The sequence below is a fragment of the Pinus tabuliformis genome, chromosome J (assembly GCF_031772625.1).
Source record: "Pinus tabuliformis cultivar Carrire ecotype Pingquan chromosome J, CPIR1, whole genome shotgun sequence".
NCBI lineage: Eukaryota > Viridiplantae > Streptophyta > Pinopsida > Pinales > Pinaceae > Pinus > Pinus tabuliformis.
Genome location: NC_142295.1, coordinates 583233153 through 583305241, shown reverse-complemented (window position 1 = coordinate 583305241; position 72089 = coordinate 583233153). Strand labels below are relative to the sequence as shown.

The window sequence follows — 72089 nt, the reverse complement described above, 5'->3', positions numbered from 1 at the left end:
TCTAGCACCAAAAATTTTGACGGTGTTGGACCCACCAACATTTAGGGGATCTCCTCGATATGAAGTCCCAACTAGACCTCAAACCGTTTGGTGTAGGAGTCCCATATGGTATGATGACTCGGTTGCCATTATCTTAAAGATATGCCTTAGCTCTTGCTTGTGAGCACATGAGAGTGGTATACTTAGTCTTCAAACAAAGTGGTTTGTGTGCCTGGTGAGTACTTAGTGTAACTTGTGTCTAAGTTCTTTCACTGAAAAGGGAGAGGGTGAGAGTGAGTCTCAAGTCAAAAGGGAATAGTCCCAACTCAGTCAGAGGCACACAACACAACAAGATCTATGCAGCTTCTGGCAGAGTAGTCCACATGGATGCGGAAGTCATAAACACAAAGTGAACAAATAGCATGTACAACACCCATCGGAGTAGTCTACAAGAGTGTGACGGTCGTTATAACAAGTTTACAAGAATAAATCTATCTAGTGTCCGAAAAAGTAGTCCACACGGGCGAAACATCGATAACAACTGATATAAGACATTTCCAACAACATATGCACTAAAACAACCGAAACAGTTCAACTATCTTAGTACAGGTTAAAGCAACATGCATTACAAGCGTCCAAAGAATAGTCCTACAAATGAATACAATACATGTGTGAAAATGTGCTGGCCTGTTAACATGCTTGTGAATTAAGCGAAAGTTCCAAGACACATATGTACACCATACATCACTAACTCCACTTCTCGCTCCTCAAAGTAAAGACTCTCAAGGCTATGTGGGAGGAGCCAAGGTGAAAAGTCATTTGTATGTAAAAATGAGGGGTATATATAGCCAAGGGTGAATTTGACCCTTGTGACTCTTCGACTTCCCTCATGACTGTTTGACTTACATGACTCTTCAACTGACATGAATCTTAAACTTCATATGTGGATCTCTTGGACTTCCACGTTACATTACATTGATTACAACACGTATGGCCCATATTAGTGATGTGGCCGAGACAATTCATGACATCACTCGACACGACACTGCTAGTATGTTCATGTTGATGGTGGTGTCCATGTCGAGTTGTTGTGCTGTTGAGCGATGAGTCTGCTGTTGGTGTATCATAGCTTCACCTCTGCATGACAAGGTGTTCGGAGTCTTTGATGGTCTTAGTGTTCGCTTGATGTTGCGTGTGCATGTGTCCCCTTTGCTAGTACCTGGCATTGCTTCATGTGTTCATCCGTTCACGAACAAGTCTCCTAGCATGCGCTCCTTGTTCATTTCATTCATCGTTGCGCCATGTCTCATCCATGTACCTGTCTCTGCAATCAATCATGACAAGACAACATCAAATCCAAAAATCCTCTAGTCTACCATGATGCATCATCTTTATTTTTCGGGTGCAGGTGACCAGGAAAGAGGAAAAGGCTTTGAAACTGCACAGAGCAAATTTCAGGCCAGGATGCGAGGCTTTGGGTCACTGTCAGGGAAAACAACGCAGAGGTCACTGAGAGGCTAGATTGAGAAGTTTGAGACAATAGTGAAATCTGCGGGATTTGGTTTAGCTGGAAGGCAGAATTGCACAGTTTTTCTGGGGAAGGCAGTGTGGGCAGCAGGAGGCACTGGTAGTGAAAACTGCACAGATTTCCAGAGGAGGTCGAGATCGGACTGCGAGAGCCTACTAGTGAGAATTGCGCATATATGGGGGCAATCAAGCAGGACATATCTGTGTAGTTTCAGGTCTGAGCGAGGTGCCAGGTAGTAGGTGGATTTCCATGAAAACTGCGCAATTTTCAGGAGGTCCGAGTGGCAAGCAGGCAGGCGAGGGGACTACCTAATAAAATTTCACAATTTCCTGGGATAGTGCAGTGATAGGCAGCAGGTGCTTGTCCCTCATGTCTACGCAATTTCTTCAGGCAGTGTAGGCAGGAAGGCTGACAGCTTCTACGTAGGTTTGGGGGTGAGTGCAGCCTTGGGTCACTGCTTAAGTCAAATTCTCCAGTTGACCAACGGGAGGCTTGATGGATAGGCTTGCGAGAAGCGCAGAGTGAGATGGCTTCTTGGGCAACTTCTAGATTGTTCTGGGTGAGAGTCAGCTAGGTTGATTCCATAATTACGTAGTACAGACTGCCTTGAGGGTAGCCTCAAGCTCTACATAGTTTTGGACAATAGTGCTTGGTCACTGAGGGCTGAGACTACGCAGTGCAATTCAGTGGAGGTCCAGCCGATGGAGGGTGGTCCCGTCTTTTCGATAAAATGGTTAAGTGTATGAGTGAGTGAACTTGCGTATACATGACCTTACAAACACACACTCAACATGAATTGATGACAGTACACCTCAAACCAACAAGAAAACATATGCTCAGTGTGACTGACTAAGGGGTGAGAGCAACAAGTGCGACACTTGAGATAGATCATTAAATGATCGTGATGACACTTGTGCGACATTGCATACAACTTCGTGTGTGAGTGCGATAGATGTTTACATAGCGAGCATAACTTGTACACACAAAGACATACCTTCAACATAGCTAGAAAAATATCGCAAGCATGACATTACAACCAACATGCTAAAATATGGTCGGTGATCGGTCAAGAATAGAGGGTGTAAAGACTCAACACAAACTCATGGGGGGAGCTTGAGTGTTTACAATCACCAAGGGAAAATCAAGGAAGGCTCTAAAATTGGATGCAAGCCAAAATTTTGGATGGTATTGCAGTCGCTACAACACTTGGCAACACATTGGTTGAATGCTAGCTTATATGTTTAGATTCATTGATAGCACAGGGCCTTGGTCTATGTAGGAGCCAAATAACCATGCCTCATGATCTACGTGTGTACTTGAATAAGAATCCAAGTACACATCCCCACCTTCATTTGAGGTGGTTTTCGCCTCTGCAGAAGGAGAATCATCAAATCTCTTTCCTTTCTCATGAATTTCAGATCTAGAGTCCTTTTTGTAGTGCCCTTCTTTTCCACATTTCCAACATACCATTATAGATTTTCCTCGAGATTTAGATCTCCCTCTAGATTTAGATATCCTCCTTGAGGACTTATTTTTGTTTCTGTTTTGGGACCATCCTCTCATAGGTGAGGCATCTCCATTCTGGCTGTCCATATTTTTTCGTCTCATCTCCTTCGAAAACAAGGATGAGACTATTTCATCAAACTTCAAGGTAGTTGTATTGCTACCTATTGCAACAACTAGACTATCCCATGCATCTGGTAGAGAACACAACAAACTGATGTACTTATCTTGATCTGAAATTTTAATAACAACTGACTTACCACATTATTGAAGGTGTTTAAATGCTCTGTTACATAGTCTCCATCCTTCATTTCAGGTTATACAAATTTTTCTGCAGGAACATTTTGTTCACCAGAGACTTATACTGATACAAAGTCCCTAACTTTTCCCATAGAGCATTGATTGTAGCTTTCCTAGATACATTTAACAATATTGAATTTGAGAGACACAATCATATTGTGCTTCTCGTCTTCCAATATAACTTCTCCCAGACTTCTGTCAACATTCCTGTTGGTGCCATAGCTAAATCTCTAGCAATCTAATGATCTTTATCGATTAATAGATCCTCCATATTGAGCTTCCACAACTCAAAAATTTGTCCATTGAACTTCTCAATCTCTATCTTTCCATTGCTCGCTAACTTATTTCACAGCAAGGATCGATCCCACAAATCTCCCACTATAACAAGGTCTACCACATGCCCAAGAAAAATCCATCAGTAGCGAAGGCATCCCCTTGAAGTCAAAACAACTCTGATACCAAATGTAGGTTTTAACCCTGTACAGAAATTACCTACAAAAAAAAAATCTTAAAACAAAAAAATATACAATGGCAATAACATGAAATAAATATACATAGATATTTTCCCCTGGATCCCAAAACCAAGAATACCATATTGATTTTTCATTATATTCCTTTCAATGTTACAATCCATATATATACATGTCAAAGCATTCATAAACCCCAATCCACTAACCCCCGATTCGAACATAATTGTAGTTCCCTTGACCAGATCTAGAAATACCATGGAAAAAAAACCTTCATGCCCAAAAACCATACGTGAAAACCATGTGCAAAACCATGGGTAGGTCCGCCCACCATCCTTGGGTACACCCCCTATCCTTGGGTCTTCCCAACTATTATTGGGTTCACATAAAATAAAATAATATAACAGATGACACATGAAAACAATATAACACAAAACCAAAAAATGATGGGTGCTAAGATGCCTTAGATGCAATGGTTTTGGTGCATTTTACAACAGACTCTTAGCAATTGAGGTGATTACAAGTATTAGATATTGGAATGACATATATGCTTCCATGTTCCAAACATCCACTAAGAAATTGGTAGATTCCACAAGTTATTCTTATTCATTAATAAATAAATATATTATCATGACTTCACATTTAGTTATTATTCTAAACTATTAATAAATTTTCATGGATGCATGCATCCTCCCATGTAATAAAATATATGAAAATACATAATGCAGAATTCAAAGAAATATAATCATAGTATGTCATAATTATAAGATAAATGGAGTTTGTGTGTAATACCCCTACCCATTTATAATGTAAATATGTGTACTTTGATATTAGGGTGGTGAGTCGAAGACACTTTTGTAGGCTTGCATGCCTATGCATTGATGTTTTGTATATTTTGGGGGCCAGTATGCCCAGACTTATATGTTGTTTTTTACTATATGGCCAGAGGGCCAAGATCGTATGTGATGTAACTGATGTATATATTTTCTCGTAATAAAATAATATGAGATAGGTTGGTTGTAGAGCCTACTTCACGATAAGAGTATGAGAGGCATGAACTCCACAGACATGGGACAATGGTGTTGGGTGATGGGTGTTGATGAAGATGAGGGCACCTAGGGCCAATGTGGCTTTGGTGTGCCACATGGATGAAATATGCCATGTAGTATGGGAAATACACACACACACACACACACACACACACACACCTCATATTCATTCATTCATTATCGTTATGGATGATCATTCTGATAATCATCGCTCAAAGGAGAATGATTGTTTTGGACTTTGGTCCTGAGTGACCAATTGGTGAACCCTGAGTATGGGTTCTAATAGCAACAGGAAGTTGTTCAGTTTATGCTTGGAGGATGTCTATGAGCCCTGGAGTAGCATGGTTATGGGTTGGTACCTTAGCAGTTAACTCGAGGGATGCCTGGATCCCTAGACAACATGACCGTTGGGTTGGCATCTTAGCAATTGATGTGGCTTGGAGGGTTCCCAGAGCCCTGGAGTGGCAAGGTTGTGGGTTGGCACCTTGGTAGTTATCTTGGAGGGTGCCTGGAGCCTTAGACAACATGACAGTTGAGTTGGCACCTTAGCCATGGATGTATGGTTATTTTTATTTATTGTTTCCCTTGGAGTTATAGCTTCGGCTTGGGGGTGAATTTTGGTTGAAATTTTGGAACCACATGGTCTATGGCAGGGCAAAACATGGACAATTCGTATCCAATCAACATTTTCTATAAATAAGTGCTCTATCTTGTGTTCCATATGAATTGATGATATGTGTTGAAAACCTTATTTTGGTTTGGTGGCTTTACGTGTCATACTTTCTGTCAATGATATAATTATGTATATATTTTATGTAACAATGAATTTCACTTGTTAAACCCTAAAACAGGTTTCTTTTGTAATTATGTTAGCCATTTGGTTGTAAACCCTAGCCAATGTTTCAATGTTATGAGTATTTCGTTGTGTGTTAATGTTATTATGTTTAGTGTATACTTTCATGTATTTTATGAGTAGAACCTTGAATTGGGTATATGCCGAATTTACTGAAAATAATGTAGAGAGTTCACCATTAATTCTATTGTATACTCTATTAATATGTTGTTGCTTGATATTTATGCATAGTTATGTGGACGTATCCTTCCACAATACTAAGTTTAATATTTGGATCCCTAATAGTTGTATTAATGACCAAAGAACGACACTAATTATTTATTAAGTATGCAAAATGTTAAGGTTTAATACCCAAGTTACATAATTACAAGGTACTCGGTAAATTTAATTGACTAATGAATTTTGGGTTTTGGTTAGGTAGTGTTAGGGAGGCTAAATACATTACATTGTGCTAGACTCGAATTTTATTCATTTCATTACTTTTTAGTTAATTCACTTTTATGGCAATCTTGTTTTCCGTATTCCTTTCATGCATGTCTCTATTGTGTGACAAACTACAGATAACACATTCTTAACTTTAATTATGCTACCTTGTACTAATAAACATAATATTTTTTTCATTTACATAATAAATTTACCTTGTAATACAAATAAATGTAATATTCCTCACCCTTAACATTTTTACCCAATCTTTAATTACACAAATACATAGACATATTGTGTGTAGACATATTGAAATAAGATTTTCTTAAATATCTAACCACGAAATAATAATAAAAAATTGACACAGGAAGCAACCTATAATATATACACTTTATTTGACGTTACCTTACCTTCCCCACTTCAGAGGTATGCTAGTTATATTTTGAGTTTACTAAAGTAAAGAGGCAACCTTATACAGTTATTTAACGTGTTGACTGAAAGCGCGACGGAACGATCCCAGGGTAAGTTAGGGGTTGGGTGGCTGAAGGAGAATGAGTGTGTACACCACTTTTCCAACGGATGGGATAGGGACGCATGCGGAACTTTCCCCCTTGACCTACTTTACACCACACTATAAATATAAATTACCAGCCAGCACGCACTCTCTCACAACTTGCCCCTCTAAACCGCGTCCTCCTTTCCAAAGCTTTTGCCCTCTCATATCTCATCTCCCTTTTTTCCTTTTCATGCATGTGTTCCGAGTTTCGTTTTTCCTTCCCTCACATTGCGGCGTAACTACTTTATTATTATAAATATGGAAAAAAAAATTAAGATAATTACGTGATTGAAAGGTATCTTTTTAATTAAACCTTTACTAATGAAGGATCAATTTATTATGAAACGTAAACGTCAGGATTAAACATAAAAATCTTAAACATAACGTAAAACAGTAACCTAAAAAACCCAAACCATAAAATTAAAAAAAATAAAAATAAATAAATAAAAAATAAAAAATCTTGATACGTAATGAATTATCCAAATTCTAACTCTGCTCTTCATCCCTAACCCTATTTATATATTATCTTTCTTTTCCTTTTTCGCTCATCGGTTTCTAATTGCATCTTTCCAAATTGAACAACTTCCTGCCCCCCTTTCTTGACGTTAACACAATTTATTTATTGATTGTCATTAGAAGAGTTCGCATCTGTTGGCTCTCTGATAGAGTGTTTCCCTAAAAATGGTTGGTTCTATTTCACGCCTTCAAATCAATACCCTATTGCAGATGGCAGTGTGTATGGCGATATTATGTGCATCTTCATCTGTTGTTTTAACTTACCAGGGTGGTCCTCTGCTTTCTACCAATGGAATAATTTGTCCATCTCATTTGGTATGGTAAATTCACCCCTCTTTAACGCTCCATTGTGGCTGATTTTCTACAATCTCTTGGGGAAAATACATCAAATCAGCCCTCCGCATCCACTTGATGGAATGCCATGAAGAAGTATAGGGGCACCGCCTCTAACAATGTTGCCTGCTCTAGTGCTACAATTCTTGGAAAGCAGAAGGTGCATCAAGATTATTCACTTGGTAAATCACTCAAGAGGTCTGACATTACTACTTTGGTTGACGTTGATGTCAAATCGAGAGGTCTGCCTCTACCGAAGAATAATGGTGGGAGTGTTGTGGTGCTTACATCTGAGGATGTTGTGGTGGAAGGATTCTGCATCAGTTCTTGTGGATTCCATGCGAGTATCAATCTATTACCGGACCAACAGTCCACAGGAAGCTGAATGATGGGGAAGGAGAAGAAGCAACAACAACTCCTTCCATACGCATGGGTTGGGAACTCTGGAAGCCAATGCCCTGGACAATGCGCGTGGCCATTTCGTCAGCCAATCTATGGACCCCAGACTCCTACTGTCAAGCCCACAAGTCGGCGAAGTGCGCACGACGGGCAAGCGACGAGCTGGGGGTAACCGATGAGTTGGGGTGCACCCGCATGGTGCGACGAGCTGGCTGAATGATGGAGACGAGATAACATGCGACGTGAAAGTCATTGTGAAAAAAATGACTAAGTTTTGGAACATTGGTGAACTTATCTGATGTGTGGTCCCATGTATGGGCGCCCACACAACGGGTCGACGCGACGGAGGGGCGAGTTGGACAAAACGATGGGTCGTCTTGGTGGGCTGACGCCCCAACCGATGGGCCAACCGCCATATGAGTAGAGTGGCAAGATGGTGGAGAAAATCATCAACGAAATCTTCTAAGTGTTCATGTGATCTAGAGGAGGACGAGCAACTTGGAGGAAGACTGAAACTTGGCGAAGTGCAGGCAAACTATTGGGCCGAAGCACAGAGCTGCAGAAAACAGGTTGAATGTATTTGGGAGGTCGTAGGCAGGGAAAAACCACAGGGTGGGTCAGTAAGTTCTTACCGTAGGTCAGGTGAGCTGGGCAAAGTCACAGTTCAGGACAGCGGGTGGAACAGGAGTCTGGTCACAGGTTTGGCTGCAGGCTGGGTGGGTGCACACAGAGGCGTCAGGTAGATTGCGGGTATGCGTTTCGAGTGAGTTGGGCAAGCTCAGGTGAAGGCATCGATGGGTCGAACAGTGCAGGCATTTGGTGACTCGGCCAGGTAGGTGAGTCGGGTGATAGGCACTCGGGTGAGGTAAACAGGAGTTGGCGAGTTGAGTTAACCAAGCAGGCAACACAATAACTTGGCGGGCAGACAAGCTCGTGCGGTGGGCGCTTGGGTAAGTCGAACGACGATTTGGTGGAGCGCGTGGACATGTTGACACGACGAATCGGGCACCCACGAACGAAAGTTGGAGTGTTGTGTGACAGTGAACGTCGAGCAGGTGGGGGCACCCAAGGGCGAGTTGAGTGACCCACGAGTCGGGTGACATGACACGATGAGCCGGTGCGATGGTGAATGAGTTGCGACGGACAGTAGAACTGGTGGGCACTCCGAACTGTGTAGGCCGGGTTGCACGATTTTGGCAGAGACTGTACAAAGGAAACTTGGGGTTTCCTACGAAGACTGTAACTTACATATTTTATAAAATATTGTTATTATCATCAAGCAGACTCATATTTCAGGGAGTTGCCCCTCCCATTAAAATATCCGATGTGCGTATGTGTAGATGATAATAATGGTGAAGATGACTAATTGAATGTTTCCGTTGTGTACGTGAATGTTATACTTAGAAAGGTGAAAAAATAAACTAAGTATAGAAAGTAGGCGTAGTCCACACCGTGTGAGTATTGTTAAAAAGAAAACGGGTGGTGGTGTCGCACCCCCCTTTGTGCAGTTGGAAGAGTACTGCCAAGGTAGGGGCATGACAAATGGTATCAAAGCTTGATTCAGTCGAACCAGACTTACCAAAGGGAGTGTTACACTTCGTGATAGGTTTAGCAGGGCTGAAGCATTGTGCTTGGGCCAACCTGAATGGCAAGACATGACAGGTTTGGAAGAATGCCAAGGGAGGCTCTTGCTGACCTTATACAAGTTGAAGTGGATGAAAGAAGAGAACCCACGGATTCGAGATGAACTTGAAGTCTTGCAAAGGAATGTTGAAGACGAACTTCTTCGACTTGGTTGGGCAATGGAGCAGGATGTAGCTGCAGATTGCGATGATAAAGAAGAGGAAGTTGTGATGTTTGAGGATGTTGTAGATATGACAATAATGGAGGAGGAACTTGAAATTGTTCAAGTTGGACTAGGATCTTGCAGTTTACAGGAATTGGTAGATGAGGATACTCACATGGAGGAGCCTCATGATGAAGTAAGTACTACTTATATGGAGGAGCCATATCCAGGGAAGGGCAAAATCAGTTTGTCGATGCGATGGGAGATCTTGCATGGATGTCTACAATGAGACCTTGTATGGGGAGGCAAGGACCATTGACTGTTGTAGAGCTTGTTGGGGTTGTTTGTGACCTTATGGAAGAAGGTACAAATTCCCGTGACAAGGGAGGAATGTGATGATCATTGCAGAGGAATGGGTCATGCTTTAGCCATATGGAGAATTGGCTAAGTGCCCGGCATGATTCATGGACAGAATGGAGAGAGGGAACACACTTGAGTTTGATGATACTTGGGTGGACTTCTCATGGTCGAGACCAAGAGGAAGTCTTGGTGGGACCTTTAGTGGGGGAGCTATGGTGGAAGGGACTCATATGACTTGATGATATGGTTTGGGTGACTATGGGCACTAGACTTAGTTGAGACTTGGATGAGGATGACCGATTTTGTGATGGGTCTACTTAGTTGGACAACATGGGAAACTTGAGTCATGAACATCGAGTTGGAGCGATGGAGCATGGAAGTCTTCTGCAGGGACATTATGCAGGTGCACTTGTAGAGATGTCACTTATGGGCATCCAATGAGGAGTGCCAAGGTAGAGATGTTGTGCAGATGGATTTGTTGATGTGACATGGAGATATTTTACTTATGAGCCGATGGGGATTGTGCACTTGATTACAACAAGGCCATGGACTTGGTGGAGTTATGAGTAGACTATGGAGCATTCCTACTACATGGAGAGCTGAGGCATATTGCAGAGACCTTTGGGGCCGAGACATGTATGCTTGCTAGGATGTTGGTTGGAGATGACTCAAGGAGCTCATGATGACATGAGGTTGTGACTTTTGAGGACTTCATATGACAGTGGACTTTTGAGGACTTCATATGATAGTCCAGGGTTGCTTCATGAGCCTGGATGTGGCACATCGAGAGTCAGTTAGATGAGAGGATCTCTTAATTTTGAGGATATGGATTTTACACATATATGGATGATGATGTTGGGATAGATGAGACTGATTGACATGCAGCATGTTGACACCAACATCATGGACATAATGTCACAAATGAGATGGAGGTTACTTCATGGACCTGGGGATGGCTTACTTACATTTTGATGGAGATGGAGATGGATTCTTGATCAAGTTGATGTTGTGGCAGGATGCTGAGAGAAATGACTGATGGTGGCATGAGGATGTGCATTCTCATGGTTTGAGCATGACAGTTGGATTAGCTGCCCGACTAGTTCAGATCATTGGGCTCAAGCAATGGAAAAAGATGTGTTAGCATTGTGTTGGAGTATCATGGCATCAGTTCACACGATGACGATAGATGATGGAGTCGATACTATATGTTGCAGTGAGCATGTAGCTTGAGTTGGAGGGACCAGCCTTCCATGGTGGGGCATCATGTGGTGTTGCGATGGATGTGGTTGATGATCATGGATTGAGAAGACTTTCCGATTCATGGAGACATGAGCCTTTATGGTTTGTGTGATGGCAGAGCAGAGGTGGGAAGCATGGACATTTTGGATGTTGGAGCTAGCGACACTTTGCGATGTCGTATGAGGTTGTTTTCGAGGACGACAATCGTTTAGAGTGGGGGAGTATGTCAAACCCATGAGTCGGCAAAGGGCGCACGATGGGCAAGCAACGAGCTGAGGGTAACCGGGGAGTTGGGGCATGCCCGCACGGTGCGACGAGCTCGCTGAATGATGGAGACGAGCTAACATGTGATGTGAAAGTCATTATGAAAAAAATGACTAAGTGTTGGAATGTTGGCGAAATTATATGATGGGCCGTCCCATGTATGGGCTCCCACACCATGGGTTGATGTGACGGAGGGGCGAGTTGGACGAAACTATGGGTCGGCTTGGTGGGCCGACACCCCAACTGATGGGCCAACCGCTATATAAGTAAAGCTGCGAGATGGTGGAGAAAATCATCAACGAATTCTTCTAAGTGTTCATGCGAGCTAGAGGAGGGCGAGCAACTTGGAGGAAGACTGAAACTTGGCGAAGTGTAGGTGGACTCTTGGGCTGAAGCACACAGTTGCAAAAAACAAGTCGAACGTATTTGGGAGGCCACAGGCAAGGCGAAACTGCAGGGTAGGTCGGCGATTTCTTATCGTAGGTCAGACGAGCTGGGCGAAGTCGCAGTTCAGGACAGCGAGCGGAATGAGAGTCGGGTCGCAGGTTTTGCCACAGGCTGGGTGGGCGCACACGGAGGCATTGGGTAGACCACAGGTAGGTGTGTCGGGTGAGTTGGGAAAGCTTGGATGAAGGCACCGACGGGTCGAATAGTGTAGGTGTTTGGTGACTCGGTTGGGTAGGCGAGTCGGGTGACGGGCGCTTGGCGAGGTAAACAGGAGTTGGCGAGTTGAGTTAACCAAGCGGGTGACACAATAACTTGGTGAGCGGGTGACAGGGTAACTTGGCGGGCGGACAAGATTGGGTGGTGGGCACTTGGGTAAGTCGAATGACGAGTTGGTGGAGTGTGCGGGCAGGTTGACACGACGAGTCGGGCACTCGCGAACAAAGTTGGAGTATTGTGCGACAATGAACAGTGAGCGGGTGGGCGTGCCCAAGGGTGAGTTGGGTGACCCGCGAGTCGAGTGACACAACACAACGAGCCGGTGCGATGGTGAACGAGTTGCGATGGATGGTAGAACCGGTGGGCACTTCGAACGGTGGTTCGGGTGGACCAAATGGTGGAGGCCGGGTTGCACAATTTTGGCAGAGATTGTACAAAGGAAACTTGGGGTTTCTTGGAAAGACTGTAACTTATATATTTTGTAAAATATTTTTATTATCATCCGGAAAACTCATATTTCAGGGAGTTGTCCCTCCGATTAAAATATCTTTTATGCATATGTGTAGATGATAATAATGGTGAAAATGACTAATTGAATGTTATACTTAGAAAAGTGAAAAAATAAACTAAGTATAGAAAGTAGGCGTAGTCCACACCGTGTGAGTATTGTTAAAAAGAAAACGAGTGGTGGTGCCGCACCCCCCTTCGTGCGGTTGGAAGAGTACCGCTAGGGTAGGGGCGTGAAACCTACTTTGGTGGCCCCGAATGGTGAGATGGGCATTGATGGGATGATCACCAACATTGCCATTGTCGTTGCAGGAGTAATCGCCAATCCCTTCAACACTGGCTACTTCCAAGGCGACGCAAGTGCACTGCTAGAAGCTGTGTAGGTATGCACGAGAATATATGGAAAGGGGGCATATCCGGGGTTCCCTAGGGAGCTTTTGGTGGATAAAACGACGAGGGATTCAAGCTACAATACCCTTGGAATTAATGGGCGAGCGTTTCTGCTGTCCACGATGTGGGATCCAGCCACCAGATCTTGCAAAGTATTGGTATAACCATTTGTTGGTGTTTGCCCTAATTCTTAATTGTACATACAAACAGTGAAAAGAGGAAGCAGTCGTGAATACATCTAGACACAAGCTAAGGAACATCGATTATGAGGATATATGCTTCTTTGTATATATATTATTTATTATTTAATAACTATTCATTATTCGTGGATTACATTATTATTGATTTTATTTTTTAAAATAATTTTATTTGTAATTAAATTTTAGAAATTTAAGTTTTTATCTGTTAATATCCATATAATGTGACTTAATTGTCATGGGGTGTATATGTTTTTTCCTTAAAATATTTTTGAATGGTTTATTTTTATCAACATCCACGAACATTGGCTTTATAGAGGTTTTGACAGAAAATTTGTATGTATGGTTTATTGTTTGGTTTTGTAGGGTATGATAAGCTTAAAATTGTTTATGAAGTCTTAAGATTGTTATTAATTAGTTCAATAATATTTACCAATGTCATATGTACACACTACATTTCATTTCACTATTGAAGAGATTAATTTTTTAAAACAATTTTTTGATTATATTATTTGTTGACATATTTATAGTGAAAGGAATAGAGATTTTGACTCCTTGTCTAAAAGAGACTCTTATGAGAATATGAGAATTTGGAGGATCTCTACACTGATAAATGAACATGCATATGAATATTATCATCAGCCCTTCAAAGAGGGCATACATAATATTTTTGCTTTTTGGTTGGACACTCCTATATATCAGTATGCATAGAACAATCTATCACTACATATAAGGAAGATAGATGCACCAAAGCATAAGCCAAAGCAATAGGGAAAAAAACCTAATTTGATAATTGATTCAAGACAACTAAATTTTCATTTTTCATTATGAAAATATACCCTACTACTAGGGCAAGCAATAACCAACCCACTGCCAATACTTTAATACACCCTTACACCATACTTGATGTGACCTTGCTATGAATGGTCACACATACCATGGCTAAGGGGTCTTTTAATTTTCCAGTAGTTCCTCTTTCTAACATTTTTTTAGGAAAGTTTGACTCAGTTCCACTATATGCATTCAATGCCAGAGTTGTATGGAAAATTTCAAATTTCAAATTTTATCTCTCCACCTTCAAACTAAAGGGTTGTGTGCGAAATTTCTGAAATTAAATAAACCCACAACATGATCGATCTAGGTTGTTGTTGCTCATGTGATTGTCAACAATGAATTGATGGTTCTACCTCCTATGCCACCCTCAGAGTTGTATCAAGTTTCAATGTTGCATTCCCCCAATAGCTAAGATCTTTGCCACTATCGATCGAGTTATCAGTCACAGTTATTGACGCTTGTAATTCTCCTAAGAGCATTCTAACATATTCACCCAAAATTTTGATTTTCCATTTCCAGGCGATAAAGGAACGTTCTCACAATTTTCAATTTTCCAGTTATGTGCGGTAAAGGAGAGTTCTCATGGATTTTGATTTATTTTTTGTGAAGCAGGTCCCACAGTTTCCTATTTTCCAGTTATTTTCCATGAAGTAGCTCCCACAATTTCATATTTTCTAGTTTCATGCAATGAAGAAGCGTTCTCATGGATTTTAATATATTTTCCCTGAAGGTCGGCGGTGATCGAGCATTATGACGAATTTTTATCTTTTTTATTACTAGCACAACCACATTAGTCAATATGATTAACATATTCCAAATGCATCATTTTCCATCATTTATATGTTAACATAATTTAATATATTTATTAATATTAATAAATTTATTTTAAAAATTTTAAATTCATTGATACTAGCACAACCACAATAGTAAATGTGATTGACATACGTTAAAGGCATCATTTTTCATCATTTATATGCCAATCAATTATAAATGAGGCCAATAACAAAATTTAATATATTTATTAATATTAATATTATTTATGTTAAAAATTTTAATTTCACTAATAACTTTACTTTTTTGGGTAAAAAATATGTACATGATAAACTAATTTTTTTTTGCAATCAATCGCAAAATTGGATTAGTGGACTAAGATATAGTGTTCCCGTTTTAATTTTAAATGTTTCCCTCCACTACAGAGTTTTCCATTGTAAACATAAATATGGCTCCCCTTTGAAATTTCCAATTAACAATCTTAATAATAGAGTTCTGCTTTAACCACTTACGTTTAGAGCAGAGGATAACAAGAGAGCTTCGATTCTAAGAAATTAATCTTAGTAGAAATTATCATAATAAAATAGTGAAAAGAGAAAACAATATCACAGACAAGGAATTTTGGTCGAAAAGGATTTATCATTATATTCACAAAATATAATGATAAATCCTTCTCTCACACATGTGGCCTCGTATTGTAGAATTGAGGTTCTCATAAAAAAAATCTAATTTAGCTAATTATTTGAACCTTCTCCATAGCTTTCTCCACAATATGTCCATGAATATCTCTACACATATCTTAGTTGATTTTGTGTGACCTTCATCCCAACTTCTCTCATTATCCTCATCTTTGGTCATACATAGACTTCTAGAATAAGTCTACTTTCATTATTAATAATTTCATTAATTTGTGAGTACTTGTGATTTAATATGGACTTATTGATTGTTTATGTGAGTATGAGGCTAACATTACCAACCCCCTCCCATCATAAGTCCAGAGTAAGAACCTAGTACTTATGCAAGTCTTCATGCTGAAACTCTTTACTTGATCCTTAATCAAGAACTCCTTGAAAAACTGCCAAAATTTGATGATGAAAACTCCGATTTGAAGAGAGAAAAACAAGAAAAGTGAATCAACTACAAGTCTAATACATCCCTGAAAATGCTTGACAACTCAATCTAATGCCAAGGTGCAATGAAAAAAGATCCATCTATCCTTTTCTAGGCCTAATGACCATCCAAGTGAACAAAAGTAATGTACTCTAAATCAGCATCGTAATATCTTTCCCACTGGAAAATTGTGGTGTTGTCGAAACTTTCAGCTTGACAGCTATCATCATCAATTCAATTTCAATTTCTTCATTGATTCCCCCCTTTGTCAATGAAAAGGAGAGACCATAACCATCTGCGTTTGTTTTGAAATCCCGCCATTAAGATGTAGGAGAGTTTCACTATTGTACTCCCCCTTTTAGGTGCATGAGAATACCATCATTTTTTCACTGTTGGTTGCAATATTTGTCTTCATGTGCAATTGAATTCTTCGATAAAACATATATAATTGTTTGACTATTGATAACCACTCCCAAGGATCACACCATGCATAATTAATCTTCAATCTGGATGATTTCTTTTTTTGGAACAATTCTGTAATGAATGATTTTTTTTGCCACTATGGTGACAAGGATGGAGATCAAAACGATGCTCCTCCATATGACCTGTTCTTTGACAATGCTGACATTTTGGCTTTTCTTCAACTTTCTCATTGATTTTTTATGTTGCTTGATCAAGAAATCTTCCACTGATAAACTTGATTGTTTTTAATAATTAAGAATTTACAATTTGTTGTCATCTTTTTCATATCCTAAACCATATCATTTTTTGTTGCACTGAATTTCTTCCCATAATTTGATGATTGACTTGGAAAAAGAAGGTTCAACTTGATCATGTACAACTTCTACACTTAAAATTGTATCGTTGAGTGGCTTGGAAACATGACCTTCATCATCTTTATAATCATTATCATTAACTTCAAATAGAGGATTGTTATGAACCAGAACATTTTCAGAAACACAACCCTTCTGGTGCGGCTCATCATGTTGTAGGTGTGACTCAAGTTGGAGAAACTCAACGGTCTCGTGTGCATAATGTAGATGTATTTTAATATCAACAAGAGTGGCTTTGTTGATTTTCATTGTGTCCTTAGCGGTGGATACTATCAGATTGTTTAGAAACTCTAACTTGAATACTTTACTCCATTTGAACTCGCTCACTTGAATTTCACACACGTGATTTTGCTTCAACACGATGAGGGTGTTGGATACTAGCGAAAATGCATCCAAGTTAATTATTTACAATGAGTAGATGACCAATTCAAATGACTTCTTATGAAAATTCTTAAGGGAAATGCGCACAAGCCACACTCCTAGCATTAGACTATCCAATATCTTTGTAAAATGTTTTTTTAGTAGGCAATGTAGAGCTAGCACTAATGTTCTGTGAAGCACGTGATTGGGAAAGGACTCATCACCAATATTTTGTGGAAGTTATTCATTATTTATACATATGTATATTTACAGATCTATATATTGTTTGGGAGTACATGTAAACTCCATTAGTTTTATGCATTTCCAAAACATAAATGGGTATGGCATCCATAGCAAGAAATCATTTCTCGCATGAAAAAAGAAATCTTGATAGGATTGATGATTTTCGTACCTTTAGTAGTAAATAACCAACCTAAATGCTACCCCTTGATGGAATATACTCAAAATTATTGTGGAAATTCTTGTTATTCTACTCCGTTAGAAAAAAAATCTTGAATGACAGTCATAGAGAAAAACATTATTGGTAGACAACTTCTTGCTATTTCAAAATTGTGTAATAATGGACAAGCACAAAGTAATTAGAGAAAGAATAACAAACTATGCAATAGCTAGTTGTTAATTCGATGAGATGCGTCAACCATATTGGCTGGCTAAAAAAAAAGGGAGCTAAGTAGGTACTTATAATTGAGATTGTTGTGCACAAGGATAATTAATTTCGATAAAATGATATCTAGCAATCTATTAAAATTGATTTACAATCGTACAATATGGAAGGCATATTTTGTACCACTATTTCCTACCAAGCAATATTGGAGAAGTTTTCCTGTCATATTGCATTGATAGTACTATGAGGTTTTTAATATGGCAACATAACAATTGTTGCATAAACTATTCTGGCATTTATTTTAATCAAATTGAGAATTGAACTTGTTTCCAAGGAATGGATTATATTCTTTTGTCTACTAGGTTGTTCTCTAATGTTTAAGGTGGGGTGTCAACATGTTGATGACCTAGGTTCAAACCCTGGTATGCATAGTGTCCTGGACATTAAGAGGTTGTGGAGCTTGAGAATATTGTAACCTTGTTTATGATTCATCTATAGGAGGTGTATGTACATGCATACTAATTGTTTTATTTGTTTTGGATATACACACTGGATTATTCATGGCCCAACAAGGTGTTGGAGTAGTGTTAGAAAGAGAAAACATGAATTCATGAAAAGAAACCACTGCAAGATAGTTAAAAAAAAGGGGGATAAAATCATCTGGCATAACTCGACTATGTGTGATGTACTTTTGAGTACCAATGAATTATTTTCTCAGTTAAGGATAGGGTTAAGGTTGTCATTAAACTTCAAATATAACATTGTAATCCATACTAGATTAACTATCATTGACAATGGTCTGCTTTATGATTGGATGGAGGTCATGTTTCCTATGTCATTGAGACCTTGTCTTATGAAAAATTCAATCTCAAAACCCAATTTAATTGGTATTGTACAATTGTATTATGCGTGATTACCTCTATGTTATCATTTTCTCTCATTGTGTTGAATTTTCTTGCAAACATATATGACCAATATTAGCTCATTAGAAGCACTTAAATCCTTTGATATGAATTTATTTAGTTGGGCTCTGGTTTCGGTCCATTATTTCTCTATTCTCCATTTTAAAAACCGAGCTTGGTTTGATTGGACCTGCCTAGATGTAGTTGTGAATAAATAATTTAAAGAAACCTTTGGCATTGACTTGATATTATGTTAATGATACTAACATTGTTTGAAACACATGTGGATAATGTGACTGATGTGGGGAGACTGCAGGAAGCAAGTGTTCGACAAGAATACGGATGCATTGGAATAAAATGCATTTCTTCATATTATTTAAATGCAATGAAATTGAAAATGAGGAATCATAGTTAAATGGCAGGAAACATTTAACCCGTAGCTACTCAAATAGTAGTATTGTTATATTGAAGTTATGATATTAACTGTTGTAAACTAGAATTTAGAAGGAGGCATCTAAAGTCTCTCACAAAATTGATTGAAACAAATGTTACATGTAGCATTTGAAGGAGATTTGCTATTAGAACTCCTTTGTATCCTATATCTGGAAAGATCTGATTCAGGAGGCAATGCAATGGGAACTTGCAATCTTAGAAACAACTACCGTAGAACAAGGAAATAAATTGTAAGATGCAAAAATGACTAGAGAATACACCGAGAATGGTGTGAATTTAAGGGGGGGAAGAATATAATACCCCTCCGTTGCTATCATGTCGAATAAATTTAGACTGAGTTATGGCAGAAAAGCTAGGTCTGGGGGTAAAAATGGGAGTAAATATTTTATTACCAAATAGCTAAAGGGAATTTAAATGCTTGGAAAATGAGATGCCTAGAGATGAAACTCTTGCCAAATGAAATCCCATTAGTGAATGGGAATCAATAATTATTTAATGATAAGAATTATAGATAAGCTTAATGGATGGGAGATAAATGTCCATTAAGTTGCTTAGCTGGAGAAAAATGCTAAGTTTGGAAAAAACATAAAAGCCTTGCAGGAGAGAAAGGCGAGCTTTTATGGGAAAATCATAGGCAGGCGGATGAAAATATCCACATAAACGAGACGTCACTAAAGGAAACCTTATCATGAACGAAGGGAATTAAATACCCATTGAAGAAATCAACAAGAGTTTGTTGGTCCTTGGGAAAGTATTCTTAGCTCGAGATGAATTGTTGAAAGTCAGCTCTAGGTTGGGTGGAGGTGTTTTGTCTTCCAAGTGATACCCTATCAACTATTCAGTTGAATGGTTGGGTGGAGGTGTTATGTTTTCCAAGTGACACCCTATCAGCTATTCGATTGAATGAGAGAATGGAGGAACCATTACTGGCATATATGAGCCCTATGCACAGAGCCTCAATGTCTGGCCATGGAGAAAATTTTCTCTTCAGCTTGCTAAAAGACGAACAGGTGACGATGCTCATGTCCCTTCCAAGCCCCTCTGCGCTAAGGAGTGCAGGGATCTGGAAAGAGAGGCTTGTATTCTACAATATTCTGTCTTTGGACAGCGGGGAGTCGAATTCATTGAAGGATGTGGGTCTAAAATTTGAAATGGATTCAATGAAGAAGTCTCAAAGGTATTCTGCGATAATAAGCCCACAGGACAAGTGAGTTCCGTGACACGAAACAATTCATTCATCTTAAATGTAGCTATTGACGATAGTAATAAATATTTAAAATCAATTTATTGATTACATGATTCACATTTAAAAAGGGTGGAGGAAGAATTTGCACAGTTCGAGAACTGCACCTGCCATGTTGACAACAGACAACGTGAGAGAAGGACTTAAGAGGCTGGAGTTAGAATCAGTTTCTTCTATCTTGATGCAGCCTATTTTGGGGCTGTTGATATATCTTTCATTCCGAATAGGCATTTCTTGGGTCATTAGGGTGTTGAGATTTTCTGTTTTGGAGCAAAATAGGAAAAATCTCAGCTGATGACAACAATAGAAATTCAGTTCATAGATTAGCTCCAGGTTGTTGGGAGGGAGTTAATGCCTCCTATATTTGATGTGAGTGAGTTAAAGAGGCTGTTAGATTCTCTATGCTATATAACAGGCAACCATTCGGATGGTTTGCCAAGAGAGTGAGAGGTTTTAGTGAGGATTTCTTGATCTAATCTCCAATTTGATTAATAAATTCCTGATGCCTATGTTTGGTGGACGTAGCCCAGATTGGTTGGGTGAACCACGTTAAAAACTGTGTTTATGTGCTTGATATTTTGCTGTGTATTTATTTTGTTGCTGTGCCTCTGGATTCCAACAATTGGTATCAGAGCATGTTGGAGGTGCTGCCTGGAGAAGTTGACTGGAGGCACTGCGTGCGTGACTACTGATGCTGGCAGACTGTGCCTGGTGCGTGTTACCTGTTGAGAGTGATTGCTGTGCGTGGAGCTGTTGGTGCGTGGAGAATTGAATGCTGGTGCGTACTCAGGCAGCGTGGGTTAATGAATTCAATGCTGGTGCGTTCTCCAGGTATTTTGTTTTGGTTTTAAACAAACACACCTGCGCGTTGAATATGGGAAGCAATCCTTGCATTTTTTAAACGTTTCACATTATAATGCAACCAACTTTAAGATCCGGTGGCCCACGAATCCACACAGAACCGTAATTGTTTTTTTTTTTTTAAACTGCAACATGAAATTGTAATCTGGTTATGTGTGGGTTATGTTTTCGGAATCGTTGTGCTGTGAGAGCACTCCGTGGATGGGGAGAACTTGTTCAGGCCTCATATGGATTGTGTTGTGCGTAGATATGGGTTGTTTAAAACAACGTGCATATGGATTGTGCTGTGCGTAGATATGGGTTTTAAAACAGCGTGCATTTAAAACAGCATGTATATGTCTTTAATAAACAACGTGAATATATAACCGGACAGCATGGATTTGTAACCTGCGTGGGTATATTTTGCAAACAGCGTAGATATATATATATATATATATATATATATATATATATATATATATATTTGCAACAACGGTGATATGTTTAAAAAAAAAAAAAAATTGTGTTGTTGTTTAAATATATGCGCTGTGTAAATATGGGAATTTTATCAATAACAGTCCAAGTTCAGTTCGGCGAAACTATTTGCCTGAAACTTTTGAGAGAGTAAATTATTTTTCCTGAAAGGGATGTATTACTCTTGAGTTTGATACTCAGTAATTTTGCACAGCAATAAGGCAGTTTTTTTTATTGTGTAAAAACAAAGGCATAGGCAGTTGTTTTTTAATTGCTGGTTAGTTTTGGAGATTATTGTGTTTTTTGATACAAATGGCGAAAACTCAAAGTGCCCGGTTTGAAATTGAGAAATTTAATGGCAAGAATAATTTTGAGATCTGGAAGGTGAAGATGCACGATCTGCTGGTTCAACAAGGTGTGGCGAAAGCACTGTTGGGGAAAAACAAAAGGCCTCCTTCCATGACGGAGGATGAATGGGATGAGATGGACGATAGAGCTCTGAGCGCAATTCGGTTATGTCTGGCGGACGATGTTTTGTTCAACATTGTGTCAGAGAAAACCGCCGCAGGCCTGTGGTCGAAGCTTGAGAAGCTCTACATGACGAAATCTTTGACAAATCGAATTCTCCTGAAACAGCAGCTTTATGGTTTGCGAATGAAAGAAGGTACCTCAATTGCTGATCACCTGAATGTTTTTAATACCTTACTGGTGCAATTAGACAGTCTAGATGTGAAATTTGATTCAGAGGATAAGGCAATAACTCTATTATGTTCTTTGTCTGAATCCTGGGATCACTTTGTTACTTCCATAAGTTTTAGTACATCAGAAATCCTTGAGTTTGACGATGTTGTTGGAGCCTTGTTGGCTGAGGAGACGAGGAAGAGGTCGAATGCAGACACCTCTACATCAGAGGTAATGATGGCCAGAGGTCGCTCAAGAGAGAGACACTCCGGGGGAAAGCATAGCGACTCTCGCTCAAAGTCCAAAGGAAAGAAGCCAAAGGTGAAGTGCTGGCATTGTGGCAAGGTTGGACATCTGAAAAAGGATTGCTGGAAGCGAAAGCAGGCTGCTAAAGAAGGCTCTTCGACAGAAAAGAAGGAAGCCAACACCACAGATACAGGTTCAGTATCTGGTTCAGGTATGAGTGATGAGGTATTGTCTGTTAATGTTTCAAAACATGATCAACATTGGTTGTTAGATTCCGGGGCATCTAACCACATGTGTATACATAGAGATTGGTTTAAAACATATAGATCAGTTGATGATGGAGTCGTGTACATGGGTAATGATGTCACGTGCAGTATTGTTGGAATAGGAAGTATACAACTGGAAATGTTTGATGGCACAACCAAATTGTTAACTGATGTGAGACATGTACCAGATCTAAGACGGAATTATACCCAGACCTGGAGGAGAGAATACACAGCGACACAGTTATGTGGGGAAATGCGTTAAAATCTTTCTTTTATAGTTGAATGTGTAGGATTCTAGAAAACCTTACCATAGTATAATTGACTTGGTGACCTGGAACTGGCAGAAACCTTGGGGACTATGTGTACTGGGTGGGGCAGAAAGCAGAGGGAAAACCATGATTTTTCTTTTTAATTTAAGCGTGTACTTGTTCTAGGTTAGGAAGGAGTCCAAGAATATGGTTGTGTGATATTAAATGGTTTGAAAACATCCTATTTGTTCTTCACATAATCAATGTTCGGAGTCGGCTTTTGGAGTTGGGGACTGGTGTAAAACAATGTGGGCATCCACTAGTGAAATGACATGCCGTAATGTTGCAATCAATGAACGAGAATTTCCTGCAAGTGATGTGAGGTTCAAAAAGTTAAGAAACATTGCCCCTTCGACGTTTGAATAAATATATGTCTCATTAAAAGACTAGACGAGTTGAGAGAATTGGGTGATAGATGGCACACGTAAACTGGGAAATAAATAGGTCAGTAAAAGAGGACATGAGATTCTCCATAATTGCAAAGAACAGTAGTAAAGGAAGAATATTACTAGTCCTTAGTTTTAACATTAAATTTCCATTACAACAACTACAAAAAATTGATATAATTAAGAAGAAGAAAAAAAATATGAAAACATAAGAAGGGTCTTGAACTGGAGATGTGACATATCTTAACTCCATTGTAGAGTGTTTCACAAGTCGAAGCCGAAAATTTCCTCATAAGACCACATCTTCACTAATGATTCCCAACTTAACATGGACTCAAATTTGGACTTTTACATTTATTTTAAAAAATTGTAAACTTCACTCAAATTGACAAAATTGAACTATTCATAACTTGAACTTGACTCAACTAAAAAAATTATTGTTTAACCCCTGGTAAAACATTACTTATCACTCCAAATTTACAAAAAAAATTACACCTTATCACTCCAAAATATATCTTCTTCTCATACACAATGCACAAATAAAAAAATATTTTCTTATTACTCCAATACAAAATACAACCTCATTATTACAAATCTTTTAAATATAAACTTTCAAGACAACTCTTATCGCTCCATAAAAACTCATTAACATATTAGGTCTCAAAAGATAAATGAAATCCACTTATTACTCCAAAAAGCACAAATATGTCTTTCCCATGACCCATAAAGATTTTTAAATATTCCACTCATTCTCCATCGTAACTATACCAATTCAAGCTTTCACACAAGTAACATTTAACTTTTCGAATCTACTTTAGTCAACTCACGTTCCCATTTTGACTTTAAAAAGGTGATAAAGAGTTTATACATTTTTCTTTTCGGAATATCCCTATTCGATTCATTCTTAATTCGAGCTCAAATTAACTCGTTCGAAGATTAGAATAGGTGGAGGATCAGATGATGTTTGATGACACACATCGGCTCAAATGAAAATATGTTGAAGGCATACATCAGATCCGATCAAAAGTATGGTGAAAAAGGCGCTAGCAACTAGGTATCGAACCTCTGTTGTCCTGTGAGTAATTTCTTTACAAGTACGTATGAGAGATTTCAGAAATGCCATTAATTTCTGGAGCATACATACCGTGCTTACGACTCCATAAGGCCAAGAACCAACAAATGCAGAACCACGTTGTTTTAGGTTGTACAACCTCAAGCTCAACACTACGCTCCATGGCTGTTTTTATAAATCAATGGCCTAGCGTTGCCCCACGGTTCATTGGAGATATCAATCACAGGTCTCAAGACGTTTTTGATGCAGATCTCCAAAACAAGTTTCAACCCAGGTCCACATAGAATAAATTACAGCGGCTACATCATGATTGTATACAAAAGAAATATGCAAAGGTCAATGCAGCACATCTCATTGTGAAACACATACAAACCCACAACTACAACGAATCCAAACATAGAGATTTCAACGCACCCAAAGACAGAGATTTCAACGCAGAGTTTGCAGAGCTTCCAACGCAGAGATCCATAGGGAACTTATGTTTCTTTTCACACCAAACAAGAATACATTATTGGAAAATCGATACAAATATCGTTGCAATAAAATAAATCCATCGATGTGTCATCCACCGGTGATTTCTGGAGAGTTCAGTGTTGAGATGAAAGTAGAACTCACTTAATAGAGTAACAGTTCAAACGGAAACCTAGTTTAGGATTTTGTTCATGTTTTCTAGGAATCTATTCAATTTCTCTAAATGTGTGTTTGTTATATATATTCCTCATGTAATGAATGGAAGGTAGAGTGTGTTCTACAGAGGCAGTCTTACAGGTGGTGTTTCACACTTGTAAGTTGCTCAGTTGATTCAGGTGGTGTTCCACACTTGTAAGTTGCTCAGTTGATTTAATAAAGTTTGATTCATATTTTGACATGGTATAAGAGCTATAGGGCTTGATTCATATTTTGACATGGTATAAGAGCTACAGGGCTGAGGACGCTTACATCGTGAGTGGAGAGAGAGACCAACGTGTTTGAGGCGAGATCAATGCGAATTTTGGCGAGAAAATTATGCCGATTTCACATCTGCCCTTACATGATTTTTTATCTTAAGAATGGCGCGAGTACTCATTGGAAAATTGCGTCGACCTTGAAAGGTGAAAAGGCTGCGTGGTTTTTGTGGTGGGTTGTCGTGGATACGTTTGGAGCTACAGTGTTTTATGAATTCGTTTGATGTCGTTGAGGTGATCGTTGGCCGTGGATGAGGCATGCATTCTGTGGAGCGTGTGAGTTGAATCAAGGTTGCATGCCGTTGCGATTGAGAGGAGCCACTGCAGATCGATTGTGCCACTATGCCGATCAACTTGGGATCCGTGTAGATAAGGAGAGCCGACAGTGAAGTCTGCATGAGGTGAATCACCTCGTTTATTGCTGCGTGAGGTGAATCCATCTGCGTGGAGGAGGCCGCAGGAGGCGTGCAGGAGGTCGCCATCTTCTATGCAGGCGGCCGCCATCTTCTGTGAGATACCTTACACGCTCGGACTACTGTTGTGGAGGCCGAGGATTACTCTAGTGGAGAAGCCAAATCTAGGTTCCATCCCATACGATTGGGACTGCAGATCACGCGGCCTGGAGGAGGCCGAGTTGTTGGTTGGGATGGTGGTATCTTAGAGATCATGCGGAGAAGGCATAGATTGAGACTGCAGGTCACGCAGCGTGGAGGAGGCCAAGCTGTCGATTGGGACGATGGTATCTCAGAAATCTGTTGTTGTAGATTTGTTGCTCAGTGTGAGAGCTTCTTCCATCAGCGTGAGAGCTCCTTCCATCTGCGTGAGAGATTGAGGCTGAGCAGAGATCGGAGGCGGTTCATAAGGCCATCGTTGAATTCAAATCGAGGCGCTGGCGATGGTGGTCATCCGGAGGTCACTGTGATAATTTTTTTATGTTTGATAAGTCACGGTGAAAGGAGATTCAATTTTTCTTTTATTGAGTGTTTTTTTTTTTAAATTAAAGAGTTTAATTTAATTCTTTAATTGAAAAGAAAAGGAGGGGCTTTGTATTATTTTGAGGGGCGATTTTTTTTTTTTTTTAAGGAAGGAATTGAAGTAACCTTTTTTTTTGGAAAAAAAACGGGCGATTGAAAAAAAAAGTAGGCATTTGAGACAGTTTTTTAAGAAGATCTGGGCTTGTTTTTTTTAATTGTTGGGGTTGAAGGTTTTTTATTCATTCAACATGAATAATAAATTAGCATAAGCTTACCTCAATGAAAACAACAAGCTAGATGGATCCAATTACTTCGGTTGGAAATTCAAGCTGGAAAACTTGCTTGAGGGACACAATGCATGGATAATTGTGAACAATGATGAAGTGAAGCTAAACCTCATTGTAGGAGGAACAACAGCAACAACCCAAGACTGGGACAAGCGAGAGGCTAAGGCGAGAATGCTCCTGAAATCGTCAGTCAAAGCTTACATTATTCCCCATATCCATGATTGCAAGACTGCACCAGAGATCTGGAAGATGCTCAAGGATCTCTATGAGGTCAAGAAAACCAATTGATTGTTGTTTTTGAAGAGCAATATTCTCTCCATCAAGATGGAGGAGAATGAGATAGTTGTGGCAGTCATTTCGCAGATCAAGGAGCTCAAGAACAAGCTGGGTGACATTAGTGAAGATGTGTTAGATATAGATTTGGTCACGATTACCATGAATGGATGATTGACGAGTATTAGATATTCATCACTGGCTTGAATGCAAGAGAAAAGGGCCCTGTGTTTTAAGAATTGGTAGGGATCCTCATGCCGGAGGAGGAAAGGCGACTGACTCATAAACCCTAAAATTCAGATCTGGCCTTAATGGCGAAGAAGAATCCCTTTAGAGGAAAGCCAAATTCAGCATAGAAGAGCATTGCAGCCCCACAAAGAAAAATGTCCCCACCTCAAGGTACGTCCTTAAATATAAATGACTCTGCGACCAAATTCTTTTATTGTGGTAGAACTGGCCATATAGCCAGATATTGCATGAAGAAGAAGTTTGATGAAGGTCGGAAGAGACATAAGCATCATACATGTCATTTTGCTAATGAGGAATAGAGTCAGAACATCAGACTGTTCATATCTGAATTTGCGCTTTCGTCTAAGGAGGATGAAGTAGATACTTGGTTTGTGGACACAGGTGCATCCATCCACATGACAACGAACAGACAGTGGTTTGAAGACTTCAAAGAGACCAGCGGTGGAGCAAACTTCTATCTTGGCGATGAGGGTACCAAATCAAAGGTTGTGGTAATATTCCTGTTGTTTTGCCTGATGGAAATATTAGACATATCCATAATGTAATGTATGTACCTGGGATCAAAAATAATCTAATCTCTATTTCTACTATAACTGATCAGAATCTCAAGGTAGAGTTTTATAAATCATATTGTGTTATTAAAGATTTGTTGGACAGTATGAAGCCTATTACATCAAGTATTCATGTGGGAGGATTATACAAGCTAAATGCCAAAAGCACACCATGTCAGGCATTGGCATCATCTCCCATGACTACAGCGGACTTATGGGACCAGAGATTCGGCCATGTTAACTTCAATGATCTCCTGCTATTACAGAAAAGAGGTATGGTCAAAGGTCTTCCTATTTTAAAACCTGTTCATATTGACTATGATGCATGTGCATTGGGAAAGTTGCACAGAGATGAATTTCCTGTGAATGCTAATAGAAGGAAGAGAGATATACTCGAGCTGGTACACAGATTTATGCGGGCCTATGCAGACAAAATCGTTAGGCAGTTCATACTATTTTTTATTGTTTATTGATGATTGTACTAGATTTACTTGGGTGTATTTCCTCAGGAAGAAGAGCAACACTTTTTAATACTTCAAGGAGTTCAGAAGCATGGTTGAAAAGCAAACAGGTAAAAGCATCAGGATTCTGCGCTCAGATAAAGGAGGAGAGTACAAGAAAGTTTGTGTCCTCAAATACTGCAAAGATAATGGGATACAACAGTAGTTTACAGTACCTCACACTCCTCAACAAAACGGAGTTGCGGAGAGGAAAAACAAAACCCTTGTGGAGTGTGCTTGCAATATGTTAAAAGGTAAGAATATTTCTAACGGATTTTGGGATGAAGCAATTAACACTGCAGTATATCTAAAGAATAGGGGTCCAACAAGAAGTTTAGATTTCAAAACTCCTTTTGAAGCTTTATTTGGTTATAAGCCTGCTGTTAAGCATTTGAGAGTTTTTAGCAGTAAAACCTTTGCCCATGTTCCAAAGGAAGATAGAAAGAAACTGGATTCAAAGGCCATCAAATGTTTTTTTGTTGGGTATTATACAAAATTTAAGGCTTATAAACTGTTCAATCCCTCTACTCATAAAGTTTTTGCGAGTAGAGATGTAGTGTTTCATGAGCAAGTTAATGATGGAAGCCACGAGAGTGCTAATGAAGATTAGCGCGTGCCCTTGTTGGTGGAAGAAGGAAGCAATGAATCAGGTGACAACAATGAGCAGATGCAACAACAGCAGCAGCAGGAAGGGAAATAAGATGATGTAGCTGTCAAGTCAAGTCCAGAAAATGATGATCAGACAAGGTTTGAAGCTACCCCACCATTCAGGAGATCAGGTAGGAAAGCTCAGTTTCCAGCAAGATATAGGGAAAATGCTTTTATAACTAGTATGATGAATGTTGTTGAACCCTCTAGTTATAAAGAAGCTAGTCAATATAGTGAATGGAGGGCTGTTATGGAAGAGGAATATGAATTAATTCTCAAAAACAAAACTTGGGATTTAGTTAAACTACCTAAAGGCAAACAATCCACAGGATGCAAATGGTTGTATAAGCCTAAATTTAAAGCAGATGGGAGCATAGATAAGTATAAAGCTAGGTTGGTTGCAAAGGGGTATTCACAGCAAGAAGGCATAGATTATGATGAAACATTAAGACAATCAGAATGATAATTGCTTTAGCTATTAAACACCTTTGGATGATTCACTAGCTAGATGTTAAATCTGCATGTTTAAATGGGAACTTAAAATAAGAAGCCTACTTAGTGCAACCTGAGGGGTTTGTCAAACATGGGGAAGAACATTTAGTTTGTAGGTTGAAGAAATCGTTGTATGGACTAAAACAGGCACCCAGGTCATGGTATGACAAAATTGATTCATTTTTCCTGCAGCATGGTTATAAAAGGAGGAAAAATGACCCTAATCTTTATATTGTGTTTGATAAAGAGGGAAGGATTATTTTGATTTCTTTATATGTAGATGATTTAATCATTATAGGGAATGATGATAATCTCATTAAAGAAATCAAGGAGTAGATGTCACAAGTCTTTGAGATGAAATACCTTGGAGAGCTACATTACTGTTTGGGTTTGAAAGTTTGGAGGGATTCTAGACAAACTTTTCTATCAAAAAGTAAGTATGTCAGAAGCTTACTGGAAAAGTTCAGAAGGGATCAGTGCAAAGCTATGACAGTACCTTTACATCAGAATTTAAAACTTCAGAATGATGATGGATCTAAGGAGGAAAATGCGACTTTTATAGACAACTGGTTGGGAGCCTAATCTACTTGACTACAGTTAGGCCTGATTTGGCTTATGCAGTTAGTGCATTGAGCCAATTTATGTCAAAGCCTCTTGAGAGCCATTGGGTTGCAGCAAAAGGTGTTTTGAGGTATCTCCAAGGAACCTTAGATTTTGGTATTGTTTATACTGATTCGTGTGATGTTAGATTGACAGGTTTTTCAAACTCTGATCGGGCTGGAAATGTAGATGACAGATGATCCATAACAGGCTATGCATTTAGCATTGGATCCGGGGTCATTACATGGAGCAGCAAAAAGCAGAACATAGTATCCTTGTCTTCTGCGGAAGCTGAATATCAAGTTATGTGTGCAGCAACATGTTAAGCAGTTTGGTTGAGGAGACTTCTCCCTGATGTTGGAGAAGAATAGAAGGTTGCAACAGTGATCAAATGTGACAACCAGAGCTCCATCAAACTTGCAAATAATCCAGTATTTCATAAGAACACAAAACATATCGATACACAGTTTCATTTTGTCAGGGAGAAAGTTCAGTCAAAAGAAATCCATATTGAGTATTGTAACAGTTGTGACAACGCTGCTCATATTTGTACCAAACCTGTTGGTAGAATCAAATTTGAGTTGTTTAGGGAAGTGTTAGGCATATTTATGAATCCATTTCTCCATTAAGGGGGAGTGTTGGGATTAATGTAGAACTGGCTTAATAGAGTAATAGTTCAAACTGAAACCTAGTTTAGGATTATGTTCTTGTTTTGTAGGAGTCTGTTCAACTTCCCTAAATGTGTGTTTGTTATATATATTCCTCATGTAATGAATGGAAGGTAGAGCGTGTTCTACAGAGGCAGTCTTACAGGTGGTGTTCCACACCTGTAAGCTGCTCAGTTGATTTAATAAAGTTTGGCTCATATTTTTACATTCACAAGAGGATCCATGCCTTAGCTTCGCCTCATATGCACATTTCATTTTAAAATCTTAACTCCATTGTAGAGTGTTTCACAAGTTGAAGACAAAAATCGGGAATTCGAAAATTCACTAGTTCGGTTCGATTCGATAATTAATACGTGAAATTAGATTCGATATGGTTGAAATATTTTGACAGTGGCATGGAAAGACACCTTTCCGATCCATTCAACAAATCCAATTATATAGGAACAGGTTGATGCTTTCAAATGGTAACAAAATTGATAGTGTAATTGGTATTAACAATGATGAAGAAAACTAGATAACAGGAGCGAAAACAGTTTGTAGCATGCTGCAATCCCATCGCCAGACACATCGTAATCGTCCACTCTGCAAAAATCATTTTATTTTATTGAAGATTCTTTTGGCAATGTCCTTTCCTTATTGTTATTGGCTTTTAGATTTTTCATTTTTAAAAGTTTGTTGAGTTTTCATGAGAAGCATGCATAGTTAATCTATATAAGCCTATGGAATGTATATTTTTACTTTTTTAATTTAATTTTCATCGTAATGTTAAAATAAGTTTACCAATATATGAATATACCTTTATCTTTATCTCATCGTTGAGATAACTTATTATCGATAATAAAAAAATAAAAAATCAAATATTTTATATTAAAAAAAATCCCCTTAATTTGAGAGAATCTCATTTGTTAATCTCAGAGAATCATTGGTGTGGAAAAAATAGATAGATTTGAGGAAGAGGAAGAGGTTATTAATCTACTTTAAAAAAGATACAACTTTGTGTCTTTGCTTTGGTTTAGGTAGATTTATACACTTGCACAACCACATTTAAGAGAGATAGAAGTTTACCGAGGGGTAATGAGCTTAAAAGAGAGCTAAACTTTCTAATATTTTGAAAAAAGAACATTTTTTCTAGTAGCTATAAAATGTATACTCCCGAATTTTTTCTGTATTGAGTTTTAGACAGTGAAATTTTTCTCTATATCAAATTGAATTTGAATTCGAACTCGAACTCGAACTTGGTAACTTTGATATGAATACTAGTGCTACAAAGAAATCGAACCAGTGACCCAAAAACCAATCATATCGCTATGAAAGTGTGAATCACAGTTTAATTCTCAACTGCAAACAACTTTTTCAATTATATGTATATTGTCACTCCTCTTTGCAATTGTTTTCAAAATAAAGTGCGAAGTGTACATATCCTTATAAAACCACATGACTTTGCATATATAAATTTTATTTTAAACTCCTTGTTACACCTCCCATCATAAAATTGTCTTTGCTTCTCAGTGAAACACAGTCTCTAGTCTGCTTTTGGTTATTGTATTGAAAATTGCAGATTCATTGTAACTTTAAAATTAATAAAATAATAATTTCAATCCATTGTAATTTTCACTATAAAACTAGTTGAGGCTCTATAATGTTTTGCATTTGTATATTCTTCAACATAAACGTATTCACCAAAAACAGTAAGACTTGGAAATGTCTTTGGCTTGCATATAAACCATTAAATATATCCAACTGATGTGTTAGGTAGGCATGCGTAACTTTCCCTTCATCAACTTTACTCCACACGATAAATAAATTAATTTATGATTGCTAGCAAGGCACCACTCTCTCCCTCAACCTACCCTACTTACATTTCCATACTCCCTTCCATCATACGGAGTAGTCTATAATGCAACTTTTTGGAGATTCCGGTCATCAAAAAAGTGCATTATTCCGGCCATCCACCTCTCCGCTACTCTGTCACCTTTGTTTCTGTCATGGCACCAGAACACTCCTCCGTTACCTCCATCTTTGTCCCCAGATGCCAGCTCCAAGAATTAACTTCACCTGGTCACCGCACCAACTCCCAACATTAACTTCACCCTATCATGGTGCCAACTCCACTAATACATCAACCACGCCAACTCCATTTGAATTTTCCTCCGCGGCACTGCATCCCCTTCAACTTTGGCCGCAATTGCTTCATTTCCATCTTATCTATTATAACCACTTGGAACCAAGAATGATCCCATGAATTCCTTCCTCATTAGAAACAGACTCTTCTTTGTTGCAACAGATTCAATTGAATTTACCAGCCTGGGTTCTACATAGTGGGCATACAGGATGTTGTATTTATTCAACGCCTCGTCCATGTATAGCCCAAGTCCCTCATGATCTGAATCTTTGGATTCTGAAAAATTTGTAAATGGTTAGAGTCGTATTCATCAAAATCCGTTTATTTTACTTTCAACGCATATTCACCAATGATTCTCAACTTGACTTGGACTCAAATTTAGACTTTTTCATTTATTTTAACAAAATGTGGACTTCACTCAACTTGACAATACATGATAAACTAATTTTTTTTTGCAATCAATCACAAAATTGGATTAGTGGACTAAGATATAGTGTTCTCATTTAAATTTTAAATGTTGCCCTCCACTATAGAGTTTTCCATTGCAAACATAAATATGGCTCCCCTTTGAAATTTCCAATTGACAATCTTAATAATAGAGTTATGGTTTAACCACTTATGTTTAAAGCAGAGGATAACCAGAGCTTTGATACTAAGAAATTAATCTTAGAGAAATGATCATAGTACAATAGTGAAAAGAGAAAAATAATATCATAGATAAGAAATTTTGGTGGAAAAGGCTTTTAAGCCTAATTATATATTCACCAAAAATAATGATACATCATTCTCTCACACATGAGGCCTCGTATTGTAGAATTAAGGTTCTCATAACAAATTACTAATTTGGCTAATTGGTTGAACCTTATCCTTAATTTTCTCCACAATATCTACATGAATACCTCTATACATATCTTAGCTGATTTTGTGTGACCTTCATCCCTAACTTCTCTCATTATTCTCATCTTTGGTCATACATAGACTTCTAGAGTAAGTCTACTTTCATTATTAGTAATTTCATTATTTTGTGAATAATTGTTATTTAATTTGGACTTATTGATTGTTTATGTGAGTATGAGGCTAACATTCCCCCCATCATAACTCCATAGCAAGAACCTAGTACTTCTCCAAGTCTTCATGTTGAAACCCCTGAGTTGATGCTCAATCAAGAACTGCCTGAAAAACCACCAAAATTGGATGCTCAAAAATCCAATATGAAGAGAGCGAACCAAGAAATGTGAAACAACTACAAGTATAATACATCCCTGAAAATGCTTGACAACTCAATCTAATGCCAAGGTGCAATGAAAAAGGATCCATCTATCCTTTTTTAGGCCTAATGGCCATCCAAGTGAACAAAAGGAATGTACACAAATGTACTCTCAATCAACATCCTAATCTCTTTCCCATTGACGAATTGTGTTTTTGTCGAAACTTTCAACGTGACAACTATCATCATCAATTCAATTTCAATTTCTTCATCGATTCTGAACTCCCCCCCTTAAGATGTAGGAGAGTTTCACCATTGCACTCCCCCTTTCAGGTGCATGAGAGTGCCATCTTCATTTCATTGTTGGTGGCAATATTTGTCTTCATGTGAGATGGGAATCTTCGATAAAATATAAATATCGTTTGACTGTTTACAACCACTCCCAAGGATCAATCCATTCATAATTAATCTTCAATCTGGATGGTTTATTTTTTTTGGAACAATTCTCCGATGAATGATTTTTTTGCCACATTGGTGACAAGGATGGAGATCAAAACAATGATCCTCCATATGGCTGGTTCTTTGACAACGCTGACATTTTGGCTTTTCTTCAACTTTCTTATTGATTTTTGATGTTTCTTGATCAAGAAATCCTCCACTGGTGAACTTGATTGTATTTGAATAATTAGGAATATGCAAGTTGTTGTCATCGTTGTCATATCCTAAACCATATTGGTTTTTGTTGCACTAAATTTCTTCACATAGTTTGATGATTGGCTTTGAAAAAGAAGGTTCAAATTGATCATGTACAACTTTACACTTGAAATTGTTTCTTTGAGTGGATTGGAATCACGACCTTCATTATCTTTATCATCATTATGATTATCTTCGAATAGAATATTGTTATAAACAAGAACTTGTTTAGAAACATAACCCTTTTGTTGCAGCTCATTACGTTGTAGTTGTGACTCAAGTTGGAGAAACTCAACGGCCTCGTGTGCATAATGTAGATGCCTTTTAATATAAGCAAGAGTGGCTTTCTTGCTTTTCATTGTGTCCTTAGCAGTAGATAGTATCAGATTTTTTAGAAATTCTAACAATTGAATACTTTGCTCCATTTGAACTCGCTCGCTTGGATTTCACGCTCACTTGATTTTGCTTCAACACGATGAGGATGTCGGATGCTACCGAAAATGCACCTTTTGCTAAAATCTTGGTTTTGGAACCTATGTTAGGTTAGGTGGACCCACCTTTGGTTTTGTGCATTAATTTTTAGTAATTAGCATGGATGAAAGGGCTAAATCACATATGGCTCTTGTTCCCTAACCTGAATCCTAAGCACTTTTTGCTGCGAAGATGGGGAGATCTTCCTAGTATGAAAAGGCTCATACCAAGAAAGGGGCATGGACTAAAGAAGAAGACCACCTCCTCATCTCACATATTCGATTGCATGGTGAAGGAAGATAGAGCTCCGTTCCTAAGGCCACAGGTTTATTGCCAAATTTCTGTTTTTCTTTAATGAAATTAATAACTACTTGTAAACTGGTTTAATACATTACATATAACGTTTCTTGATTTTCCAGTGAATATATACAACAATTTTAGATCAAATCAAAGCCCATGATAATAGAGCAAGGTCAAATTTGCCTACAAAAGCAAGGGATATATACAAATGGCATGGGATATTCACCCTCGGGACTAATTCAATATTAAATATTAACATAGTAATATCAAAGAGCATTTATGGAAACCCAAACTTTCAGTTTTGTCTTTGGTGAAAGACATTTATAATGATTAACAATGTTGATAGAATATATAATGCATTTTAGACAACTCGATGTCCACAGTTGTAAATTTATCAATGCTTCTGGAATTCAGGGATTTTTTTCTTTATCCTTTTGATTTAAGTCAAATTAAAGCAAATGTATCCACATGTATAAAAGTTAGACCGCTCTGTTAATGGTGGTAACAATTGAACTATCTATCGGTTCTTGCATTGTTTTATATTATACCAATGTGTCTTATGTAAGAACTTCCGCCAACAAGGGATCGATATATTAGTATATACTACAATGTTGTCATTGGACACCTAAGTGGACCCTCTCTACAATTCAGGTGAATAAATAAGTCTCATCATGGGAAGGGTGTCACCAGTCCATTTATTTCCATTAGAGTCATATATATGACTAAAAAAATATAAATATAAATATAAATTTGTCATTACGTAAGTTACCTAAATACAAGCCTTATTAGTCTCAATGACATAACAATTAAGTAACTAGGTGGTTCCAATTTTACAGTTGATCTGGTAAATATATGTTAGAAGGAACGAATTCTTGTCCATCAAATTATACTAAATTTGTCCCTTGTCATGATTTAAAGTATATCAATACTTTTCCTCGGGGTACTACATCTAATACGAAAATGGGAACAAAACAAGAAATGGGTCATGCATATTAGGTTCTTCCACTGCTAGATATGCATGTAATGAATCTATCCCCTTATGCCAATTTACATAATGATTTTTATCCAAGGTTTTTTCTATGAGGGTTAGATTAGGGAAATTTTGAGGTCTAAAATGGGCCTCCTAAGAAAATTATAAAATAATAGTGGACATAATAAAATAAGATTATATCACATCATCAAATTTTAGAGGGAAAAAAGAAAAAACTATTTTTTCGAATTATCTCCCTATGGGTTAACTCAAATTTCGAGTGGAAACACTCGTTGGATGTAGTTTGATTCCTTATCCAACAAGTACCCATGTTGCATACTTTAAATGGACCCTATTACACAAAAACTGAGAAATATATGAAAAACATGATTGCAATCACTTGTTTTTATGTATTTCTCATTTTTCGTGTAGGAGAGTCCAAAAAAAGTATGAAATATGGGTACTCCTTGGATGAGGAATTGAATTTTTCATCCAATGAGTACTCCTGCTCAAAATTGGAGTAAAACCATAGGGAGATAAGTTGAAAATATGAGTCAATAAAGGTAGTTTTATTATTTATTATTTTTAATCCTTTCACTTTTTTATTCCAAAAAATGGTGAATGATCCCCCATGGTTGACATCATAATCTTGAATCCTATTGGTTCTTATAAAATTTATTTTGGTTGTACATTTTTCTTAGGAGGCCCATTTTAGACCTCAAAATTCCCCTAATGACCAGAATTAGCTGCATGAGTATGTGAGAAGATGGTTGAAACTAAGCATGCACTAAATTAAATTTTCCATATTAGCTTGTTAAATGGCCTACTTGAGATTTAAAAGAGTGGTTGATGCATTGAAAATTCTTAAGGGAAATATGCACAAGCCATACTCCCAGCATTAGACTATCCAATATCTTTGTAAAATGTTTTTTAGTAGGAAATGTAGAGCTAGCACTAATGTTCTGTGAAGCACGTGACTCGGAAAGGACTCATCACCAATATTTTGTGGAATTTATTCATTATTTACACATATGTATATTTACATATCTATATATTGTTTGGGAGTACATGTAAACTCCATTAATTTTATGCATTTCCAAAACTTAAATGGGTATGGCATCCATAGCAAGAAATCATTTCTCGCATGAAAAAAAAAAATCTTGATAGGATTGATGATTTTCGTACCTTTAGTAGTAAATAACCAACCTAAATGCTGCCCCTTGATAGAATATACTCAAAATTATTGTGGAAATTCTTGTAATTCTACTCCATTGGAAAAAAAAAAAATCTTGAATGACAATCATAGAGAAAAACATTATTGATAGACAACTTCTTGCTATTTCAAAATTGTGTAATAATGCACAAGCACAAAGTAATTAGAGAAAGAATAACAAACTATGCAACAACTAGTTGTTAATTGGATGAGATGTGTCAACCATATTGGCTGCCTGAAAAAAAAAAAAGGGAGCTAAGTAGGTACTTATAATTGAGATTGTTGTGCATAAGGATAATTAACTTCGATAAAATGATATCTAGCAATCTATTAAAATTGATTTACAACCGTACAATATGGAAGGCATATTTTGTACCACTATTTCCTACCAAGCAATATTGGAGAAGTTTTCCTGTCAGATTGCATTGATAGTACTATGAGGTTTTTAATATGGAAACATAACAATTGTTGCGTAAACTATTTTGGCATTTATTTTAATGAAATTGATAATTGATCTTGTTTCCAAGGAATGAATTATATTCTTTTGTCTACCTAGGTTCAAACCCTGGTATGCATAATGCCTTGGAAAGTGGTTGTGGAGTTTGAGAATATTGTAACCTTTGTTTATGATTCATGTATAGGAGGTGTATGTACATGCATACTAATTGTTTGATTTGTTTTGGATATACACACTGGATTATTCATGGCCCAATAAGGCGTTAGAGTAGTGTTAGAAAGAGCAAACATGAATTCATGAAAAGAAACCAATGCAAGATAGTTAAAAGAAGGGGGATAAAATCATCTGGCATAGCTCCACTATGTGTGATGTACTTTTGAGTACCAATCAATTATTTTCTCGGTTAAGGACAAGGTTAAGGTTGTCATTAATCTTCAAATATAACATGGTAATCCATACTAGATTAACTATCATTGACAATGGTATGCTTTATGATTGGATGGATGCCATGTTTCCTATGTTATTGAGACCTTGTCTTATGAAATATTCAATCTCAAAACCCAATTTAATTGGTATTGTACAATTGTATTATGCGTGATTACCTCTATGTTATCATTTTATCTCATTGTGTTGAATTTTCTTGCAAACATATATGACCAGGATTAGCTCATTAGAAGCACTTAAATCCTTTGATATGAATTTATTTAGTTGGGCTCTGGTTTCGGTCCATTATTTCTCTATTCTCCATTTGAAAAATCGAGCTTGGTTTGATTGGACCTGCCTAGATGTAGTTGTGAAAAAATAATTAAAAGGAACCTTTGGCATTGACTTGATATTATGTTAATGATACTAACATTTTTTGAAAACATGTGGATAATGTGATTGATGCAGGGAGACTGCATGAAGCAAGTGTTCGACAAGAATATGAATGCATTGGAATAAAATGAATTTCTTCATATTATTTAAATGCAATGAAATTGAAAATGAGGAATCATAGTTAAATGGTGGGAAACATTTAACTCGTAGCTACTCAAATAGTAGTATTGTTATATTGAAGTTATGATATTAACTGTTGTAAACTAGAATTTAGAAGAAGGCATCTAAAGTCTCTCACAAAATTGATTGAAACAAATGTTACATGTAGCAATTGAAGGAGATTTTCTATTAGAACTCCTTTGTATCCTATATCTGGGAAAGATCTGATTCAGGTGGCAATGCAATGGGAACTTGCAATCTTAGAAACAACTACCGTAGAACAAGGAAATAAATTGTAAGATGCAGAAATGACTAGAGAATACACCGAGAATGGTGTGAATTTAAGGGGGGAAGAATATAATACCCCTCCGTTGCTATCATGTCGAATAAATTTAGACTGAGTTATGGCAGAAAAGCTAGGTCTGGGGGTAAAAATGGGAGTAAATATTTTATTACCAAATAGCTAAAGGGAATTTAAATGCTTGGAAAATGAGATGCCTAGAGATGAGACTCTTGCCAAATGAAATCCCATTGGTGAATGGGAATCAATAATTATTTCATGATAAGAATTATAGATAAGCTTAATGGATGGGAGATATATGTCCATTAAGTTGCTTAGCTGGAGAAAAATGCTAAGTTTGGAAAAAAATAAAAGCCTCGCAGGAGAAAAAGGCAAGCTTTTATGGGAAAATCCTAGGCAGGTGGATAAAAATATCCACATAAGTGGGATGTCACTAAAGGAAACCTTATCATAACGAAGGGAATTAATTATCCATTGAAGAAATCAACAAGAGTTTGTTGATCCTTGGGAAAGTATTCTTAGCTCGGGATGAATTGTTGAAAGTCAGCTCTAGGTTGGGTGGAGGTGTTTTGTTTTCCAAGTGATACCCTATCAACTATTCAGTTGAATGGTTGGGTGGATGTAATATTCCTAATTAGCAATGGCTAATTGGAATATTTGATTTTGCTCAATTTTGCCTTTAATAGTTATTTATAAATAAAAAGGTGAGAAAAGGGGGACATAACTCACTTTTTGAATAAAGTCACTCCCTAGTAGCACAATGTTGTAACTTAAAAGGGGAGCCAAGGGGGCCAAAGGACCACGTAGAGAAGGGGGCCCACGTAGACACTTGGAGGGACTGTGCAGATGGAGAAGGAGAACATGGCAAGAGAGAGACTACGTTGGAGGAGGTGGGTCTCAGGGGTTTGAGAGAGGCCAACGCTATAAAGGAGAGAGGAGCCTCCTCATTTTGATCATTCGATTATGTTGCATTTGAGCTAGTCACTTTGACTTAGAGCATGCTAGCTGTTTAGCCTGTCTGCAGCATTGTTTAGTTCATCGACTGTTTCCGTTCGGAGATCTCACCCTTAGCCCCGGGGGACTTCAAGTGCCTGCTCGGGCAAGGTAGTTTCAACAGTATTTTGCAGGAGGAGCGATTTCTGGAGTTGAGGAGGAACTGAGCATTTTGATGACTGCGCAGTCTTGAGAGGGGAGGACGCAGTCTCTTTTGGTAGGAGCTTCGGATTGGGGTTTTGTGGAGGACTTTGAGCTTGGAGATTGAGCAAGGGATCAACCCTCGCATATTGGAGGTTTTTGGCAGAGTTTCGGGTAGAGTTTTGGAGGATTCTCTTCAGGAGCAGCGTAGAGCCTTGAGGGATAGCGTAGATCCTCAAGGGGATGATTTTCAGGGGTTAGCTATTTTAGAAAAGCTTTCTGGAATTTTCTGGGTTTATTGAGTAGAGGATGATTCCAGAGTTTTGACATTTCTAAGGAGGGGAACAACCCCAAATCCTCTCTTGATTCCAACAGTAGCAGCGGCACACCAGTTCTTCGGCAGCTTGGACGGAGTTTAGAGAGAGGCCATTCCCTTACCATTCTGGGTGTATTTCTTCACTTGCCTTGTGCAAGTCAAGGTTCCATCTTTCTGATCACCTCTTGTACTCTTTCCATTACTCAGTATAATAAAATGGCTTAGCATTTCTCTCTGCATTTCTCGAGTATCTGCTTATATTCCATGTATACATTATTGCATGTTGCACTACTGTTATTTTTATCTCTTGAGCTTCCCAGCTACTATACCACTTGTGTGTGTTTCTCCTATACTCTTAGACAGAGTCTGGAAAGGGCCAAGTAGCCTCCAGATCTCGTCCTCTTTTCAGAGGCGACATATTTGGTAAATGCCCTCCCAGTCCATCTCTGGTTGGAGTTTTCTTGTGTTTGAGGGATATCCCTAATAAGGGATATTATAGTGGTATCAGAGCATAGATCTCGCTCAGCCTGTGGAGCTAGCAGTTTATGACACCGAGGGAGAAGCCCTACATCTGTTACAAAGGTAGGAAATATAGAGATATTGAGCGTAGGTTGGAGAACACCTACGGAGAGGGAGACTGTGTTCGAGTGGTAGACACAGAACAAGAGGAGCCTGTGGTGAACACAGAACAGGAGGAGCCTGTGGTGGACGTAGAGTAGGAGGATTCAATGGCAGATGAAGATGGGAAGAGATTTACAGACATGATCCTCAAATCAGTGCAGGATCTGTCGAGGCAGATCAAGGTGATGGGGTAGAGATTCATGGCTGTGGAGGCTAGACAACATGAGAACCCACGAGTTTTCCAGGTTGGTGAGGGATCGGGTACATCCCACCATTTTCCAGAGCAGGGTGCCACTCAGCGTGATGCTACTCAGCAGATGGCCTCACATGCCCCTACACGCTCTACCATGCCCACTTTCCTAGGAGCAGACACGGGGGCTGGAGCACAGCAGGAGGCAGAGCCCGGTCATATCGGTGATTATTTTGCGGAGTACCAGGCCTATGGGCAGGACTTCAGGGATGCTCTCTCATTCAAAGACTTTGTTCGGCTCAAGTGGGATAGTAAACCTCGTGACCATCATAGAGGATATCAACATTATCATGATGGAGACACCCACCGCACAGCTAGTAGATTCCACTTGCCTACGTTTGATGGCTCATCAAACAGTTTGGCAAAGTCTTGGTGGAGAAGCTGAACATCTATTTCCAGCTTAACTAGATGTCAGAGACAAAGGCCATCAAGGTGGCGACATTATATTTCGATGGTGAGGCCCAAGACTGGTGGTTCCATGGGTTGGTTACACCCGGACACTCCACAGTGATGACATATGCCGAGTTCACCAGGAGACTGATAGAGAGGTTTGACCGGAGGGATCCGGAACAACACTTTATTGAGCTGACGAGGCTCAAACAGAATGGGAACCCAGAGACCTACATTGCAGACTTCTTGAGGGTTTCAGTGATGGTGCCAGATCTATCTACGGCATGGAGGATCTACATGTTTGTTGAGGGGTTATTAGAGCCACTTCGGGGTCTAGTCAGATCCACTAGACCAGCCACACTCCAGGATGCTATTAGCAGGACCCGGGACTTATAGGATGCCTTACCCAGGACCAGGACACCTTACCCCAAGAGACAAGATTTCGAGCCTAAGGGGAAGGATGTGAGGATTTCACCTCTAAAGGGGAATCCAGGACGAGCACAGATTGATGATGATGCTAGGAGGGAGCTGAAGAAGAAGCGGTTGTGCTTTACCTGTCAGGAGTCGTGGGCACCGAGACATAGATGTGCTGCTGGCAAAGCACCTTTTATTGAGGTATTCTCTAGGAGCAGTGGGGAAGAGGATGAGGAGGATGATGTGGAGGTAGGAGATAGTCATGCCACGTAGGACCCTTTGCCACCTCCACCACCAGCAGCAGGTGGTGCAGCTTTTGCACCTACCAGAGGGGCCCTTGCAACATTGCGAGGAGTTCCCATGTATTTGACGTTGCGCGTATGGAGGACAATACGTGGCCAGCGAGTATCAGTTTTGGTTGACAGTGGGGCAACCCACAACTTCATCGATGCACAAATGGTTGGGCGGAGAGGTATACAGATAGAGAGCTTCGATGGCTTTTCAGTTTTGGTCCCAGGAGATCAGACCATGGTGTGTGCTCGTTATGTTCCAGAGTTATCGGTGACGATGGGCACCTACACACTGACTGACCACTTTTTCATGGTCGATATTTCGGACACCAACATGATACTGGGTGTTCAATGGCTTATCAGTCTAGGGAAGGTCACGACGGATTGGAAGGCCCTAGAGATGGAGTGGGATGATGAGAAGACAGGGAGGCATGAGAAGATACAGGGACAACACACATATTCGCCTTAGACTGTTTCCGCTCATTGAATGGAGGTAGTCTTCTGGAAGGGAGACGTAGAGTGGGCAATGGAGCTGTGTGCATCAGAGGCATGGACTACAGGGTAGAAGGTGCCCCCAGAGATACAGTCCATCCTTGACCAGCATGCCACAGTGTTTGGGGAGATTTCGCCGGGACAGCCACCGGACTGAGGGTTTGAGCACATCATTGAGCTTGAGCAGGGCATACAGGTAGTGATTACTACCCCCTATAGGCATCCCAAGACCTATTGGGATGAGATTAAGCGAGACATTCATGAGTTTCTGGATCTTGGGCACATTCGGCCGAGCACGAGTCCTTTTGCTTCTTCCGTGGTGTTGGTGAAGAAGACGGATGGCACATTGAGGATGTGCATTGACTACAGGGCCCTGAATAAGAAGACCCTGAAGAACAGATACCCCATACCCAGGATCGATGAGTTGATGGATGAGTTGAGAGGAGCATGGTTCTTCTCAAAGATTGATTTGAGATCTGGGTACCATCAGATTCGTGCGAGGGAGCAGGACATTCCCAAGACCGCCTTTAGGTGTCACTATGGGCACTTTGAGTTTTTGGTGATGCCCTTTGGGCTAACCAAAGCCCCAGCTACATTCCGGTCCTGCATGAATCATATCTTCCGCTGTCACTTAAGGAAGTTTGTGTTGGTGTTCTTTGATGATATCGTCATTTACAGCAGGACTTGGGAGGAGCATCTCTAGCACATTGAGACAGTGTTTTGCATCTTGGGGGAGCAGCAGTTCTATGCCAAGCTCTCCAAGTGTGAGTTTGGGTTGACAGAGATGTTGTACTTGGGACACATCATAGGGGTGGACAGAGTGAGAGTCCATGAGGAGAAGATTAGGGCCATCAAAGATTGGCCGGAGCCGAGGAATGTGACAGAACTCCGGGGGTTCATTGGCATTTGTACTTACTACCGGAAGTTTGTCAAGAGTTTCTCATAGCTTGCTGCACCCCTGACAGATTTGACGAGGAAGGGGGCATTCAGTTGGTCGGATATAGCGCAGCAAGCCTTTGACAGGCTCAAGGAGGTTATGAGCAGCTGCCCAGTGCTTGTATTGTCGGATTTTGTGCAACCATTTGTTTTGGAGTGTTATGCGTCGGGAGAGGGGATCGACATAGTGTTGATGCAGGGAGGTCACCCTATAGCCTTTGAGAGCCGGAAGCTCCTTCCACATGAGAGGTTGTATTCTATATATGATAAGGATATGCTGGCCATTATGCATGCATTGGCCAAATTCCGACAATATTTATTGGGTAATAGGTTCAGGGTGAGGAGTGATCACAATAACCTCAGGTTCTTTTTGGAGTAGAAACAACTACAGGAGAGGCAACAGAAATGGACCAGTAAGATCCAAACGTATGAATTTGACATTGAGTATGTCAAGGGTAAGAACAACGTGGTAGCAGATGCCCTTTCACGTAGACTAGCCACATTGTCTCTTATGAGCTTGGACACAGATTGGAGGGCTCGACTTTTGGTAGAGTACTCCAAGGACAGATTTGCATGTGAGATTTTGGATGGGCAGGTGGTGGATGACAGGTACAGGGTAGTCAATGAGATCATCTACTATAGGGACCAGATCTTCTTGACTAAGGGATCTCAGCTCAAGAAGAAGATACTTTAGGCATCACATGATTCACCATTGGCCGGCCATCAGGGGTTTACCAAAACATACAGGGCCATTAGAGAGAGGTTCTCATGGAAGGGCCTCAAGGAGGACGTACTCTAGCATATCCGGGAGTGTGATATTTTCCAGAGGAATAAGGGGGAGATGAGCCATCCCGCAAGATTATTGCAGCCTCTTCCCATTCTGGAGGGGAAATGGGAGTGTATTTCGATGGACTTCATCACGGGGTTGCCCATGGTGTAGGGCAAGGATTGTATCTTTGTCGTCGTTGATTGACTAACAAAGTATGCACATATTTTTGCCATATCCACACACTACATAATAGTACAGGTGGCCGAGCTATTCTTTAGAGAGGTCTTCAGGCTACATGGTCTTCCTAAGACCATCATCAGTGACAGGGACAACCGTCTCATGGGCGGGTTTTTGCAGGAGCTTTTCTGGTTGGTGGGGGTGGAGTTGACACTGAGTACCAGTTATCACCCACAGACGGACAGGCAGACAAAGATAGTTAACAGGTGGCTGGAGGGCTACTTGCGTAACTATGTCAGTGGGCAGCAGCGAGCATGGCTGAAGTGGCTGCATCTCGGGGAGTACTGCTACAACACTACACATCACATGTCCATTGGTATGTCATCATTCTATGCTTTGTATGGATATCATCCTTTATCTTTTGCTGACGTGATGTTTGGTGCTAGCAAGGCTCCGAGAGACAAGATTTGGATCCAAGAGAGTCAGGATATTCTCTGAGCTCTCAAGGATAATATGGCTATAGCACAGAACCAACAGAAGCTGTATGCTGATAGGGGTCGGATGGTGAGACAGTTTGAGGTAGGGGACTTGGTCTACCTACGATTACAGCCATACCGACAGTCGTCACTGAAGCAGAAGGGAGCTGAGAAGCTCAAGCCCCGCTTTTATGGGCCATACCCCAAGGTAGCAAGATTCATAACGTTTTTCATGTATCATGCCTAAAGAAGGCATTGGGGCAGCAGGTGACAGTGACAGATGAGCTACCACCCATGGATGATGAAGGGAATTTGGTGTTGCAGCCGGAGGCTATTATTGATACCAGGGAGAGGTAGCTACGGAGTAGGACGGTTCAAGAATTCTTGGTGAGGTGGAAGAATTTACCAGATGAGGATGCCACTTGGGAGAGTGAGAAAAATTTGTAGCATCCATCACTTCAGTTGCTTGAGGACAAGAAACATGTTGCCGGGGGAGACTGTAATATTCCTAATTAGCCATGGCTAATTGGAATATTCGATTTTGCTCAATTTTTCCTTCTGTAGTTATTTATAAATAAAAAGGCGAGGAAAGGGGGACATAACTCACTTTTTGAATAAAGTCACTCCCTAGTAGCACAACGTTGTAAATTTAAAGGGGAGCCAAGGGGGCCAAAGGACCATGTAGAGAAAGGGGCCCACGTAGACACTTGGAGGGACTACGCAGATGGAGAAGGAGCACATGGCAAGAGAGAGGCTACGTTGGAGGAGGTGGGCCTTAGGGTTTTGAGAGAGGCCAATGCTATAAAGGAGAGAGGAGCCTCCTCATTTTGATCATTTGATTATGTTGCATTTGAGCTAGTCACTTCGAATTAGAGCACGCTCGCTGTTTAGCCTGTCTGCAACACTGTTTAGTGCATCGAGTGTCTTCGGTTGGAGATCTCACCCTTAGCCCTGGAGGACTTCGAGTGCCTGCTCAGACAAGGTAGTTTCAGTAGTCTTTTGCAGGAGGATCGATTTATGGAGTTGAGGAGGAACCGAGCATTTCTATGACTGCACAGTCTTGAGAGGGGAGGACGCAGTCTCTTTTGGTAGGAGCTCCGGATTAGGGTTTTGTGGAGGATTTGAGCTTGGAGATTAAGCAAGGGATCAACCCTTGCATATTGGATGATTTTGGCAGAGTTTCGGGTAGAGTTTCGGAGGTTTCTCCTCAGAAGCAGTGTAGAGCCTTAAGGGGTAGCGTAGATCCTCAAGGGGGTGATTTTCGAGGGTCAGCTATATTAGAAAAGCTTTCTGGGCTTTTCTGGGTTTATTGTGTAGAGGCTGATTCTAGAGTTTCAGCATTTTTTGAGGAGGGGAGCAGCCCTAAATCCTCTCTTGATTCCAGTAGTAGCAGCAGCACAACAGTTCACCGGCAGCTTGGACGCAGTTCAGAGAGAGGCCATTCCCTTACCATTATGAGTGTATTTCTTCACTTGCCTTGTGCAAGTCGAGGTGTCATCTTTCTGATAACCTCTTGTACTCTTTCCATTATCGAGTATAATAAAATGGCTTAGCATTTCTCTCTGCATTTCTCGAGTATCTGCTTATATTCCATGTATACATTATTGTATGTTGCACTACTGTTATTTTTATCTCTTGAGCTTCCCGGCTACTATACCACTTGTGTGTTTTTCTCCTATACTCTTAGACAGAGTCTGGAAAGGGCCAGGTAGCTTCCAGATGTCGTCCTCTTTTCAGGGGCGACATATTTAGTAAACACCCTCCCAGTCCATCTCTGGTTAGAGTTTGCTTGTGTTTGAGGGATATCCCTAATAAGGGATATTACAGTGGAGGTGTTATGTTTTCCGAGTGACACCCTATTAGCTATTCGATTGAATGCGAGAATGGAGGAACCATTATTGGCATATATGAGCCCTATGCGCAGAGCCTTAATGTCTGGCCATGGAGAAAATTTGCTCTTTTGTTTGCTAAAATACGAACAGGTGACGATGCTCATGTCGCTTCCAAGCCCATCTTCTCTAAGGAGTGCAGGGGTCTGGAAAGAGAGGCTTGTATTCTACAATATTCTGTCTTCGGACAACAGGGAGTCGAATTCATTGAAGGATTGTTTGGTCAATTTAGTGTGTTCTAAATTGCTGATTAAAATGTCAATCCGGGATTCGTAAACTGACGAAGTGAAGTGTACTATATGTACAAGATAACCATTTTCTTAGTCTTTGGTCGTTTTTGAGTTTTTTTATTTTGTTTTTGGATTTATCTTTTATGGATTCCCTAGTGTGTGATGGCGAAAATGAAAGTTAAGTATGGATGGTAATGGTGATTTCTACAGTGATTTTCCATACTTAGAAGTGTTCAAAAAGAAAGCTCTAAAATAACTGTAATGAAATCAATTCTTAAGAGGAAGTAAATGTATCAAACAGTGAACTAATGACAATTGCCCAGTATCCTTACTGTTGTATGAAAAAGAAAGTAAAAACTGAACTTAAAGCAACTCAAAGACTGAAAGCAAAGCAAATAATTCACACTACTTCAACTCTTCTGATCCTTTACCCTTCAACTCAATCTGCCTTATGGGAAGCAATCATGAACAAGTTAAGCAATATGATATCTAAATTGCAAGAAAGCAAACTAAATCACACTACAATAAGTAATATTCTGATTCCTTACTAATAGAGTCACTTGACTATAAAAAGAAACCATAAACAAATGAGTAGTATGATGTCTAAGTAGCAGAAAAATAAATAAGCAAAACACAATTTGAAAAATGACAGTGCTGGAATTAAACTTTAGAAAATGAAAATTAGCAGGAAGGAAAAGATGATCTCATATGTCAATAGTTATCTAAAAAGATGAAAATTTGTCCGGGATGCCTAAGAAAACCTGTAGAAAAGCACTGATCAACTGACAGCTATAAGAAAACATAAATGAAAATGTAAACAACAGTGAATTAAAAACATCAAAACAACATGTTATATACAAGCTAATAATTATGAAAGCATAAACATAATAAAATCAAATGAGAACTATACAGAGCTTTAGTGCGTAGGGGCCCTTTGCCACCTCAGCCAGTCAACGAACAGTCACAAAAACGAGCTCAGGAAAGTAGTCTTCTCATGTATTAAAGCAACAGCAAAACACGTAAAACAGAGTACAGTGGGGTGATAACAACAGTCAAAATTACATCTCCAAAACTTTTTCACAGTGTTTATCAACGCGTTATTTATAATGAAAAGTGTTGTAACTAACTCCTAAATCCTATGCTGTTAACTGCGTTGCCAGAGACACATAGATCTCCTCAGCCCAAGATCTAGCATAATGGTCATCATGTCCATTAAATCCTCGGAGTGGTAGCTACTAGATTCAGGTTACGGGGTTGATCTCCAGGTGTGCCGATATCTCCGTGAGCTGAGGACTGTGCCACGTAAACCTTCACGTGCTCAAAACAGAGACGTGCCACCGCTAAATTCCTTGGGTGGCTTTGCCTTTGACCCTTGTTGACCGTGACCGTTTATGGATGATTTGGTTGATCTGAAGGGACACGTTCCATGTACACGTCACCTATAGCTTTCCCATGTGGCTCGTTTCTTCATAGGACACCTGTAGCATAGCCTTTAACAAAATGGCTGCAGAAACCTGTGTTGGTTGTGGAACCCTGTGCTGGCTGCGGAAACTGACAAGTTTCCGCAGCTGCCTGAACAAAAATCTAAACCAAACAACAGTCATAAGCATAGTTAGAAAACCATGTCAGAAGCTCTTTTTAGACTATAATGCAATGATTTAACAGCTTGGTGGATGAAGTAAGTGGAAAAAGAAGGCTGAGAGGGTGTATAGGAAGGTGCAGGTTTGAGGCTCAACATACCCCCACTGTGAAGGTGTTGCATGTCCTCATGCAACCAAAATTTAGTCATTTCCATATAATCGATATGTTCTGAGGCTTCTGCTAGGACATCTAGCCCTCTTTTCTTCTTCTTTGGTGCTAACATCATCCTGGGTTTCCTGACTAGACATTTGAACTTGAGATTAATCAATGCTCTGCTTAACTTTTTGCACTTTTTCTTCAGTTTCTTGTTTTTCTTTTGCCACAGTCCTAAATGGAGCATAGTGTTATCATGGATAATCTTATCTACCTTGCTCTGCTCTTTGAGTGCTTCATTTTCTTGCTTGATATGCCTATTTAGGACTTCTAATTCAAATACCTCCTGTTTCAAGGACTGAACTTGTGCATCTAGTGGCAGAGTGGTACTCGGACCTGCAGCTGATTGTTCTAAGGATTCCAGGTAGTTATATACCTCTTGCTGATTGGGATCTACCTCAGGTGTCTTTCTCGGACTAAGCTCAAAATCTGGTGGAGGAGGAGGACTGCTCTCTATTTCTGGCCGAAAAGGGCTTTCATCATGTGGAGGACTTGATTCAATGCTTGGCTGACCTAAATCGATAAAGTGAGGCTGTTTTTCTTGGGTTTTACTCCCCTTTCCTCTTAGCCTAGTGCTCCTCCTTAAGTATGGACTAGTACTCTTTTCTTGTGTACTTTGTTTTCCTTTTTTCTTTTTCTTTGCTATAACAGCTTGTTCTTGAAGATGTACTAATCTCTCTGACAGTGTTTGATGATCCTCCTCTATGGATTGCTCAGGAGAGGGGTAGACTTCTTGAATGGTCCTTTTTTCTGTTTCTTGTCTTTAATTCTGTTCTCTTTTCCTTCTTGAGTTTCTGTAGTAGGGGAGTCTTGGATTGTGGTATCCTTTTCTTTCCTCCTACTTTTTCTTGGAATCTTTGGTGGACTACTTCCAGAGGCCTCAGATGGCTCTTGGAAGTAGTTTCTTATCAAGAATTGCTCCCAAGTATCTTTAGTTTTCTTCAGCTGGTCCTCAATAAGAATTTTTATGAGTCCACGATGATATAGATGAGGTTCAATGTTGCCTATGTGTTTTTGAACTATAATACTCATCTTTCTCAAACTCAACAGCATAAAATGAGGCAAATTAAGAGTGTGACCCTCTAAGAAATTCATCATCAGTCTAGCATGATACATATACATAGAACCAAAATGTCCTTCACACGTGATAAATTTTTGGATAACTAACAACAGACTAGACCATTCCTCTTTTAGTGCATGAACAGGGATGCCTCTTGTAAACACGGTGGTATCCATACCTTGGTTTTGTAGCATAATTCTCCATATCTGATCGTCCACACTTTTATTTTTAAACCACCTCTCACCTTCCTGAGGTAGGCCTGTGGCAACTGCTACTGTGGTTTCAGTCACCGTGAGCTTCAAGTCTCCAATCTCCACTATTTGACCATCAAAAGGTCATGCAAAAGCTTTGGTCACCTCCTTGTTATGGCCTTTAAACTTTTGGATAAATCGTAACCATCTAGCTTTCTTCAGCAATTCTTTAGTTTGAGGATAACCTTCCAAGTATTTCGGTGCTTCTGGCTCTGCTCTTAGTAATTTTCCCATCCTTTGTTTTGAATTTCAACTGAGAGCTCTTCTGCGTGTGAGGGTTCAGAGAAAAAAATGGCTCGGTTACAGGGTTTAGGATAGACTGTAGTGGCTGCAATCGGGGTTTAGAATAAACTGTAGTGGCTGCAATCGGGGTTTAGGATAAACTGTAGTGGCTGCAATCGGGGTTTAGGATAACTGTAGTGGCTGCAATCGAAAATGGAGAACAGGGAATGGAAATACCTGAATTACAGGAGGAACAGAGGGTGAGCAGCAGTAAACAAGTTCATAAAATAAAATGCGGATGCATGCGAGGAGTATGGTATTAATGGAGTGGTAAACGAATGGAGTAACGTTGGGATTCTTTTGAATCGGATGATTGTGTATGAAATGTTACACGTCTCAATGGACGGCTGCGGAAAATGCGGCTAAGAAGAACCGTAACGAAATAGGTCACGTCTCAAGAGTACGAGTAATAAATGAAAGTGTAGTCAATCTTGAGTTTAAACTCGAAATAATCATGAGACCGTTGGAGAAATGAATGCAAGGTGTGTGGAGTGATATCGTGGAATAGGAGTGGTTTAATGGAGCCATCGTATCAAATCATTGCACATAGTAGAACTTTTTATGGTTTGATAACTATGCGTAATTATGACTTGAATTGTTATTTGATAAAAAAAAATTCTCATACGTTTGGAAACTTTGTCATTTCTTGCTCAAGGCTTCTAACCGATTGCTCTTCCTTGATGTCTTGGAGACGCCCCATGTCTTCATCTCAATTACACCTGCATTTCATGATTATTGCACTAACAATTGACTGTAAATTTGAAAAACAGAGTGATGGTGACTACGGAAATCGTTTCTGGCTGCGGAAACTACTTCTGGCTGCAGAAACGGCTTCCAGCTGCGGAAACTGAGACACACCCACTTAGCTGAACAAAGATAGTTAGAGAAGAACTAACTGAATGAAAATAGTCTTGAAAGGGTCTTTTATTGATGAAATGAAATGGAATGAGTGGAATGAAATGAAAATGAAGTGGAGTGAAGTGAAATGGAAATGAGAATGAGATGGAGATGAAGTGAAATGGCAAATGAGATGGAGTGAAGATGGAAAGAGAAGGAGAGGAGATTTTTTTTTTTTATAGAAAATATAGAGTGTCAAGTGTCCTTGATTTTCACTCCATATTTTTTGTATAAGACTGCCAATCTATGATTGGTTTTCAGGCTTATACAATTTTTTTTTTTTAACTGAAAGAATAAAAGGCTAGGCTGGTGGGGAAGAAGGATTCTTCTCCACCAGCCTTATTGCAGAATTCTCTAGGAACATCTTGACAAATTCTTCTTTTGAGAGTGGCTTATGATAAATTTTCAATCGGTGGCCATTCACAAGAAAAGAAATTTGAAATTCATCAATGGTCTTGACTCTTACTGCTCCATTGTTAAAGACTTTGTCAATCTCATATGGCCCAAGCCAATTAGTCTGAAATTTTCCTTTGAAGTCTTTAAACTTGGAATCAAACAGTAACGCCCAATCTCCCTCTTGAAAATTTCTCTCTTTGATGTATCTGTCATGCCACTTAGCTCTTTGATGTTGAACTAGATCAATCCTTAAAATTGCTTCTTGTCTGATCTCATCTAGCTCATTCAGCTGCTCCATTCTGTGCTTTTGGGCTTCTGATAGATTCATTCCCAACTGAACTGCCATCTTGAAAGTCTTGACTTGAAACTCAATGGGGAGCAGGACCTCTTTCCCATAAACAAGTTCATAGGGAGAACGTCCTGTTGTGTTCCTCCATGTAGTTCTGTAGGCTCATAAGGCTTCAGGAAGCCTTTCTGCCCAATCTTTTCTGTGTAGATGAACAGTTTTGGTGATGATGCTTTCAAGAACTTTGTTTGTAGACTCCACCTGGCCATTTTCTTGCGGATGGTAAGGAGTAGATTTTCTGTGCTTGATTTTGTATTCTTCCATCATCTTCTCCATCAAGTTAGATGTAAATTGACTTCCCTGATCTATCAAAATTTCTCTTGGGACACCAAAACGAGTAAAAATATCCTCAAAAAGAAATTGAACAACTGAATTTTCAATGGCAAAAGGAAATGCTTTAGCTTCTACCCATTTAGTGACATAATCAGTGCATACCAATATATACTTTTTCTATTTAGATGGTGGATTAATAGCTCCAATGAAATCTAAAGCCCATTTTTCAAAGGGTTCGATGAGTACCTGTGGTTGTAATGGCATTTCATTTGAAAGAGTCGGTCTCCCAACTCTTTGGCAGCTGTCACACCTTCTGACATATTGTTTTGCATCTTTGAAAATGGAAGGCCAATAATATCCCAAAGAAAGGATTTTATAGGCCGTCCTTTTGTCAGCAAAGTGTCCACCGCATGGTTCATCATGACATGCCTTGAGGATGTCAGGCATTTCATCTTCCCGAACACATCTTCTGATCACACAATCTAGCCCTGTTTTAAACAATTCATTAGAAATCCATGAATAACTTGAACTCTCCTGAATAATTTTTCTTTTTTCACCAGGAAATAGATGTGGAGGTAGCTTTCCTATAGCCAAATAGTTAGCAATATCTGCATACCAAGGAGTCTTAGTAGTTATTGCAAATAAATACTCATCTGGGAACTTATTCTCTACAGGAGAATCTTCATTAGTATTTTGGATTGTAGACAAGAAATCAGCTACTGTATTTTGTTTCCTTGGTCTATCCAACACATTAATATTGAATTCTTGTAAAAGTAAGAGCCATCTTGTAACTCTGCCGTTAGTAACAGGTTTATTCATGAGATATCTAATTGCAGAATGATCAGTATGGACAAAAGTTTCATAGCCAGTTATATAGTGTCTAAACTTATTGATTGCATGAACAACAGCTAAGAACTCTTTCTTAGCCACAATATAGTTTAACTCAGTGGGAGTCAAATTTTTACTGGTGTAGTAAATGGCATAAGGAACTAAATCCTTTTGTCCCAACACAGCTCCTAGAGCTGTATCTGAAGCATCTGTGAAAATATGGAAAGGAAGTTTCCAATTCGGCCCTCTTAAAATGGGTGCTTTAGATATTCTTGTTTTCAAAGTTTCAAATGCAAATTGACAATCAGGATCCCATTTGAATTCACAGTCTTTTGTAAGTAATTTGAAGAGTGGAGATGCTATTTTGGTGAAGTTTTCAATAAATCTTCTATAGTATCCAATAAATCCAAGAAAACTTCTAACATCTTTTTGACAATTTGGAATAGGCAACTTGGAGATGACTTCAACTTTTGATCTATCAACTTTAATCCCATCCCCTGAAATATGATGTCCTAAAACAATCCCTTCAGTAAACATCATAAAGCATTTTTCATGACTTAATGATAGGTTTGTTTCTTTACATCTTATAAGGACTTTTTCCAAATTCTCTAATGCCTCTTCAAACGAATTACCATAAACTGTAAAATCATCCATATAAACCTCTACACAATAATGGATTAGATCGGAAAAGATTCCTAGTACTGCCCTTTGAAATGTTGCAGGTGCATTACATAATCCAAAAGGAAGTACTCGGTAAGAAAAATTTCCCCATGGACAGGTAAATGTGGTCTTGTCCTGATCTTCAGGTGCTACCTGAATCTGATTGTAACCACTAAAACCATCCAAAAATGAAAAATACTTTTTGCCTGCTAAAGTATCTAATACCTGATCGATAAAGGGTAAAGGAAAGCGATCCTTCTAAGTTGCTTTGTTCAATTCCCTGTAATCAATGCATACCCTCCATTTACCATTCTTTTTAGGTACTATAACCAAAGGAGAAACCCATCGGCTATCTAAAATTGGATAAATGAAGTTTACATTAAGTAACTTTTGGAGCTCTTCTTTCACTATCTCCCTAAGGTTTGGATTCATCCTTCTCTGAGGTTGTCTGATTGGTCTACTGTTTTCCTCAATGTAGATGTGATGAATGCAAGTCTTGGGGTCAATACATTTCATATCAGTATATTCCCATGCAAATGTAGTAGAATGTTTTTGCAAGATTTTGGTTAGTTCTTCCTGTTGTGATCTTTCCAAATTTTTTTTGATATTCAATGTTTTTCCTGGAAAGATCTCAATGGCGGAACTACCAAACTCTTCCATAGAGAAAAGAGACATTTGTCTAGATGATAAATACTCAATGTCGGAATCTAACTGAAATTGTATGTGGTCATATTCTGAAGATGTTTCAAAGTTTTCTAATGTGTTCAGAATTTGACTATCTTCACTAACTTCAGAAGTGGTAAAGACAGGTTGTATAGTATCTTCATCATCAATCCACTCATTATCTCCTATTTCTGTAATTTCTTTTTTTGGAGGATACAGATTGAATTTCTTTGTCGAATTACCATCAGAAATATACATATCCCCAGACCTACAACTGATGAAAGCATCGACTGTGACTAGCCAAGGTCTTCCTAAGATGAGAGGGTGTCCTACTAAATTACTCTTGGGGGTCAAAATCATAAAATCTACTGAATATTCCCAAGAGTCTAAGGAGACTGAAATGTCTTCTAATACACCATCTGGTTTAATAATTGATCGATCTGCAAGTTGCAGTAAAGTAGGTGTAAAGATAAGATTAGGAAGTTTCAGTTGTTCCATAGTCTATCTACTCATAATGTTGATAGCAGCCCCTAAATCAATCAAATTATTTGGAATTTCAACCCCATTGATATGTGTTTTGACAATTGGACTACCGGGATCTACATATTTCTGCATAGTAATTTTTCCCATCATGATGTCTGCAATTTTCTCTAACAGGTAGATTCTTCTTGTGTCTCTAGGTTTCCTTCCTGATCTTTTAAGACTCAACTCCTTTATTGTTTTTGCTAGAATATTAATCTCTCTAATGGCTTGTAACAAGGGAATCTTGATACAGACATTCTCCAATTCATCTAGAAAATCATAGTCAGGCAACAAGATTTGTTTTTCCACCCCTTTGTCAATTTGTAATCTTTCAGGAAAAGGAGGTGTGGATGAAGATGCAGGTTGCTGAACTATAGGAGTTGTGGGGGTTAGCTCTTTTTCTTTTTCTTTCTGAGTGTTTGGGTTTTGAAGATATGCTTCAGAACCCTTATTGGATTCAAGAGATTCTTCCTCAGAAATGCTTTGATTTTGGGCATCTATAGAAGGTTTATCTAGAACTCTACCAGATCTGAGTTGTACATCATTGAGAGGAACAATCATATAGGCAGGAAATTGTTGACCTTCTACCATGTAAGCATTTTGAGGGTTTTTATTATTGGGGTTTGGCAATGGCTGAGAAAGAAGTTGATTTGACTTCTGTTGGAATGGAAGCAAGAGTTGAGAATTTGGGTTCTGTTGAGAGGGTTGTTGTTGTTGAAATGGCAATGATAGTTGTGGGTTTTGATTTGGAAGTTGTGGAGCTTGTTGGTTTTGAAAAGATGGAGGATATTGATAAAATTGAGCAAATCTCCCATAAGGATTTTTCATGCCTTGTACCCATGATTGAAAAGAATTTTGAGGTTGGGACCGAGGTTGTTGCCAAGGATTCCAATTTGGTGGGCTTTGAAAGTTCATAGAGTTATTAAACCCTTGGTTTTGTTGCCTCTGCCAAGGTCTCCTTGCAACAAAACAGAGAGACTCAATTGTATTTGGATCTTCTTGGAAGACAGCTTTGAGCCCAGGAATTGAAGGACAATCCTTGGTCTCATGATTCTCTGAACAAATAGCACATGTTTCTACAACTTCTGCATCCAAGGGACATTCCTTGAGAGCATGTTTATTCTACATTTTGGGCAAAAGATGGCTAAAACTTCAGCTTCTGCTTTCTGCTTATTGTGGATCTTAAGAGTGTCTAGTTGCTCACTAAGACTCCCTAAGATATCAGTTTTGAATTCGTCAAGCATATTGCCAATCTCAGCCCTACTTACTGATCCAGTTGCATATTTGTTTGCTCTGATGAGAGAAGGATCTCTAGACCCTTTTCCAGTTTTAGATTTTCCTCTTGAGAGATGGACACACAGCTCTGCTATATCATGAAGTGGAAGTTGAGATATGTCTCCTTTTCCCATCATGTTCAAAATATCTATCCATTCATCTCTAATGGCTTTTAATAGAAGGGCTTTCAAGGTTTCCTCATCTAAGTTACTCATTTGTGCTCTTTTCAGATTGTATTGGAATCTTTCAAGTAAATCTTCCAAGTTTTCATCTTCTCTTTGTACCATTTTAAATACTTCATCCTTGTGGTTGGTAGGCATACAATAATCCATGTATCTATACAAAAATGTTTGTTTCATACCATTCCAAGTCCTAATGGATTGAGTGAGTAATCCCATGAACCATTTCAAAGCAGCTCCTTTCAATGTTGAAGGAAACAGTTTGAGTTTTTAAGAGTCTTCCAGATAATCATAGGTTCGACACACGACCTCAAACTCAAATAGAAATGTTTCAGGATCTTCATTTCTTAACCCATGAAAGTTTGGGAGGACAGATGGTGAAATATTTTTCATTGTTGCTCGAGAATCCTCATCGACTATAGGAAATCCAAATGAGTTATCTCCATCCCTATTTCCCCCATTGTTACCTCTACCTCCTCCATTATTTCCTCCTCCCCCTCCTCTACCTCTACCTCTACCAAATCCGTTAACTCCCTCTTCTGTCATGGTAGTTTTCTCAGAGATTTCAGAGTCCTCTGGTTCCTCTACTAATGGCGAACGAGGCGGAATTTCTCCCTCTTCTTCCTCAGATGATTCTACTTCTTCAATTACAATGTGTCTCCCTGTAGAAGAAAAGAAAGGATCTTTTCCTAATTCAGATTCGATGGATGGTGAGGAAGAGTCTCCTAACTCAACTATTGTCTCTTGAATTCCAGGAATCCTAGGGCTAGGAGTGTAGGTTGGAGATGATGGAGATGTCTCTTGTCTATTCCTTGAGGTAGAAGGAGTTGTGAAAGTCGAACTCTTGGCTCTAGCTAAAAACCTTCCCCTAGAATCTCTTGCTCTATGCATATCATTTTTATTTTTCTTCAAGTCAGGCTAATAATTCTCTTTCTGATCTTCCAGGTCACTCTAGGTGCAAGAAGAGAGCATACTCAAGAAACTATTAAACCAATAACTTTCTCTTTTCTGATCCTCCAGATCACACTAAGTGCAAGAGGAGAGCATACTTTGAGAGGTTATCAATTTTCCTTCCTTGAATTTTTTTTTTTTTTTTTTTTTAAGAAATTGGCTACCTAGTTTCACTTCCCCGGCAACGACGCCAAAATGTTTGGTCAATTTAGTGTGTTCTAAATTGCTGATTAAAATGTCAATCTAGGATTCGTAAACTGACAAAGTGAAGTGTACTATATGTACAAGATAACCATTTTCTTAGTCTTTTGTCGTTTTTGAGCTTTTTAAGTTTGTTTTTGGATTTATCTTTTATGGATTCCCTAGTGTGTGATGGCGAAAATGAAAGTTAAGTATGGATGGTAATGGTGATTTCTACAGTGATTTTCCATACTTAGAAGTGTTCAAAAAGAAAGCTCTAAAATAACTGTAATGAAATCAATTCTTAAGAGGAAGTAAATGTATCAAACAGTGAACTAATGACAATGGCCCAATATCCTTACTGCTGTATGAAAAATAAAGTAAAAACTGAACTTAAAGCAACTCAAAGACTGAAAGCAAAGCAACTAATTCACACTACTTCAACTCTTCTGATCCTTTACCCTTCAACTCAATCTGCCTTATGGGAAGCAATCATGAACAAGTTAAGCAATATGATATATAAATTGCAGGAAATTAAATTGCATAAAGGAAACTAATCACACTACTTCAACTCTTCTGATCCTTTACCCTTCAACTCAATCTGCCTTATGGGAAGCAATCACGAACAAGTTAAGCAATATGATATCTAAATTACAAGAAAGCAAACTAAATCACACTACAATAAGTAATATCCTGATTCCTTACTAATAGAGTCACTTGACTATAGAAAGAAACCATAAACAAATGAGTAGTATGATGTCTAAGTAGCAGAAAAATAAATAAGAAAAACACAATTTGAAAAACGCAGTGCTGGAATTAAACTTCAGAAAATGAAAATTAGCAGGAAGGACAAGATGATCTCATATGTCAGTAGTTATCTAAAAAGATGAAAATTTGCCCAGGCTGCCTAAGAAAACCTGTAGAAAAGCACTGATCAGCTGACAGCTATAAGAAAACATAAATGAAAATGTAAACATCAGTGAATTAAAAACATCAAAAAAGCATGTTATATACAAGCTAATAATTATGAAAGCAGAAACATAATAAAATCAAATGAGAACTATACAGAGCTTTAGTGTGCAAGGGCCCTCTTCCACCTCAGCCAGTCAACGAACAGTCACAAAAACGAGCTCAGGAAAGTAGTCTTCTCATGTATTAAAGCAACAGCAAAACACGTAAAACAGAGTACAGTGGGGTGATAACAACAGTCAAAATTACATCTCCAAAACTTTTTCACGGCGTTTATCAACGTGTTATTTATAATGAAAAGTGTTGTAACTAACTCCTAAATCCTATGCTGTTAACTGCGTTGCCAGAGACACGTAGATCTCCTCAACCCGAGATCTAGCGTAATGGTCATCATGTCCATTAAATCCTCGGAGTGGTAGCTGTTGGATTCAGGTTACGGGGTTGATCTCCAGGTGTGCCGATATCTCCGTGAGCTGAGGACTGTGCCACGTAAACCTTCACGTGCTCAAAACAGAGACGTGCCACCGCTAAATTCCTTGGTTGGCTTTGCCTTTGACCCTTGTTGACCGTGACCGTTTATGGATGATTTGGCTGATCTGAAGGGACACGTTCCATGTACACATCACCTGTAGCTTGCCCATGTGGCTCGTTTCTTCATAGGACACCTGTAGCATAGCCTTTAACAAAATGGCTGCGGAAACCTGTGCTGGCTGCGGAAACTGACAAGTTTCCGCAGCTGCCTGAACAAAAATCTAAACCAAACAACAATCATAAGCATAGTTAGAAAACCATGTCAGAAGCTCTTTTTAGACTATAATGCAATGATTTAACAGCTTGGTGGATGAATTAAGTGGAAAAAGAAGGCTGAGAGGGTGTATAGGAAGGTGCAGGTTTGAGGCTCAACAAGGATGTGGGTCTAAAATTTGAAATGGAGTCAATGAAGAAGTCTCAAACGTATTCTATGATAATAAGCCCGCAGGACAAGTGAGTTCCATGACACGAAACAATTCATTCATCTTAAATGTAGCTGTTGACGATAGTAATAAATATTTAAAATCAATTTATTGGTTACATGATTCACATTTAAAAAGGGTGGAGGAAGAATTTGCACAGTTCCAGAACTGCACCTGCCATGTTGACAACGGACAACGTGAGAGAAGGACTTAAATGGCTGGGATTAGAATCAGTTTCTTCTATCTTGATGTAGGCTATTTTTGGGCTGTTGATATATCTTTCGTTATGAATAGGCATTTCTTGGTTCATTAGGGATCATTTTGCAGGAAAATAAACGAGTTCCATCCCCGATGTCTTTTATTTCTGCATTGTGATGATGTGCATGATCGGTTATGGAGATATTACTTCGACGAGAACATTAACAATGTTGTTTTCATGCTTGTTGTGTTTTTTGGTTTTGGGCTTACTTATATTTTGCTTACTGGAATGGTATCATACGTTGTGGGATAAGCAGAAGAATTTCCTTCTCCAAGCTAACAATGGAAGCTACCATGACATAATGAAGATGTATTTTGTTGATGTCAAGAAAAGTAGGATGTGCATCAGAAATGGAGGGTGAAAATTGCTCTCGGTGTGGTAGTGTTGTGTATTGGTGTTGGGTGCAAGAGTGATGCACCGTGTGGAGAGATTGGGATGGATAGATCCTTTCTACCTATTGACGATGTCGATGATGATGGTTGGCTATGGAAACTATGCCTTAAGGACACTCACAGGTTGGTTGTTTGCAATGATCTAGCTTCTAGTAATTACCCTTGTTGTTGCGTGAGAGTTTTTGCACTTGACAGAAGCAAGGATTGATAGTAGCTATTGTTTGCTTGTGTTAGGCCCCTATACTACTAGTGTAACCCCTTATTTTTATTAGTACAATCCCCCTTATTATATTGATGTACCCATGTAGTGCCCATATTGTTACTATTATGCCCCATAGAAGCCCACTATTGTTATTATTGTGCCCTTACATTATTATTGTTATGTCGGCTCTGATTATATTATGACCCGTTAGACTCCTATATATAGAAAGGAGGTATTTTCATTTGTATAATCCAAGAATTGTTCATTTATGTAATGTAAAGGAGGTTGCCCCCTCGAAGAGGCTGAATTCTAAGGCGTTGATCTATATTTTCTATCTTTTTATTGAGATGGTTTCATAGCATTTGGTATCAGAAGATTCCACATGGGAGGACAAGAATTTTATACAGAAGCATCAAGAACTACTCAAGTGTTGAGGACAATGCTTTTTGAAGGAGAGGGGCATGTTAGGCCCCTATACTACTAGTGTAAACCCTTATTGTTATTAGTACAACCCCCCTTATTATATTGATGTACCCATGTAGTGCCCATATTGTTACTATTGTGCCCCATAGAAGCCCACTATTGTTATTATTGTGCCCTTATGTTATTATTGTTATGTCGGTTCTGATTATATTATGACCCCTTAGACTACTATATATAGAAAGGAGGTATTTTCATTTGTATAATCCAAGAATTGTTCATTTATGTAATGTAAAGGAGGTTGCCCACTCGAAGAGGCTGAATTCTAAGGCGTTGATCTATCTTTTCTATCTTTTTATTGAGCTAGTTTCATAACAGCTTGCGAAATGGATGTTGCAAAGAGATATGACAGTTTAGGATTTGAAGGCCACATATATTGACAACAATGGGTTGTGAGGTTTTCTTTTCCTTCCTTTTGTCCCCTTTAACTTTGTGATTCGTGCAAGTCTCCTTTTGGTTTATTTTCCAGTTTTTCTTCTTCTACAATCTGTATAACTTGAGGAAGAAGCATTACTTGTTATTAATGGAAACATAAAAAAAAATTATTTGTTCTTGAAAGCTTTTCGAGCTTACCAAAAACCCAATTCAAGAAAGTAGATAATAGACTTTGGGGAAATAGTTAAATAGTGATGCATAAAATTGTAATGTTGGAGCATATGAGCCACTCTCATCGATATTAGTGGGTGAACGCTTAGATCAATGCTTCCCCTGGAACCATATCCTCGATCAATTTGTACATTATTGCAACATTTAACTCTGTGCAACTTACACTGAACCTCTCTATAATTTTTGGGAGAGTTGTAAGATGCACAAAATAAGGCATGAAAAGTACGAAGAAGTTTAGATTTTCCAAAGTAGCATAAGGTTTGAGCGTGCTACATGCTTTGAGTGAAAAGCATCTTGAAAGATCTACTACAAACTCATGAAGCATTGGAGTTAAGCTTAGGTTTTTCTATAGCTTAACTTTTGACAGTTAAATTTGGTAAGGCCCGATGTAGTGCAAATAATTTGATGCTCGAAGTTTATGTATGAAATTTGTCCCAAGTGATTCGTAATTCCGGTGAAAGTGCAATCGGGGTTAAATATATGGGAATTTAGCCAAACCTGAAGGAGAGAATACACGACGACACAATTATGTGAGGGAATGCGTTAAAAGATTTGTTTTATAGATGAATGTGTAGGATTCTAGAAAACCTTACCATAGTATAATTGACTTGGTGACATGGAACTGGTAGAAACCTTGGGGACTATGCATACTGGGTAGGGCCAAAAGCAGAGGGGAAACCATTAAGGGGGAAAACCATGATTTTTCTTTTTGATTTAAGCGTGTACTTGTTCTAGGTTAGGAAGGAGTCCGAGAATATGGTTGCGTGATGTTAAATGGTTTGAAAACATCCTATTTGTTCTTCACACAGTGAATGTTCGGAGTAAGCTTTTGGAGTTGTTGGGGACTGGTATAAAACAATGTGGGCGTCCACTAGTGAAATGACATGTCGTAATGCTGCAATCAACGAACGGGAATTTCCTACAAGGGATGTGAGGTTCAAAAAGTTAAGAATCATTGTCCCTTTGACATTTGAATAAATATATGTCTCATTAAAAGACTAGAGGAGTTGAGAGTATTGGGTGATAGATGGCACACGTAAACTGGGAAATAAATAGGTCAGTAAAAGAGGACATGAGATTCTCCACAATTAAAAAGAATAGTAGTAAAGGAAGAATATTACTAGTCCTTAGTTTTAACATTAAATTTCCAATACAACAACTACAAAAAATTGATATAATGAAGCAGAAGAAAAAAAAAATATGAAAACATAAGAAGGGTCTTGAACTGGAGATGTGACATATCTTAACTCCATTGTAGAGCGTTTCACAAGTCGAAGCCGAAAATTTCCTCATAAGACCACATCTTCACTAATGATTCTCAACTTAACTTGGACTCAAATTTAGACTTTTACATTTATTTTAAAAAATTGTAAATTTCACTCAACTTGACAAAATTGAACTATTCATAACTTGGACTTGACTCAACTAAAACAATTATTGTTCAAACCCTCGAAGTAAAAACATTACTTCTAATTACAACCTTATCACTCCAAATTTACAAAAAGAATTACACCTTATCACTCCAAAATATTTCTTCTTCTCATACACAATGCACTAATACAAAAAAATTAATTTTATAACACATTTTATCTATTTAAAAATTTTCTTATTACTCCAATACAAAATATAACCTCATTATTACAAATCTTTTAAAAATAAGCTTTTATGACAACTCTTATCGCTCAATAAACACATTAACATAACCTCATCATTACAAATCTTTTAAAAATAAGCTTTTATGACAACTCTTATCGCTACATAAACACATTAACATATTAGGTCCTAAAAGATAAATGAAATCCACTTATTACTCCAAAAAGCACAAATATGTCTTTCCCATGACCCATGAAGATTTTTCAATATTCCACTCATTCTCCACCATAACTATACCAATTCAAGCTTTCACACAAGTAACATTTAACTTTTCGAATCTACTTTAGTCAACTCACATTCCCATTTTGAATTAAAAAAAAGCTCATAAAGAGTTTATACATTTTTCTTTTTGGAATCCCAATTCGATTCATCAAATTAACAACCCTGTTGAAGATTAGAATAGGTAGAGGATCCGATGATGTACGATGACACACATCGGATCAAATGAAAATATGTTGAAGGCATACATCGGATCCGATCAAAAGTATGGTGAAAAAGGCGCTAGCAACTAGGTATCGAACCTCTATTGTCCTGTGAGTAATTTCTTTACAAGTACGTATGAGAGATTTCAGAAATGCGATTAATTTTTGGAGCATACATACCGTGGTTACGACTCCATAAGGCGAACAACCAACAAATGCAGAACCACGTTGTTTTAAGCTATACAACCTCAAGCTCGACACTACGCTCCATGGTTGTTTTTATAAATCAATGGCCTAGCGTTGCCCCACGGTTCAATGGAGATATCAATCACAGGTCTCAGCACATTTTTGATGCATATCTCCAAAACAAGTTTCAACACAAGTCCACATAGCAATAAATTACATCAGCTACATCATGATTGTATACAAAAGAAATATGCAAAGGTCAACGCAACACATCTCAGTGTGGAACACATACAAACCCACAACTACAACAAATCCAAACACAGATTTCAACACAGAGTTTGCAGAGCTTCCAACGCAGAGATCCACAGAGAACTTATGATTCTTCTCACGCCAAACAAGAATACATTATTGGAACATCGATACAAATATTGCTGCAATAAAATAAATCCATCGATTTGTCATTGAGGAGTGATTTCTCGAGAGTTCAATGTTGAGATTAATGTAGAACTCGCTTAATAGAGTAATAGTTCAAATGGAAACCTAGTTTAGGATTCTGTTCCTGTTTTGTAGGAGCCTATTCAACTTCCCTAAATGTGTGTTTGTTATATATATTCCTCATGTAATGAATGGAAGGTAGAGCGTGTTCTAGAAAGGCAGTCTTATAGGTGCTATTTCACACCTGTAAGTTGCTCAGTTGATTTAATAAAGTTTGGTTCATATTTTGACATGGTATCAGAGCTATAGAGTTGAAAACGCTTGTGCCCTAAGTGGAGAGAGAGACCAATGCGTTTGAGGGGAGATAAGCACGGCATTTGGCAAGAAAAACGCATCGATTTCACTTCTTCCCTTACACAATTTTTTATTTTAAGAACGGTGCGAGTACGCATTGGAAAATTGCGCCGACCTTGAAAGGTGAAAAGGCTGCATGATTTTTGCAGTGGGCTACTGTGGATACGTTTGGAGCTGCAGTGTTTTATGAATCTGTTTGATGTCACTGAGGTGATCACTAGCCATGGAGGAGCCATGCATTCTGTGCAGCGTGTGATTTGAATCAAGGTTGCATGTCGTTGCAATTGAGAGGAGCCACTACAGATCGATTGTGCCACTGCACAGATTGATTGAGGATCCGTGTAGACAAGGAGAGCCGACGGTGAAGTATGTGTGAGGTGAATCACCTTGTTTGTTGCTGCATGAGGTGAATCCATCCGCGTGGAGGAGGCTGTAGGAGGCATGCAGGAGGTCAAGGATTACTCTCGTGGAGAAGCCAAATCCAGGATCCAACCCATACAATTGGGACTGCAGATCACGCGGCGTGTTGGAGGTCGAGCTGTCAATTGGGACAGTGGTATCTCAGAGATCACGCAGAGAAGGCATAGATTGAGACTATAGATCACGCAGCGTGGAGGAGGCCAAGCTATCGATTAGGACGATGGTATCTCAGAAATCTGTTGTTGTCGATTTACTGCTCAGCGTGAGAGCTTCTTCCATCTATGTGAGAGCTCCTTCCATATGCTTGAGAGCTTGAGGCCGAGTAGAGATCGGAGGCAATTTAGGAGGCCATCGTTGAATTCAAATCGAGGCGCTGATGATGGTGGTCATCCGAAGGTCATGGCGATATTTTTTTTATGTTTGATAAGTCACGGTGAAAGAAGATTCAGTTTTTTTTTAATTGAGCTTTTTTTTTTAATTAAAGAGTTTAATTTAATTCTTTAATTGAAATAAAAGGAGGGGCTTTGTATTATTTTGAGGGGCGATTATTTTTTTTAAAGGAAGGAATTGAAGTAACCTTTTTTTCTTGGAAAAAAAGGGTAGGCGATTGAAAAAAAAGGGATCTGGGCTCGTCTTTTTGGATCACGCATTTGAGACAGTTTTTTTAAGAAGATCTGGGGTTTTTTTTTAATTGTTGGGGTTGAAGGTTTTTTATTCATTCAACATGAATAATCAATTAGCAGAAGCTTACCTCAATGAAAACAACCAGCTGGATGGATCCAATTACTTCGATTGGAAATTCAAGCTGCAAACTCTGCTTGAGGGACACAATGCATGGACAATTGTGAACAATGATGAAGTGAAGCCGAACATCATTGCAAGAGGAACAACAACAACAATCCAAGACTGGACAAGCGGGAGACTAAGGCGAGATTTCTCTTGAAATTGTGAGTCAAAGATTGCATTATTCCCCGTATCCGTGATTACAAGACTGCACCAAAGATCTAGAAGACGCTCAAGGATCCCTATGAGGTCAAGAACACCAATCGATTGTTGTTTTTGAAGAGCAAGATTCTCTCCATCAAGATGGAGGAGAATGAGACAGTTGTAGCATTCATTTCACAGATCAAGGAGCTCATGAACAAGCTGGGTGACATCAGTGAAGTCGTGTCAGATACAGATTTGGTCACGATTACCATGAATGGTATGACTGATGAGTATCATATATTCATCACTGGCTTGAATGTAAGAGAAAAATCCCCCGTGTTTGAAGGATTGGGAGGGATCCTCATGCAGAAGGAGGAAAGGCAACTGACTCATAAACCCCAAAGTTCAAATCTAGCCTTAATGGCGAAGAAGAAGCCCTTCAGAGGAAAGCCAAATGCAGCACATAAGAGCAGTGCAGCCCCAAAGAGAAAAATGCCCCCACCTCAAGGTACATCTTTTAATATAAATGACTCTGCGACAAACTGATTTTATTGTGGTAGAACCGACCATATAGCCAAATATTGCATGAAGAAGAAGTTTGATGAAGGTCGGAAGAGACATAAGCAGCATATAGGTCATTTTGTTGATGAGGAATAGAGTTAGAACATCAAATTGTTCATATCTGACTTTGCGCTTTCATCTAAGGAGGATGAAGTAGATACCTGGTTTGTGGACTCAGGTGCATCCATCCACATGACAGGGAACAAAAATTGGTTTGAAGACTTCAAAGAGACCAACGGTGGAACAAAAATCTATATTGGTGATGATAAAGGGTACCAAATCAAAGGCTATGCAAATATTCCTGTTGTTTTTCCTGATGGAAATATTAGACATATCCATAATGTAATTTATGTATTGTTGGGAATTAGATAAACCAACACTCCCCATGTGTTTCATGACATGGATTAACTCCCTCTCGTAGATCCTTATCTCTGGCGGTGCGATCGTTAACTAACACTTGCAGGTTTTGGCCTAACAAAAATCGTGATTCCCAACAAGTGGTATCAGAGCGTAGGTCATGAGTTCGATACACACCCGACTCCCATTGGGGCAGAGATTGTTGGGCATTGGATAAGCCAACGCTCCCCGTGTGTTTCGTGACATGGACTAACTGCCTCTCGTGGATCCTTATCTCTGGCAATGCGATCGTTGACTAACACTTGCAAGTTTTGGTCTAACGGCAATTGTGATTCCCTTGTTGAAAATAATACTGAGAGGGGGGCGGGGGTGAATCAGTATTAGTAACTCAATAATATTTCATTTCCATAGGAAAATTTTTATACGCTACTTTAGCTAAGTGAATCAGCGTGTACACGTGATGTTATTAAAGCAACCAGCGTATATGTAGAGACCTTTTGATTTACCCAATTTATCATGCATTGAACTTTAACCAGTATGTCAAATATTAATTAGACAGTGCAGTAAAAGAAGAATAAAGCATTACACATAAGAATCACACATGAACACCAAGATATAAGGTGGAAACCCAATGTGGGTAAAAACCACCTGTTGTTGTTGTCTCTGTCTTCTTTTAATAATAAGAAAAATCTGTTTACAATTTTGTACTGGTGCAGACTTATACCAGTACGCAGACTTCTACCTACAGAAGGCTGCAACCTTCTCTCGTTTTCTAGCTACAATTGGAAGGGAGCTACAACCCCCTAGCTCTTGTATTGGCCGATATGTTTGCTGGTACATAAGCGTCGATCTACAGAAGGCTACGGCCTTCTGTCTTCCTCCAGGGACAATGTTTCATAACTTTTCAGATTGGATCCATCAACAACACCATAAATGTAATTCAATCATCAAATACATCTGCATCAACCCATCACCTTTTGAACCAACTACAACCGAATCAATCAATCACTTTGACAACCCATCAATCTAATCATTCAGAATACTCACACCAGAACATAGTAACCAGAACCCAAACCAAAACCTAGAACTCTGCAATAGCAAACAGAAGCAACTAAAACATATTTTATAAGGTATACACTACTTCCATGTGTCGAACCTGCGTGTATACACGCTTTTCTCAAAGCCAACTACTGTATACATTTGCAAATATTAATTCAGAATTCTGCAACTATTCCAGACTTCAGTTATACTCAGATCATATCATTTACAAAATAATATATGCGTCAGTATTCCAATCTAGAATATACATGAGCGAAAACACATAATGAAAGTTCATTTTACACCTTAAGATCTTGATCCATCATTAGATCTAACCCCTCATCATCCACTAAGGTTCATCCTTGGTTCAGATCCAATAATGCAACATAACCCAATAACCTACATACTAGATCTCACACTTCATCAGATATTCGATACTTGCACACCATGGCCTAATGATCTTCTCATCCTTTTATAGTTTTAGGCCTTTCTTAATACCATGGACCAAAACCACTTAGGACCAATACCTTGGACCAAATACCTAGGGTCAATACCTTGGACCAATACTATGGATCAAAATACCATGGACCAAATACTTCGAACTAGAAACTTAGTTTTCCAAGGTATACGTGCTTTTCCTTCTGTGAAAGTGCATGTGTACGTATACGGGAGTTGTATACAGTGAACTTGCGTGTATACGCAGCTTGGTCAATGGTGAACCTGCGTATACCTCTCTTTCTTCATTCTGTGAAGACTCATATGTAATTCTTTGTTGTTTACCTGGTATACTGTGATCTTTCATTTGAGTGAGTTGCCATCAAGGACAATACCTGTATGATAATGCCAACAATCTCCCACTTTGGACTTGATGGAAACAACCACACTAGGTCACTCTCCCCCTTTGACATCAAGGGAAAAGGGTCATGCTCCCCCTGAGTACATGTTGAATTCTCTGATACGCTGAAGTGTATTGATTGAGCTCCCATGATTGAGTCCATCCTCCCCCTGAGTACAAGAAAAGTCTGCAAAAAGATTTTCTAAAAGAAGAACATGACTCTATACCAATGACCTTCCTATCACCAATGACTCATACATACATCCATTTCCCAACCAAGTGGAGATATGCCAAATTTGACTCATCCACCCAACCAAGTGGGAATATACCAATTGTTTATACATGACAAAAATAAGAAACATTACATCATCCATCCCATGCATAGTGGGGTTACAAATTAGGTCTTTTCATGACCTTTACATTAAATGATATGCATGGCATATATAACAGAAACTAAATATCTTAAACAAGACCATGATAGTCATTAACAACTACCATATGATCTGTATCATCAGCAACATCTGTCAACAACATCCAGACTAGCAACCTGTATATGTCCATCATTAGTTCCCAAAATATCATCAACCTGTGTCAAAGTATGTCGGCATATATTACCTCATCCTCTTGATCTCATCAAGATCAACTTGCTTCGTTCCCTTATCATAACCTTCCGTGAATCAACTAAGCATATGTCATATCTCCAAGTGATAACACAAAATCATGGACATCATATCATATGTATGTGAAAACACCATAGACATCATTATCAAGAACTGCATGAGATTTCCACAAGAACCTTCATTATATCATCACTAGGGAACATTCCACATCGTCAACCATGATAATCAACATATATGAGTATCAACCTATCATCATAAAGTAAGAACTCATCATCATTGATTAGCTACCAAAGACTTCTAGACATAATGCCAACAATGCTTTATTAGAAGCATACCATGTTGTCCCCCTAAACCTGTTCCACCTGTTCACTGTCAGATCTGATCATTGCATATGTCAGTATGAGATATCAAAGCATAATCCAAATATACATCAAGTTATCAACAACGTTATGAGGACCAATATATTTCCACATGTTATCAGCAGATTGTAACCATCATCAAACAAAGCGGATAATTGATAGAACCATAGCAGACCCCTTTTTCCTGAGTCTAGCCCACTGCTTTTCTTCAAACCAGCATATACGTGACTGTGCCCACAGAAACCCACGCATGTACGCGACTGTGCCCACAGAAACCCATGCATGTACGCGACTGTGCCCACATAAACCCACGCATGTATGCGACTGTGCCCACATAAACCCACGCATGTACGCGACTACGCTTCACGAAACTTGTGTATAACAACCTTTTTCTTAAAAAATAGGATTTAACAGGAGGATGATGCAGCAACTACTCCCAGCTTTTGTCTGAGATATTCAAATGTCTCTCTGGGCAGTGGTTTAGTGAATATATTAGCAGCCTATTCTTTGGAGGGAACATACTCCAATTTGACCTTTTGTTAAAGTACTTGTTCACGTAGAAAATGATATTTGATGGGTATGTGCTTGGTCTTGGAGTGCATGACTAGTTTCTTTGAAATACTGATGGCACTTGTATTAACACATAGAATGGAGATGGGTGGAGTACATGTGATCTGAATGTCTTGCAAGGTTTGCATCATCTAAAGTAGTTGTGTGCAGCAAGATGCATTAGCCACGTATTCCGCTTCAGCTATAGATAATGCAATAGAACTTTGTTTCTTGCTGAACCAAGACACTAACCTGGAACCCATATAGAATACACCACCACTAATGCTTTTTCTGTCATCAACACTTCCTGCCCAATCTGCATCTGTATATGCATGAAGTGTAAGATCTGCATCTCTAGGATACCATAAACCAAAGTTCTGTGTTCCTTGAAGATATTTGAAAATCCTTTTAATTGCCTGAAGGTGTGATTCCTTTGGATTTGCTTGGAATCTTCCAACTGTTCTTACTGCATGCATGATGTCAGGTCGGGTACCTGTTAGATAAAGCAGACTGCCAATCATGGATCTGTAAGTTGGTTGATGTACTGCTGTTGATTCATCATTTGAGCTGAGACTGCATCCTGTTACCATTGGGGTACATACTAGTTTAGAATCTTCCATGCCGTACTTTTTCAAGATCTATTTGAGATATTTGGTTTGTGAAAGGAAAATACCTTCTTTATTTTGTTGAACTTGTAGACCAAGAAAATAGGTAAGCTCACCAAGCAAGGACATTTCAAATTCTTGTTGCATTATTAAAGCAAAATTATGACTCATGGATTCTTCAGTTCTACCAAAAATGATATCATCAACATAAACAACAATTATTAGCAATTTATCAATGTCAATATTTGTATATAGATTTCTATCTGCTGACCCCTTTGAAAAACCCTGTTGGTGGAGATATTTGTCAAGACGGTGATACCAGGCCCTTGGAGCCTGTTTTAGACCATAGAGATCC

General features: G+C 38.9%; 1 pseudogene; it reads left to right on the top strand.

Moving 5' to 3' along the window:
• The first annotated feature begins 20111 nt into the window (after window positions 1–20111).
• LOC149228334 (two-pore potassium channel 3-like) lies at window positions 20112–62203 on the top strand (annotated as a pseudogene).
• The last annotated feature ends 9886 nt before the right edge of the window (window positions 62204–72089 follow it).